The sequence below is a fragment of the Petromyzon marinus genome, chromosome 45 (genome assembly GCF_048934315.1).
Source record: "Petromyzon marinus isolate PM22_M1 ecotype Great Lakes invasive population chromosome 45, UKy_Petmar_22M1.pri1.0, whole genome shotgun sequence".
Lineage (NCBI taxonomy): Eukaryota > Metazoa > Chordata > Hyperoartia > Petromyzontiformes > Petromyzontidae > Petromyzon > Petromyzon marinus.
Genome location: NC_133711.1, coordinates 8,652,264 through 8,711,856, shown reverse-complemented (window position 1 = coordinate 8,711,856; position 59,593 = coordinate 8,652,264). Strand labels below are relative to the sequence as shown.

General features: G+C 48.3%; 1 protein-coding gene across 4 annotated transcripts; it reads right to left on the bottom strand.

Annotated features, from left to right (window-relative positions):
- Positions 1 to 241: 241 nt before the first annotated feature.
- RALGAPB (Ral GTPase activating protein non-catalytic subunit beta) lies at positions 242 to 59,183 on the bottom strand. Of its 4 annotated transcripts, none has more exons than XM_032971226.2 (32): positions 58,989 to 59,183; positions 55,527 to 55,789; positions 54,552 to 54,757; positions 53,919 to 54,085; positions 51,710 to 51,896; positions 50,566 to 50,697; positions 49,869 to 50,047; positions 45,738 to 45,904; positions 44,891 to 45,203; positions 41,171 to 41,197; positions 35,298 to 35,637; positions 34,348 to 34,518; positions 33,297 to 33,411; positions 30,796 to 30,943; positions 29,394 to 29,455; positions 28,473 to 28,596; positions 26,878 to 26,895; positions 23,122 to 23,243; positions 21,911 to 22,093; positions 18,007 to 18,158; positions 14,679 to 14,923; positions 13,864 to 13,970; positions 12,377 to 12,529; positions 12,008 to 12,217; positions 10,856 to 11,014; positions 10,084 to 10,270; positions 9,356 to 9,478; positions 8,000 to 8,136; positions 6,429 to 6,537; positions 5,961 to 6,039; positions 4,462 to 4,610; positions 242 to 3,281 (listed from the first exon to the last, which is right to left on the bottom strand). In XM_032971226.2, exons 2-32 carry the CDS (start codon positions 55,689 to 55,691, stop codon positions 3,103 to 3,105), a joined length of 4,815 nt encoding a protein of 1,604 aa, XP_032827117.2. In that variant the 5' UTR covers positions 55,692 to 55,789; positions 58,989 to 59,183; the 3' UTR covers positions 242 to 3,102. The 4 variants fall into 4 exon arrangements, with proteins under 4 accessions (XP_032827117.2, XP_032827118.2, XP_032827119.2 ...); XM_032971227.2 differs by having other exon boundaries at positions 13,864 to 13,967; XM_032971228.2 differs by lacking the exon at positions 26,878 to 26,895.
- Between the last annotated feature and the right edge of the window lie 410 nt (positions 59,184 to 59,593).

The following is a 59,593-nucleotide window of genomic DNA, read 5'->3' as shown; positions in this document are numbered from 1 at the left end:
CGCCATGTGAGCGAGCAGAAGACATGCGGAGCTCAATTCATTATTAATCAGTGTGGACGATAAAGTGTGGAAACCCTGGAGGAATGTTCACGTAATACTCCACCAAATCGACGTAAACAATGCAACTTGGTCAAAAAATCTTCAACGGAACAACTTCTTTTTAAAGTCTCAAGAGGCGTTTTCGCGGGTAAAAAAAAATAAACCACAACGTCGAATAATACAAATTGATTCAAAACCCAAACGCAATTGAGCGCAACATCATTGCGTCGACTTTATTGAGCACACGGTCACCAATCCAGTGCAAACAAATATATATAATGTATATCTGACATCTTTATCCAAACGTGGGGAGGGGGGTGACGAACAAAAACGCAAGGGTCACTTACTGTCATACAGGGTCGTGGACATACAGTATATATATGGAAACACGGCCTTTTGACGATTTTCCTATATTTTAAACGAAACGTGGAAATTAAGCTACACAAAACCTGCACGCGCTGAGATGACTTACAAGTATAACCCAAGGAAAATAATGTAAGACAAAAACAATGAAAGTAATAAAAAAAGGTTAAATAAAGGTTAGCTAGCATCTCGGAAAGTATCCATAAGCATTGGTCACAAGAATGTATATTCGGTGGAGTGAGAGAATGGTCCAGGGAACTGGTAAGACTGATAAGACATGACAACATCTGGTGTCTGGGGACATGCACTGCACTTTAGGAAAGTGCAAACCACACACTCAAACTCGAAAGTAACCGTACATTCAAGTTAGCCACGTGGGCAAACTGCGCCTGTAAAGTGATGATGAGTCTATGAAGCCAAATGGACAGGTTGTCGGTGGGCAGTGGCACGAGGGATCAGGGTAGATTAGTTTTAACACAGCCGTAGGCATCACAACGACCGCCGTTCACCACAAAGCAGTGGTGGACGTCACCACGGCGCATGTGCCATGCTAGGTAGGTGCACTGAGGCCACGTGAAGTGTCCAAGGCCCGCTGGGCAGGTCACGGAATAGACCCAGGTGCCGTGGGTTGACTGACCGAGATGACTGGCAGATGTATTATGCATGCATGTTGAACTTCTTTCGCACTCTACGCAGTCAACCGTGATCATCAGATGCACCGACTGTGCTAACCCACTGTGCCAACTGTTTAGCTGCCCGTTGTGAGCGTCGCTCTCCTCTGCCCTCCGTTGTTGCTGGAGGGTGACTGCCCTGACAGACGTAGGCACGTGCGTCCCCACACACAAACGCACCATGTGTATGCGTAGGTGCTGCAGCATCCATTCTCCTACTTGGGGGGGGGGGGGCAGGCGACCATGAGGTGGCTTGTTGTACGGTACGAGTGGGTTGCTGTGATGGAGTGTCACCTACTTCTGCTTCTGAGCATAAAGGGTCAAACCCAGACAGCTGCCAACCCGTTTTTAAAGCCATAAGTAAAGCCCCTTGAGAAACAAACAGTCCAAGAAATTGGCATGTGTTTGGGTGGCAGGCATTGATTTGTATCGATAATTTGGTTGTATTGTGACGGTATACTGCAGTTTGATAGACCTCGGGTGACTGATAAATGTCAGGGGTTTGCGCCAGCTTTACTACCCCAACGCTTTCAAAAGAGAATTCATTCAGCAGCACTCAAGCAACATTCTTGCCCACCCCCCCCCCCCCCCCCTTAGCCAGGATAAAATGTAACAAACAGTCCGATAACATTTAAAGAGGTGGTTGAAATGATAAGGAATCCATTAATAGTTGGAAGGTAACAGTGCATCAATAATTAGTATCACCAGTGTCCCTGTGTGAAAACGATCATTAATTTAGCTTAGTTTTAACAACTATCGCAAAACGAGAATACAGTTTTTTGCTAAGCAAAGTTAGTGCTTCTGTGAATTCTTGTTTGAGCCTGCTCATAAATAACGCTGGAGGGTTGAGATGAATCACAATAATGCGCCCAAAAGACTGATCTCGGAGGCACATTATTTTGACAATGGCCAGCACAATAATAAGGGGCCATCTCTCAGCTTGCGACTTCAAAAGAGAAAAACAAAGCCGTTGGTGTGAATGTAACAAAATAAACCAATAATATGGAAACTTAAAAAGGGGCCTCGTTGCATGACCCTCTTCACGGGAGTGTTCATGCAAGAGACTAACTGGTGGACCACAGATGTCCCCCCCCCCCCCCCCGGTGCCTCTACGTACACGCACGATGATACGGCGCTGCCGGTACTCGAACCGACGCGGCGCCATTGGCGCCACGTGGTCACGGTCCCAGCGTTAATGCCCCTCTCAAGCGGTCTAGCCCCAGGCACGGCTGTGAGACCGGGTCACGGTGGACACCTCGCGTCCGTCGCCATCGCCAAGGACGGAACGCGAAGCCGTGTAGGTCGGGTTCGAAGCGCGCAATCTCGGCGAGGTTTTGTGGAATTGCGACTCCCCCCCCCACCACGGAGCCATCGTGACAATACCACACCGCGTGTCTGGGGCTTTAATCCGCCGACATGATCCCGTAACAGACGCGACAGCCGCTGGGTGTGTGGACGGTGTGGCGCGGTGGGAAATAATTTTCCCCGAGCCTCACGGTTGATCAGACAACGGAGTGCCTTTGTCTCGTGCATGACAAAGCGTTGTGGGGCGAGTGCATCTCCCGAGGCGGTAGTCAGGGCAGGGGAGAGTGTGCGGGTGCTAGGGCCCGTGTGGTGAAGTGTTGTGCTTCATCAACAGTGCCCTCTCCCGTCTACACCTGCCCATTCCCTGCTCCCCAGCACCGACAGCAGCGGTGGACCACTTTCGGACAGAACCACATTCTTGAACTCCGCGCTCTTATTCCAAACATTCATTTCGCGTGCTGCGTGCGTGGAAAGGAGGCGCATCTGGCTCCTCGCTGTGAGCTGCGTCATCGGTCACGACGCGTACGCCAAAGCCAATCTCACCCCACCCAGATGGATGACACCGAGGGTTCTCCGTCTCGCCCAGCCACGCCAGAGTCACAGTCCTTGAAAGACGCGCGATGGAGCGCGGAGGAAATTCAGTGGCAGCCGCCAATCACTTCCACCTCGCCCACCTCTGCTCGCGCTCCCTGCCGCTGCTTGTGCTCGGGGGGGGGGGGGGGGGCTATATCCCGACTTCCTGGAAGAGCGAGGTGTAGAACTCGGGCTCGATGAGCCGGCTGCGGTACTTGGCGACGAGCTCGGCGATCTTGAGCTTGCGCCGCACGTGCGGGTGGCTGTACGCGTCGCTCTCTAAGCGCTTGCGGCGGCACGCATTCACGGCCGTCTGCCGCACCAACGAGCCTGCCCCGGCCAAGAACACGGCGAGAGAATGCGAAGAAGGATTATTACGTAAGCGAGTGCACGTACGTTGAACTTCTTTCGCGCCGTACACAGCCAACCGTGCTAATTGCCAAATTGCTGTGTCCCACAAACAGAAGCTGTACACACGTAAAAGACCCAAGACTTTCCTTCTCTGCTGTGGCTATGATTTACTGCCTCTTTTTTTGTCACTATAAAATAAATAGGTCAAGTTTCTGTACACCCTTTACCCTAACAATGATAATTTTAATTGCTATTGCTTACAGCTGCTAAAAAAGCATTTCAAGATGCCGTACAAGGCAACCATATAGAACATAAAAATAAGAATAAAATAAAAGTTGGAGACGGTGAGCAGCACTGATGCTTCGCACACAAGCCGTGTCAACCATTACAACTCCACAGACATTGAAGTGTACTGCAATGTACGACGGAACGTCTGTAATTTATTAAACGAGAGAAATAACTGGAGATATGAGGATTAGATGGAGTTGTGAGTGTAAATCAGCGTTAAAACAATTCGCGAGAATACTCTTTGGTTCTTTCGGTAAAGTCACGTAAGTAAAAAAAAAATATAAAGTTAATCAAATCACGACATTTCCACCCACCTGATGACTTTGACTATCCCACCTGATGACTTTGTCATCAGGTGGGATAGTCACAGCAAGAAGTAATTTTCTGTAGTCCACTACACTACAGCTGTGACTATATCCCACCTGATGACGGAGGCTTGTGTTGCTTCTGAAACGTCGTGATTTGATTAACTTTATTTTATTTTTTACCCACATGACTTTACCGAAAGAACCAAAGAGTATGGATCATTGCAGTCACGAAAACTTCAAATCTAGAAAACTCGCGGGAATGTCTATGCGCAGTCTTCTTCTTTCGTATGGCTGACGTAGGATGCAGAGCAGCAACTGCAATTTCACATTCAGGTGGTCAAGCCAGATAACCGCGTCAGGAGTAGCAGAGCGTATCGCTCTGACGTCTCCTTCGTGTTTGTGGATCGGGGCATTGCGTCATGATACGTTGTGTGGGATATTGTGGATGACCACAGTCGCACACGACGGGAGACATGCGCAGTACACGACACGGACAATTACAAAATTGATTTGGCAATAACCAACGGAACGTGTGAATGTGGAATACTGGCGCGAGCACACACCAAGGGCCCGGCGGCTGACCACCATGCCGTCCACCAGCGGGATGGCCATCGTGGACTTGCTGGAGGAGGTTTGCAGGCGCACACGGAACAGCCCGGTGCGCAGCGGGTGGATGAAGATCACCGGCACTTCCTTGTCCGGAGACGCAGACCTGGAGTACATACGCACGGCCGCGCGGTTCAACCCCACAACCCGGGGCAACTTCTTACAGCGTCTTTTCAATCTGCTGCTGGTGGATTGCTTGAAATATAACTTGTCACTCGTGTCAAGTCGTGCCTGGGAATCGAACCCATGTTGCCTGGCTCATAGTGCACAGCGCTAACTACTGCAGCGCCGCTTCACCCAAGGCAATATTTCCGCAAAAAATTACAATGAACAATTACAAAATGCAAATGAATCTGCAGATCGAACTGACGTCACGCGAGAAGTTTTACGAGTATTTTTCATGTCATACGTCCCTCAATCGCCCCCTTTGCTAATTGTCGTGATTCATTTCAAGAACCGGTTATTTTTTCCCCCAATGTGGTGCGTGTAGAATCTTTACGGGCTGCAGGTCCCTATGGGAATACATTTCACACAACGCATATGAATGCAAAATAACATTTATAATTATTCACGCTCCATTCGACGCATGTGTCACGAGTGTAAGCATTAAATGTAATCGGGAACGTAATCATCGTTGTATGCCTACAAGGAGGGCTTAATTTGTCACTCGATATTTCATGGAACGTTGCGAACCTGGCTTGGGTAGGGATTATCGTTGTAAAGCAATATAACTAGAGTAATATTATATAACCATATATTATTGTGCTCCTATATTCCTATAATCCTTCAAATAGGAATATTAAGATTATTTTGACAATATAAGGCAAGATGGATGTGGCTGACAAAATAATTATGGGGGAAAAAAAAGGCGTTTTTGGACTGTTCCAGCTACCAAGCGCTGCTGAAACCAACTCCAGTCTGTTCTCTTCTAAACGCGGTAGTTGCGTTCCTGAAGAACACCGTGTTACGGAAAAATCGCGTTATAATAAATAATATATGATACAGGGTAAAGCACAGTCCGCGATAACACGTGAGATGCGTATGCAGGCTGCACAAACACCGAGGTGCGTGGGTAGCACCTAGAAACATCCAGCAGCATCCCACCTCGTGCGACGCTACGCCGAGGCAGCCGTACAACCGCCTATTCCTACTCGTGCGACGTAGTTCCGTTCACTTAATCACGCAATATACAATTCGCATACGCGTTATTAAAAAAAAACGCGTCCCCTAAAACATTAATCGCGTTATATCCAATCCGCTCTGTGAAAACACGTCTTTGAGCAAAACGGACTGTACTTTGATTCTGAGCCCGATTCTCTTGCTGATTCTGACTACTCGGACTGGAAGTTGACCAGCTACTCGTGACAGGTAGCCACTGGCTGCATAGTTCATCGGAGTGCTCCAGCATAAATATTCTGATTCTGCATGGACCCACCAACTGCCCACGTACACGGACCTGACGGAGGTGCTGCTGTTGACAGGTGCCTCCATCCCCGTTATTGTCTCTTGAAGCAGTTCCGATAGCGGCAAATTCTCTGCAACAGTGTCAAGGGGCGGAAGCCATTTGTTCAAAGGCAAACATCGCTGGGTTGAAATGCGTCCGTCGAACATTTGTGTGTGTGTGTGCGAGAAGATTGGATTAATTATTATTATTTGCGGCAAAACAACTGAAAACATCGTTTCCTGTTCAATGAAATAATGGCCATTCAAGTGCACCGATTTACATTGTGGCAGCATAAGTGGAGGAAACATTAATACAATTAGCGATTTTTTTTTGTTTTTACAAATACAATTCAAGCAGCATACGAATTGGATAAAGTCACGCGGCTATGCCGCTTTAATGGATTCTCGCTTACAGCGAGAACAACAGCACGACGCAGCGCAATTGGTCTAATTTGAGGCTACTCTCTCCTCCATCGCTCACCGATGTCGTCGTAGCTTTCCACCCACACCACCATGACCTTGGTCTCAGGCCCCAGCGGGGGAAGGGGCCGCCCCAACGCGGACTTCTTTATCCGTCCGTTCAAACTCCCCTGCAAACCAGACAGGCAGCGCCGACCGCCCATTGGGTTGCGTGTCAGCGCGTGTGGTGCGGGCACGGGTACCCGCCGCCGCCACCACCACCTCGCCCCGCTCGCGACGTCACTTCTCTACTAAAACGTCTTCATCTGAAGAGCTGTGCAAGCGTAGAACTACCTTTTCGCACTCATTACACACACAAACTGCCTTCCACAAATGAACCACAATTACATTGCCGATCTCGTCAAGGGTCACAAACCATCACGCAAACTGCGGTCATCCTCGCAGCGGCTTTTCCCTAGCCATCGAACAAAGACGGTCCACCGGATCGCGCGCTATCAGATGCGCTTCCACGGCCGTCTGGAATGCTCTTCCTTCCAATATTAGGAAGCCACTGGAACTATGCACTTTTAAATCTATATTGAAAACTACCATAATTTCTTGAGAACTGATTTTTGTGTTATAATTTGTTGTCCTTCCCTCACACCTCCGATTAGCGAAGTATGGTGCGAAAGAAGTTCCACATACATACATTCTTATTGATGAAGTAAGAGACCCGCATTTAAATGTCAAGTTAAGTGAGTAACTGCGAACAATTTTTCAGCGTTTCTAGTATTAATTTATTTTACAGTACTGAAATCATCACGTGTCTATAAGCAACTTACATGGCAGGAGCTCGATCTCAAACAGATCTCAGTCTATGCTCCTCGCTTTCAACCAATCCGCACTGACCAGCATCTTGACGTACGGGGGTTGGTGAAGGCGGAGGGGGTGGGCATAGATGTGTAAAAATATAATGGGCTTTGCCACATTGCCCTCCACTGCCCACCAAATTGTTGTCCCTTCCCCCCTACCTCCGATTAGCACGGTTGGCTACGTATGGTGCAAAACAAGTTCAACGTACATTGCACCCACAGCCTTACATGGCAACCTGCTTGTTCGTGGTGATCATCCATCACAGGCATTAACCCCCATTGAAATTCAAATTCCATTGCTACGCAACGCACGCACACATCCGCAAAAGTCCGTGCCGTGGCAGGGCGTGAGATACGGACTATGGAATGCTGGGGTGAATGGCACCTTCGGGCAAGGCAGAATTTATGATCGTTTCATTTTGCTGTTCCGTTTCAAATGTTAACTACCTCACCTTGTATACAGGAGGTCCTACGTTCGATTCCAACCCTGATGCATGCTGTATATTTGGAGTTTGCATGATCTCTTTCCCCATGGTCGCGTGGATTTTTCTCCCGGTCCCCCGTTTTTTCCCTCCACATTTAGAATCAACATGCGTTCAGAGTATTTGGCTGCACTAAATTTCCACATCATAAGCCACGTTATTGAGCTATCATTTGTGATCACCAGGTTGCTTCTGAAAGAAGAGCTACATAGCTGAGTGGACCTTGCCTGGTAAATTAAAAAAAGACAGTTTTAGTTGAGAAAGGGCGGTGTGTGAATGGCGGGTGCTGGAGACGCCACCTGCTGGTTGGCGTTGGGGCCATCGTTCTGGCTTGGGAAGAGCTCCAGGCTCAGGGAGTGCTGCTTCAGCACCTTCGCCAGAAACTCCTGGTTGGCCTCGTTGTCCAGGGCCAACAGCTGTGGGTCGGCTGCGGGATCTGCACATGATGCAAACACAAACAACCAAAAAGGTCTTCCCCCGTGTAGCGATTCGCGAGCACCGATAAAGGCCGGCACAACGCCAACGTACGGGGAAGGGGGTTGTGTGTGGCCAGCACCACCCTTGTCTCCCCACTGTTGGTGTGTACACACTACAACGGGTTACTCATGTCAGTGCTCCTTACAGCCACCTGCCATATAAGCCACGAGGAGACTCAAAGGCTCCTTTTCCCCGTTTTGAGAGGTCGCCCTATGAAGGTAAGACAGGGTTAGTGGGTCTTTTGATGTGTGTGTCGTGCTTTGAAATGGATGCATTGTTCACAATCTTCCTTTCCTATAACCCAGGGATGGAGAAGCTAGGGCCAGTAACTTCAAATAATAAGGGTCACATGCAGCCTACCACCTTCAAACAACCCACAAATGATATTTATTCATCACTGCAAGCATCTGGGATACTCGTCGGGTACCAGAGGGGAATATTTTCAAACTGACAACACAGTCTAGATTTGAAGTTTTCGTGACTGCAGGGATCCATACTCTTTGATTATTTCGGTAAAGCCACGTAGGTATATATAAAAAATTTAATCACGACGTTTCGATCGCAACACAAGCAATCATCATGAGGTGGGAAAACCACAGCAATAAATTATTTTAATTTAAATTTTTATACCTACGTGACTTTACCGAAAGAACCAAAAGAGCATGACAACACAGTGTTTCTAATATTAACGTGCTCAGTCACTTCTGTCACTGCAAGCGACTTTTGCAGGGACAGACGCGACTGAGGTGTGTTTGTGTGAACGTGTGGCCCACCAAAGGGTAATGAACCCTTTCCCGTGCCGAGACGTCTAAAAGTTGCAGTGTGTGGTCTCGTTCACCGCTGAGTCTCGAAACGCGCAAGTGGTTCAACGTATATTTTACTTAGAGAGGCGTTGCGCCGTTGTCTGTAAAGGCATTGTACTCACCGCAAATAACCATAGTGACACGACCGCGCTCTATGATAGCTGGTGCCAAAAACTGTTCCACACGTGGGAGCCCCGGTACGTCTTCAGTGACGTACAACGTACGTACACGTGCGTCATCGAAATGGGGAAAGGGTAATTAAGTCCTAGTTGGCCCTTGGCAATGAAAATATTCTCCAACGCTGCTCCAGCCAAACACGCCCACACCCCCCTCCCCCCTGCCACGGTACATCCGGCCGCGTTCCCCTTAGCTCACCCGCGGAGGCGGGCAGTGAGGGCACCACGAAGGCCACCTCGGTGAGCGCGTCGGCGTAGTAGAGGACCCTGCGGTCTCCGTTGAAGACGCCCCCGCCGCTGCCCTCCGTCATGACCGGCTCGTCTGAAAGAACGAGTCAGAGGGCAAAACGGCCGCGTACGGCCATCCACGCGGTGTGTAGTGGGGGGATTTTCAAGCCGGAAAAACCGTGCGTCCTCAAAATAACGCGGTTCGATCTCATTTGTGCCGCATGTAATGAACGGGGGCGGTTTATAACATTCACACTTGAAGATCAAAAACTGAAGGGCGTGCAAAGCGATGCTGGCTTGTTGTTAGCTGCGTCTCCACGCTGAGCGGAAAACTGCACGCGCCAGTGCAGTGCCAGGTTAGTGCCGTACTTGAGAGCAACTGCTCAAGCATTGGATTGTGGGTTCCAGAAGTGGCTTGTGATATTCCGCAGTGTCATGTATTTATACATTTTTTTTATTTTCTTTTAGATAACTCTTATAAATCACATATAAACATTAAAAGCCAGTCAGCATAAATAACATCGCACGCTGCAAAAAGGGATGCATTTTGCATCCATGTATATAACGCGGTTTATTTTGTTAAGAAAAACGGATAAACACCGGGGGTACCCCCCATCCATGAATTATCCCGGGATATCGAGGACACTCCCGGCACGTCCCGACACCTCCTATCTCGGCTACCGCCACCGCTCCGCGTACCCACGGGCGACGTTCCGTCTCCGTCCCCGTCCTCCCCGCCGTAACTGCCGCCGGCGATGTGCCAGCTGGAGGTGACGTGGCCGGTCCAGCCCGGGTGCCGCCCAACCTGCACCGGCCAGCCCAGCGAGCCCAGCAGCTCCAGGAAGTGCGGCTGCACGGAGGTGGCGCTGTCCACGTTGCGTAGGATCTGGAGGCGGGTGGAACGCACCGTCCATGTAACCGTGAGGTAGGTAGCCGCCCATCCCCCCCGTGCAAAAATGTGCGACTTCCTCGTTGAGAGTTTTAAATATATCGAGTGGACTTTCCAACAGATGGCGAATACGTACAGCAGTGTTTTTCACAAACACGTTGGTCTCTACGCGTGGGATTTTGTTTCGAGGAAGATACGACGCAAAAAAGAGGGGAAAAAAAACCTTCGCTCTCTTGCAAATGGTCAATGTCACAGTTATGGAACTACCTCATGCAGATTGCACAAATGTGATAAAATTAACGAAAGAGACAGATCTTGGGGAGAGAGAAAAATCTACTGTCATTATTACATTATTACAGTCAGTCATGTCACTATATTGACATTCAAACGGAAGCCATGTCAAGAGAGTGCCACAATGACACATGTGACTGCAATTGTTAGTTCTGATCACCACAGCTTCACAGTCGCGAGTCGCGCACGGCCGAGACAAAAAAACTACGTGACAATTACACTTTCCTCTGCGGGATTAATTTTCCTTTGATGTGGGGCCAAAAAGGGTTCGGTGTGTGAACGTGAGGGCACCTCGCGTGGCATGCGCTGGCCCGCGCGCACGTAGAAGATGAAGACCGTGTCGAACGGACGCGAGGGCAGAGCGTCCAGCAAGGCCAGGTCCTCGAGGAATCCGGGCATCGTCTGGTCTAGCGCCACCAGGTGGGGTGGCATCCTGCTTGCGCCCATCTCCTGTCGCGCGCACGCACGCACGCACATGGAAAATGTATATGCGCACGCACACGCACAGGCGCAGATATTTTTTTTCTCTCTTCCGAAATGTTACCCTCATTGTGCCATCGCTGTGAGGTCATCAGACAAGGAATCCGTTCGGATCTCTCGCAGAGCAGAGCACCCTCGGCAATTGAAGCGGCTCGCAGAAGCGGACGTCACGAAAACCGCTTCTGTGACCTCTTAAAGTGACCTCTGGGCAACAGGGTAAGGGGCAGCACCTGCTCTGCTGCAAAGTAATATTCGTTGCACGGCAATCACATCCAATATTTAGAATTGTCAGAGCTGGAATTTAGCCAAGTGAACCTCATGGCGGTACCCCGGGGTACCATAGTACCCCGGCTCTCGCACAATGTCCGTGATGCAGTCATTTTTAGTCTCCGTTGATGGTCGGCGATGCAGCAGTCGACTCATCTCGACGAGCTGTACACGATGATGCACCGCTACGGTGCGTACGAGCGTTCAGGGTTTCAGCGCAATCTTCCACGCTGCATTTCGACATCGCAGAATAGCACGCGATGGTACCCCAGTCACGGAGTTAAGTACACGCCTGGAAAAATTAGTGTCCCTGAAGTAAAATATTTAATTGCCTCGGCCATTTTGTATTATTTGGTACCCCGGGGTACCGCCATAAGGATCAACTGCAGAACCAAACTTAATACGATTTTGTTGTGCTGTAATTGGCAACCTACACTTGACAACCCAAGTGTAGTGTCAGCACCTATACACACATACAAATACAGAACGCACACATGTACATAATGCACGGACCGTTGGGTCAGCAGAGGAAATACCGAACAGTAACTGATGTGGTTGCTGCCAGGCTGAACAAAAAAATAATACTCAAGAATTACTGCGCACATGATAACCAGGTACGCTGCTATGGAGAAACGCTGTACTTGGGGTTAACGCATTGCACAACTGTTTCCCTGGAGCGAACTGCGGCTCTGTCACCTTGAGCGCTTCCGGCGAAAGGAAGCCAAGGTGGGAGAGGAAGAGGCGTGCCGTCTGGAAGTCCTGTGATGGCTGTGGCAGTCGGCACTCTGTGGACGGGTCGGGGAACTCGACAGACGCTTGCGCCCGCTCCCGCGCGTGCGTCACGTCCGCCTCGTACGCCATCTGCTGCTCCATCAGCTTGCGCAGCTTCTCCTGCTGCAGCGCCATCTGCTCCGGCACACAGGGTGTATCTCCGCGTTCAGAGGTAAAAGCGTGTGATATATACGTCTATTAGCTTGTGTTTGGACTACGGGGATAGAGAAGCGGAGGTGGGAGAGGGTCGAATGGAGCTTTGCGTCACGGCGGTGGCTGCGTTCCCGTGCCGACCTGCTCGTTGATGATGTCGGGCAGGTCGGGGATGCTGCAGTCAGCCTTCACGAAGGGGATCTTGTCCACCTCCTCGGGGAACACGCGGTGCTTCACGTTGTATCGAGTGCCCACGTTTGCCAGCGGCGCCGGTCGGTTCTCCGTCGCGAAGGGCTGTACTCGCACCACAACGGAACGCGTTCCTGTGCTCCCGATACCTCTTTCCCACTGCACAACCGTGCCACGCCACGGCTGTACCGAGTCAGCATCGGCGCGGCACAGCGAGCGACCGGGTTGCATTTCCGCTGAAGAAGCCGAGCCGTTGTTTGTTGCCAACATCACAAACAATGAACACATCCACACTAGCACCGCGCTAGACCTGCTTGGCCGACAGAGCCAGTGGAAAAGGGGTGTATTGCACAGCAGACGTTGCCAGCAAGTGGCTGTGCGTGCCTGTGGGTGCTTGTTCTTGTAGCCCGAGGCGCTTAAGCTCACACATGCATCTAGAAACATGTGTTTAGGCGTGACAACATGTTAACTACCTCGCCTCGTATGCAGGAGGTCGTGGCTTCGATCCCGACCCTGACAAATGCCTATATAATCTTAGTTCTTTCGGTAAAGTCACGTTGAAGGGAAACAACAAAAGAATAAAATATATATAAAACAATAAAAATTCTCACGACGTTTCGACCACCTGAAGACGACCGTTTGTGTTATGGTCGAAACGTCGTGAGAATTTTTATTGTTTTATATATATTTTATTATTTTGTTGTTTCCCTTCAACGTGACTTTACCGAAAGAACTAAGAATATGAATTACTGCAGTCACGAAAGCTTTAAATCAAAAAATGCCTATATACTTGCAGTTTGCGTGTACTCTGTCTCTCCGTGTGGTCGTAAGGATTTTTCTCTGGGTCCTCTGCTTTTTCCCTCCACATCACACATTTAGAGTATTTGGCTGCTATAAATGTCCACATGATAAGCCACTTCATTGAGCGATCATTCGTAGTCAGATGGCTTCTGAAAAAGAAGCTAATAGCTCAGTGGGCTTTGCCTGGTGAGATAAAAAATATTTCTTAACAAGTGATTTGTTTACCTTTCCTATACTTTGCACTCTTATCGTGTATTTGCATTGTTTGTTGTTGTAACGTTCTGACCCTGTGCCCCTACTGGGAATCTGTGAATAAGAGCTTTATAGTTCATCGGATTCCTCCAGTAGAAATAAAGATTCTGATTCTGTAAAGCAATGCACTGATCACAGCACTTAGTGTCGGTATCAGCCGTTTCAGAAACAAAAACATCTTTCTTAGGAAACCGTGAGTTATTCGACTTTCATGAATGCATTTTGATTCGAGTCATTCTAACAATTATTATAATTACTTGTTTTGAGTGGGAATCTTACATGACCCGGGCCGTTTCAGAGTTGCTTTGCAAGCGACAAGCAACTTACATCCCATCTCATAGCTCATCGGATTCCTCCGGTGTGAATAAAAAGACTCCGAGTCGTACCTTGAGCACGACGGGGCAGTCCCGGGGCTGCTGTCGCAGCTGCAGGGTCCACGCATGCCGCCCGCCCAGCCCGCGGATCAGCACCGTCACCGTTGGGCAGGGATCTGCTGAGGTCCGAGGCACCCACGTACGTACACGCGCACACACGCTAAAGACAAAGATACCCCATATAGCCTTCAACAGACTGTTGGAACAAGTGCCGTTTGGGAGCGCCGAATAGTTTATGGCGTGGTGCACGACGGGGTGGTATGACAAGCACCGCGCCCAACAGCCTTTGTCTGTCCAGCTCGGATGATTACACACTACAGCAAGTACGTATTTAAGGCTGAGTCGACTTAGAGGAGGCCCAGGACTGGTTCTGACATCACTTGCAACTGATTTTAGCCTTGGCTGGGAATCAAACTCTGGTCTCGGGTTTCACAGTGCAGTATACAAACCACTATGCATCACCCCCCACATGGGTACGCGAAGACAAAGATCCCCTATATAGCCTTAAGAGATTTGTGGGGCAAGTGCTGTTTGAGAGCACCTATGAAGGTCGGCACGGCACACGAGGGGGTGGATGGCCAGCACTACGCCCGGCCACCTTTGCCTCCCTAGTGGCGATGTTTACTACACGCCGCACCAGGTACTCATTTGAAACTGAATCGACCTAGGGGAGGCCCAGGACCGGTTCGGGTAATCGTCACGACACGCACATTGGCAGACGAATACACAGACAGACGCGCGCAAACAACAACATCCTGCCGAATCCGTTCGCAGACGACGCGAGCGTCACACGTGCACGCCGTTTCACTGTCGCGAGGGGGCCTCACTCTGGTGGTTTCCGAGCGGCTGCTCCAGGATGGCGAGCACCACGCTGTTGTCGAGCACGAAGTAGCGGAAGTGAGCGTGCGGGGGCACGGCCTCCACGGCCGCGTTGCCGGGGCTGCCGCCGCCGCCGCCGCCGCCGCCGCCATCGCCCCCACGTGCCTGCCGCAAAAGCGTCTCCTCCTTGAGCAGGCTGCACAGCGACGCGGCGCCACTCGGAGCCGGGAAGGCGCCCAGGTGCTGCATCACGCTGCAAAGCGAAGACGTACGTACGTACGTATGTGGAACTTCTTTCGCACCGTACGTAAACAAACCGGGCTAATCGGAGGTGCAGGGGTCCAGACAAACTAACTAATCACAAAAAACTGTTCTAAATGAATTCGATTTCAAGCTATGCGAGCCTGTGGGTCTCTTATGTATGTATATTGAACTTTTTTTGCACCATACATAGGCAACTGTGCTAATCGAAGGTGTGGGGGAAGAACAACAAATTAAGCAAAAAAAGCAGCTCTAAAGAAATTAATTATTGATGATGATTACGATGTGGTGATACAGTGAGGGAAAAAAGCATTTGATCCCCTGCTGATTTTGTACGTTTGCCCACTGACAAAGAAATTACCAGTCTATAATTTTAATGGTAGGTTTATTTGAACAGTGAGAGACAGAATAACAACAAAATCCAGAAAAACGCATGTCAAAAATGTTATAAATTGATTTGCATTTTAATGAGGGAAATAAGTATTTGACCCCTCTGCAAAACATGGCTTAGTACTTGGTGGCAAAACCCTTGTTGGCAATCACAGAGGTCAGACGTTTCTTGTAGTTGGCCACCAGGTTTGCACACATCTCAGGCGGGATTTTGTCCGACTCCTCTTTGCAGATCTTCTCCAAGTCATTAAGGTTTCGAGGCTGACGTTTGGCAACTCGAACCTTCAGCTCCCTCCACAGATTTTCTATGGGATTAAGGTCTGGAGACTGGCTTGGCCACTCCAGGACCTTAATGTGTTTCTTCTTGAGCCACTCTTTTGTTGCCTTGGCCGTGTGTTTTGGGTCATTGTCATGCTGGAATTCCCATCCACGACCCATTTTCAATGTCCTGGCTGAGGGAAGGAGGTTCTCACCCAAGATTTGACGGTACATGGCCCTGTCCATCGTCCCTTTGATGCGGTGAAGTTGTCCTGTCCCCTTAGCAGAAAAACACCCCCCAAAGCATAATGTTTCCACCTCCATGTTTGACGGTGGGGATGGTATTCCTGGGGTCATAGGCAGCATTCCTCCTCCAAACACGGCGAGTTGAGTTGATGCCAAAGAGCTCCATTTTGGTCTCATCTGACCACAACACTTTCACCCAGTTGTCCTCTGAATCATTCAGATGTTCATTGGTAAACTTTAGACGGGCATGTATATGTGCTTTCTTGAGCAGGGGGACCTTACGGGCGCTGCAGGATTTCAGTCCTTCATTGTTTTCTTGGTGACTATGATCCCAGCTGCCTTGAGATCATTGACAAGCTCCTCTCGTGTAGTTCTGGGCTGATTCCTCACCGTTCTCATGATCATTGCAACTCCACGAGGTGAGATCTTGCATGGAGCCCCAGGCCGAGGGAGATTTACAGTTCTTTTGTGTTTCTTCCATTTGCGAATAATCGCACCAACTGTTGTCACCTTCTCACCAAGCTGCTTGGCAATGGTCTTGTAGCCCATTCCAGCCTTGTGTAGGTCTACAATCTTGTCTCTGACATCCTTGGAGAGCTCTTTGGTCTTGGCCATGGTGGAGAGTTTGGAATCTGATTGATTGCTTCTGTTATACAGGTAACAAGCTGAGATTAGGATCACTCCCTTTAAGAGTGTGCTCCTAATCTCAGCTCGTTACCTGTATAAAAGACACCTGGGAGCCAGAAATCTTTCGGATTGAGAGGGGGTCAAATACGTATTTCCCTCACTAATATGCAAATCAATTTATAACATTTTTGACATGCGTTTTTCTGGATTTTCTTGTTGTTATTTTGTCTCTCACTGTTCAAATAAACCTACCATTAAAATTAAAGACTGATCATTGCTTTGTCAGTGGGCAAACGTACAAAATCAGCAGGGGATCAAATACTTTATTCCCTCACTGTAATGAGTGGTGATGATGACGATGATCGTCATGATCAGGGTGGCAGTGATGACGACAATCGTGATGATGATAATCAGGATGGTGGTGACGGTGATTGTAGTGGTGACGGTGATTGTGGTGATGATGATGATCATGATGTATGTTGAACTTCTTTCGCACCTTACAATCTGAGTTGCGAGGGATTAGAGCACCTGACGGTAGTTTCGTTACAAGCAATACCCCGGTTTACATAGGGGATGCATTCCTAAAATGTGCGACGACGAATATCAAAATGATGTCAAAGCGATTTACAGGGTAGGGTGGTGGAGGTGGACGCTGAGAGGCGACGGATAACGAGAAAGGACGGACGACGATGCTGTCAGCGACACGAGTGTGCGGGTTGAAGCGACGCTTATCTGGTGTTAAGAATAAAGTGATGACGTACTTTGCAAAACAACGTAAAAGGGGGAGATGTAAATCTGGGTATCGCCGTTTTCAAAAGGTGCGATCTCCAACTATGAAGCCGGTAAAATTTCTCTTTTTTGACAATCCTATCTCTGCCGTCTCTCCTGTAAAAACAAAAATGCCGACTGCACAAAACATCGGCTGCTTTATCTTCTTCTGGAGTGTTCTGCTTTATCTTCTTCTGTAGTGTTCTGCTTTGTGCTCAAGTAGCACTGCGCCAGTACAGTTCAATAACTTTTTTATTTATTTAATGACGTACTGGTAATGCAAGCCCTCTGCGCGACCGCTTGACAGAACGCCGGGCGTAATTGCAATTCAATATTGTCAGTACAGTATTCCCTTGTCATTCACGAACTCGCCATCCACGATTTTGGCTATCCGCGAATCGCATCTCGAACTCGACATGACTCCATCGAGAGAGAAGAAGTGATGAGATAAAGTGATGAGAGATAAAGTGATGAGATAAAAATGTTATTACTATAATTTTCATGTATTTAATAGCTTATTTACGTATATATTTAACGTAATTCATTAAATAGATGGCTTTTCGCAGGCCAGCATCATTATCCGCGAAATTTGCTGTCCACAAGCATCTCCGGAACGTATCCCCCGCGAATAACGAGGGGATATAGGATATAGCAATGCCTGGTGCAATACCAATTAAATCAATTTAACCCTCAATTCTGCAAACAGGTAAACACGCAGCTTGGATCACAGCCACCACGTCGCCCGGCCACCCAGAGCCCGAGCAGAGAGGGCGGCCCCTGCAGTACCAGGTGAGCGTGGCCTCTGCTGCTTCCTTGACGCGAAGCGAAGCCGGGTTCTGCTCCTTCTTCGCCTTGCAGGTCACCTCCCCTTCGGACGAGCGAGACTTGCTGCCCGAAATGCCCAATTCCACAATCTCCAGCACCTCCCACAAACATTCCTGCAACAGCAACAACAACAGTTGGCATCTCACCAATAAATTACGACGATGTTTCCCCGGCGCTTGTGCCACGAGAGGTGCATTCTGAGGCTCGCTGGCAGGAGGTCCCGGGACAGACCCATGTGGTTGACTGCAGATGCCCCAAAAGTGCTCCTGATTGTCTCAACTTGAGCTGCCTTGCGCTCTGCTCGTTCTAAGCGTCGCTCCTCTGTCCGCCACCATTGCTGAAGAGCAGCTGCCTCCCAACAGCCAAGTAGTGTACTTCACAAGCCTCCTGCACAGACCCATCTTTTCGCTGCAGATACCAGTTATGGGTAAGTAGTGCACTTCGCAATAAGTGCTCCTGTACCATATCAACCCATCTGCTCTCTCGTCTGCGACGTACCCATTTAGCCCACTCTATCCGGTCAAATAGAAGCTTTTTGGCCATGCGGTGGAGGTCACACATAAACACAGACGCACATTATCGATATGCGCTGTGCAGCCTATCTCAGCCCTTGCCAACTTCTGAAAATAATTATTGCAAGCGAAACGCGCCTACCAGGCAGACGTGATGTAATGTGAGACAACAGAAGTTTGAGGTTGCGCCAGCCTCGTGTGTCGTTTACATGTAGGAACACGTTAGCCAATAAAACCAAGAAGTGGCTGCAGGTAGTCGCCCTGCCCCCAGCCCCCCTGCCATCACTGAAATCAATCATACCCTCATTAGCGCACGCCCACAACTCGTTATTAAGCCTGTGTCAGAGCAAATAACTAATCGCCAAGGCGCAACGCGTATAAATGAAAGTTCAGCGTAAAATTGCAGCGGTGATGAATTTACAAGACAAAAAAGTTGACAAAAACTCGTAAAAATGGTAATGAATTTTTACTGTAATTCGTACAAACACAGAGCTTCAAAATGCGTAATTTTTATGACGCGGGCGCACGCTAGTTTACGGAAAATAGCGCAATAAGAAACGCCTAACGATCAGATGCTGCACCGTCAACACGTGCTCAAGGATGGTCTACGCGATTGTCTTCAGAGGAGCTGCTCGACACGCTGGGCCAAGGACTCGAGAACCCAAACGCGGTGTTCCAAACACTTGGCACTTCGTACGGTGTCAGCACTGAGCCGTGCCACTGAGGACTCCTTGAGACAAGATGTTCCGCACTTGTAGCAGCAGCAGCAGCGTTACGCGTTCATCAATACTGATTAATCACCCACTCGCAGCCACCCCCTGTTTAACATCAATTAGGCTGTCGGAGAAAGCGAGGAGACTCAGTAGCGCACACACACGGAAAAAAACACATGTGCGAGAGTAAAACTGGAGTGTTTGTAAAAGAAGAGCCTGCCCACCTTGGTAATCCCCAGTACTCGTGTTTATACACCGCACCAGGTACTCATTTAGTACTGAGTCGACCTAGAGGAGCTCGAGTACCGACATTGCTCATGAGCGAAAAATCGAATCCGGTTGCTTGGTTCGTAGCGTCGTGACTTAACCACTACGCTGCCACACATACACACACTCGTACCAACACACACACACACACACACTCGTACCAACACACACACACTCGTACCAACACACACACACTCGTACCAACACACACACACTCGTACCAACACACACACTCGTACCAACACACACACACACACACACTCGTACCAACACACACACACACACACTCGTACAAACACACACACACTCGTACCAACACACACACACTCGTACCAACACACACACACACACTCGTACCAACACACACACACTCGTACCAACACACACACACTCGTACCAACACACACACACACACTCGTACCAACACACACACACTCGTACCAACACACACACACTCGTACCAACACACACACACTCGTACCAACACACACACACTCGTACCAACACACACACACTCGTACCAACACACACACACACACTCGTACCAACACACACACACTCGTACCAACACACACACACACTCGTACCAACACACACACACACACTCGTACCAACACACACACACTCGTACCAACACACACACACACACTCGTACCAACACACACACACACACTCGTACCAACACACACACACACACTCGTACCAACACACACACACTCGTACCAACACACACACACTCGTACCAACACACACACACTCGTACCAACACACACACACTCGTACCAACACACACACACACACACTCGTACCAACACACACACACACACACTCGTACCAACACACACACACTCGTACCAACACACACACACTCGTACCAACACACACACACTCGTACCAACACACACACACTCGTACCAACACATACACACTCGTACCAACACACACACACACTCGTACCAACACACACACACACACACTCGTACCAACACACACACACACACTCGTACCAACACACACACACACACTCGTACCAACACACACACACACACTCGTACCAACACACACACACACACTCGTACCAACACACACACACACACTCGTACCAACACACACACTCACTCGTACCAACACACACACTCACTCGTACCAACACACACACACACACTCGTACCAACACACACACACTCGTACCAACACACACACACACACTCGTACCAACACACACACACTCGTACCAACACACACACACACACACTCGTACCAACACACACACACTCGTACCAACACACACACACTCGTACCAACACACACACACACACTCGTACCAACACACACACACTCGTACCAACACACACACACTCGTACCAACACACACACACACTCGTACCAACACACACACACACACACACTCGTACCAACACACACACACTCATACCAACACACACACACTCGTACCAACACACACACACTCGTACCAACACACACACACACTCGTACCAACACACACACTCACTCGTACCAACACACACACTCACTCGTACCAACACACACACACACTCGTACCAACACACACACACTCGTACCAACACACACACACACACACTCGTACCAACACACACACACACACTCGTACCAACACACACACACACACACACTCGTACCAACACACACACACACTCGTACCAACACACACACTCGTACCAACACACACACACACACACTCGTACCAACACACACACACACACTCGTACCAACACACACACACTCGTACCAACACACACACACTCGTACCAACACACACACACACTCGTACCAACACACACACACACTCGTACAACACACACACTCGTACCAACACACACACACTCGTACCAACACACACACTCACTCGTACCAACACACACACTCACTCGTACCAACACACACACTCACTCGTACCAACACACACACTCACTCGTACCAACACACACACTCACTCGTACCAACACACACACACACTCGTACCAACACACACACACACTCGTACCAACACACACACTCACTCGTACCAACACACACACTCGTACCAACACACACACACACACACTCGTACCAACACACACACTCGTACCAACACACACACACACACTCGTACCAACACACACACACTCGTACCACACACACACTCGTACCAACACACACACACTCGTACCAACACACACACTCGTACCAACACACACACACTCGTACCAACACACACACTCGTACCAACACACACACACTCGTACCAACACACACACACTCGTACCAACACACACACACTCGTACCAACACACACACACACTCGTACCAACACACACACACTCGTACCAACACACACACACACGCACTTACCTTTTCGTCGAGCAGCTCCGGGTGCTCGGTGAGCCACACGCACAGGCACTGGAAGGCGGCCACGATCATGGAGTGCAGGTCCCGCGAGTGGAACGGCGCCGGGCGGCTGCACTGGAACACGATGAACTCGCACACCGCACTCACCGCGCGCCGCCTCTCCGCCATCTCGGGGGTCACGCGCACCTGCCCACGCGTGTACACCCGGGCCAGAGGTGGTGACGACATGTATGCAGGGGGTCGTGGCTTCGATCCCGACCCTGACAATGCCTGTATACTTGGAGCTTGCATGTTCTCTCTCTCCCTGTGGTCGCGAGGATTTTTCTCCGGGTCCTCCGGTTTTTCCCTCCACATCACACATTTAGAGTATTTGGCTGCTATAAATGTCCACAATAAAAGCCACTTCGTTGAGCTATAATTTTGGACCAGATCGCTTCTGAAATAGAGCTATATAGTTCAGTTGGCCTTACCTGGTAAAATCGAAATAGTTTCTCTGGTGTGGACCAATCAGTTTGAAAGACAATACATACATTATCGGAGTATGTTTTTTGTTTGCATTTTGACCACAAGTATTGTGGTTAATGCAGACATGATTCCTTGTAAAAGGTTTCAGTTTGGTGTTTTAACAACTGAACACAGCTGTTTTGTTGCCAGATAAAATGGGAAAAACTTATTCTCAGATGAATCCTTCTTTAACAAAGGTTATCGCGGACAATCTTGATTCACAACGGCGTCTTGTGGTGGAGGGTTCTTAAATTTAGTGAGATCGTTTTTCACCTGAACGTAAAAATCTATTATGAATCATTAACCCTACCGCATCGCAATCGCTATGAACCAGCTCATTCTCCTTCACCCACAGGGCTTGCGAGTAAGTCACACAACAAATCCGGAAAAGTATGGGTTTGAGATTGTCTTTTAGGTCTGTGTGTGTCTGTGTGTGTAATAGGACATTGGGAAGAGGGAAGGGTCGTCTTTTCTGCTCTGCTACCCCGGGGTGCAAAGATACATAAATCCAGCCCTGGCGTACACACACACACAAACACTACATGCATACAACAGGGAAGGATCTCCGCACTGCCTCCAAATAAAAACGATGGACACACACACACGCGTGCCCGCCTAGGACGAGGGACGTCATTTGAAAAACACGTTCGGTATATATATATATAAAAAAAAAACGATTTCCTTGCAACGATTTGGGCCAGGGGCCGGACCTTGGCGAGGCCGGAGAGCAGTTCCAGTGCGGCGAGAGACACCTTGAGGTCGGCCTTCCACTGCGTGCGCACGCGCTGCGTCACCAGGTGGATGGCGCGCACCAGCAGGCCCAGAGCGCTGTCTGCACGCACGCGCCGACGGTGGTGGGGGGTGGTTAGGGTAGAGGTTACAAATGAGCACATGCGTATTCATGTGGCTACAAGCATGGGGAGCATTCACTCGTTGCGGGTCGTTACCTGCGTGCGTACTCCACTGAACAATTTGGAGGAAAAAAAAAAATGTCCACAAATATATGCCCGATTGCACTATCCGTGTCATGTTGCAAGGCGACGTATACCCACTCGTATCTCTCGCAGGATAGTGCAACCCCGCACAAGTGGACAGCAAAGAGCTACCTCTGAAATCCATCATGCAATGTTCATCACATGACAGTCAAACAGATATATATATGTATTTTTGAAAAATTCTCAGATCTGTAATTTAGCCGAATTAAGTGTAGATTGAATTTTTACAGTCCCATATGACCAGATTGAGAACCACAACTTTATACACTTGAGATCACGTTTTAATCATAGGTGAGTGCCTGGATTCGAACCCAGGATCTCAGCGGTGCCAGTTCATCGCCCTGACCTCTAGGGCCATCCTGCTAGTTCTTAAGAGAGCATCTTCAATGTCTCGAACACAATCTGGAACCATACACAATTGTTATGGATGTAACGATTCATCGATTACAATTCTTACTTATACTGCATGTTGTTCCACTACGAACTCTATAGACTCTTACCATGACAGGTGCTGTAGTTTTATACCATTATAGGTTCTACATAACAACCTCAAGGGAATAAACACATTATTTGTGAATAGAATTGCGACACCAAAATTATAACGATTCATCAAACCATGATAGGGACAAATTGTTACATCCATAATAATTAATGGTATGCAATTGCCAATATATACAGTGAGGGAAAAAAGTATTTGATCCCCTGCTGATTTTGTACGTTTGCCCACTTACAAAGAAATGATCAGTCTATAATTTTAATGGTAGGTTTATTTGAACAGTGAGAGACAGAATAACAAAAAATGCAGAAAAACGCATGTCAAAAATGTTATAAATTGATTTGCATATTAGTGAGGGAAATACGTATTTGACCCCCTCTCAATCAGAAAGATTTCTGGCTCCCAGGTGTCTTTTATACAGGTCACGAGCTGAGATTAGGAGCACACTCTTAAAGGGAGTGCTCATAATCTCAGCTTGTTACCTGTATAAAAGACACCTGTCCACAGAAGCAATCAATCAGATTCCAAACTCTCCACCATGGCCAAGACCAAAGAGCTCTCCAAGGATGTCAGGGACAAGATTGTAGACCTACACAAGACTGGAATGGGCTACAAGACCATTGCCAAGCAGCTTGGTGAGAAGGTGACAACAGTTGGTGCGATTATTCACAAAAGAACTGTCAATCTCCCTCGGCGTGGGGCTCCATGCAAGATCTCACCTCGTGGAGTTGCAATGATCATGAGAACGGTGAGGAATCAGCACAGAACTACACGGGAGGATCTTGTCAATGATCTCAAGCCAGCTGGGACCATAGTCACCAAGAAAACAATTGGTAACACACTACGCCGTGAAGGACTGAAATCCTGCAGCGCCCGCAAGGTCCCCCTGCTCAAGAAAGCACATATACATGCCCGTCTGAAGTTTGCCAATGAACATCTGAATGAATCAGAGGACAACTGGGTGAAAGTGTTGTGGTCAGATGAGTTTGGAGGAGGAGGAATGCTGCCTATGACCCCAAGAACACCATCCCCACCGTCAAACATGGAGGTGGAAACATTATGCTTTGGGGGTGTTTTTCTGCTAAGGGGACAGGACTTCACCGCATCAAAGGGACGATGGACGGGGCCATGTACCGTCAAATCTTGGGTGAGAACCTCCTTCCCTCAGCCAGGGCATTGAAAATGGGTCGTGGATGGGTATTCCAGTGTGACAATGACCCAAAACACACGGCCAAGGCAGCAAAGGAGTGGCTCAAGAAGAAGCACATTAAGGTCCTGGAGTGGCCAAGCCAGCCTCCAGACATTAAACCCATAGAAAATCTGTGGAGGGAGCTGAAGGTTCGAGTTGCCAAACGTCAGCCTCGAAACCTTAATGACTTGGAGAAGATCTGCAAAGAGGAGTGGGACAAAATCCCTCCTAAGATGTGTGCAAACCTGGTGGCCAACTACAAGAACCGTCTGACCTCTGTGATTGCCAACAATCACAGAGGTCAGATATACTTATTTCCCTCATTAAAATGCACATCAATTTATAACATTTTTGACATGCGTTTTTCTGGATGTTGTTGTTGTTATTCCGTCTCTCACTGTTCAAATAAACCAACCATTAAAATTATAGACTGGTCATTTCTTTGTCAGTGGGCAAACGTACAAAATCAGCAGGGGATCAAATGATTTTTTCCCTCACTGTATACTGGTATATTGACACTTATATAGAAGCAAACTTAAAGGCTAACTTTAAATAGGAAAAACATCTCTAAAATGTCAAAGGCAATTCATCAAGTCGCAAAAGTAAATTATATATATTAAAAAAGAGGCAATCAATGCCAACGCAAACTTTAAATGCACAATTTTTTTTTTTAATCAAGACTACAAACATGGGACTTGAAAACCTTTTCTCATTCACTCATGCAAGCGCTCCTCATTTTACAACCTTTACAAGCTAAAACAACTAATCACCAGCGGTTGTTAAGCTGACACTGGTTAAAAAGACCAACAACAAAATGTTTACCCATCACCAGCACCACTGACAACAGTGCAAACCTGTTTAACGTTTTGATAGGTGAGCTAATGATTTTAGAGCTAAACCACTGATCATTACCTGAGTGCAAAAGTCGGTGAAAAACTGAAAAAAAAATCAAAAAGCCTCCGGGGTGGGGGGGGGGGTGCACACAAGCCACATGCAAGTAAAAGCGGTGCGAGCGAAAGAGCGTGCGACGACAGGGGTCGCACAGCAACGACGACCGTCTAGGACCGTGCGGCGATTTTGCAGAAACGGCCGGCAGGCAGGCAGTGGTGGGACACTGGTGGGAAAAAAAGTCGCCCGATAACACGCGGCTGTTGTGACGCCGCTGACAACTTGTAACGGTAGACCGTGCCTGTACCCTCTGTGCCGCTACCACATGGCAAGGCGATGTGGAGAAATGGCATAAAAGTGGCAAGCGATTTTTTAAGCGACCATATGAATGGAGTTTGCTTGCATGCAACCACGGAGAGGGGGGGGGGGTGAAGCGTTCAACTCCTCCCCCAACGTGGCGCAAATTCATTTTGCGTTTCCGTGTAGCATCATGGGGTAAAAGCCAATGTAAACTGAACTTCGATCTGTGTTTCCACACGTGAATATATCGTTTTTTCCATCAGCATATTGCCTTTCCAGGGCGATATTATCCAATAAAATGTGTTTAAACAAACTCTGGACAGAGTCAGGCTTGTTAAACAAATGCTGCTGGATTGGCAGATGTTCCTGATGAAGGTGCTCCATATGAAATGTGGGACCCCGTTCAATCGCAATACCGTACATAAATTCATTATGCGCTGCCATGAAGCACCATGGGTAAATGGTGCAAGTCGACACTTAGGGAAATAACAGTCGCCGAGCCGCCTTGTTAACGACGCCAACCGCAATGTCGCGCAAAAGTTCAGCGCGCCAGTGCGACCCCTGTGAGATGTGTGAGCCGCTCATCTCTGAACTTTACCTTGGGGTGGGAGGGAGCCTGGGGAGAGAATGGTGGGCGACCCGGGGGGGGGGGGGGGACAGGGAGGGAGGGGAGAGGAATACAAGCAGTGAATCACAGCACCGCAATCCCAGGCAGCTGGAGGTGGGGGAGGCCAGGCATTAAGGAGCAAGGCTTGGGGAGGAAAGGGAAGGGACCTCAAAAGCTGCTGGGAATAGCACAAAGAATTAGGGTGCATGTTCTTCATTTTATCATCTCATTTATATACAAGAAAAAATCCAGGGGAATCTGACGGCTTCTTATGCACATACCTGATGCAGACTCAGCCTAACCACGTGTGGCTGTGTCGTGATTTCTCAAGGGGGCATTGTTGGTGGTTATTCCTGGTGCCCAGTGTTGGCTGGGTCAAGAAGCCGCCTCTCCGTATTCAGTTAATTTCACCAAATAATTATTGTAAGGAGGGCAGTATATGCATCACTTAAAATGGGCACACTGTGTGCCAAATTACACAGCATTAACAGCACAGACAATTAGTACTCCGTTTGTCAAGTCGTAATTACAATGCATCATATTTGTGAGCAAATTGGCCTGGCTGATTTTGTAATGATGGCAATGCTTTGCAAACGTTTAGGAACGTAACAAAATGTTCAAATTGAGAGATTTTCCCGTGAATTATATTAGCTGCAGCGACGCATATGCCCTTACTCCTGATTAAAATTGTAAAGTGTTATTATTCTTCAAAGTGATTTTTTTTTTAACTAAATGCAGCTCAGAGGATTCCAAATGCATGCATTTCATTCCAACCCAGCATGCGACGACAATGCAGTAAACTGGGTGCTTATTCTGGTTGCACATAGGGGCTGTGATATGATCTGCAGCCAGACACAGCCATCGTACGTGCGTTCGTACGCACGTACGTACGCACGTACGCACGCATGCACGCCCACACATACAAGCACATTATGCACACACCAGCACGTATACACGATCCAAGAAGAAGCAAACAACTGAGGCTTGCTATACTCAACCGCAAAATGCTGGCCCAATTATCTGATTGAGAAAGAAAGTGAATGTCATGATGAATGGCATCTACAATGGACTTTTAAAAGGAAAGAGATACAGCTATTTACAAGTTTTGAGAGTTAAGCAAGTTAGCTTCGATTTTTGCTGCAATGAGACTAATTTGTTTCTGGGAATGTTACTACTGAATTCGACTTAACTACAATGATTAATGGAGAAAACATTACAGCATTTTCTTTTAGTGGCAAAACAAAAACAAAACAAAGCAGATTTCAGCTTTTCAATGACTCTAGCTCCATAACACCCTGCTTTTAACACTCTTCATTAACCTGCATCTGAACATTCACCAATGTATAAACGCGACACTGGGCCATCCCAAAACCTCTCTATCACGGGGACGGATTGGGAGTGAGAGCACCCTCCTTTGCTAAGAAGATAGGCAGCTCTGCACCCTGCACCAAGCATAACCGCGCACTGTGCCTCCGTGGTCGGTGGAGCGACGTCACGGGCACCGCTCGGCCCTGCCGTGCTTCGCCCGGGGCTGGGCCTTAGCCAGACCCAGGCCGGGGCCAGCGGAGGCTGGTGCCACCGCCTACCGTAGTCCCGCATCATAGCCTGGGTGGGCCGGTCGCCCTCCGGGGTGGCGGCCTCCGTGCTGCTGCTGCTCGACGCGCTCACGCCGCTGCTGTTGCGGCTGTGTGTCCTCTGCGCGTCGTCGACCTGCGCGACACAGCGCGCGATTCAGTGGCGTCGCGTTCTAATAAAACTACAATAACTTTAGGCTATTTTTTTATTTTACCAGGTAAGGCCCACTCAGCTATATATAGCTCTTTTTCAGATGTGACCTGGCCACATATGATAGCTCAACAAAAGTGGTTTATCACGTGGAAATTCATTGCAGCCAAATACTCTAAAAGCATGTTATTTCTAAATGTGGAGGGAGTAACTGTAGGTTCCGGAGAAAGATCCACGTGACCACAGGGAGAGAGACACGCAAACTCCAAATATACAGGCGTCAGAGACAGGACCGAACCCACGACCTCCTGCATACCAGGCAAAGGAGTTAACATCTCGCCACCGCGTTGTGTTCCGAGTGCGCGGGTGGTGCAACTGCACCAGGGAAGCACGGGCCGGAGAGGCTGGAGGGGCCGGGCTACGAAGAGTTGGGGTAGGCAGGAGGGTCAATAGCTATCGCGGTACGCTTGGGGACCTGGCAGTGCCAGATGTAGGCGGAGGCTACAGATTGTTGGGAATTCAGGGGATGGCGGTCATGTCAAGTTTTGCAGGTGGGTGGCTGTGAATGCGAATCCCCCCCAGCCTATGTGTGCGTGTGAAATGCGCCATCGACATGTGGAGGAGTAAAATGGGAGGACACAGCGACAGAGCATAGGGAGGTGGCCCCGTTTCACTCCCTGCACCAGGGCCCGGGCCAAACCATGCTACACGACTGACGCATTTGTAACACCGTGGTTTCCAGAGAGCTGCGATGTTCCTGCCGCTGCCGAGCAGTGTCTCACCTCCGTCTGTGGGCCCACAGCTTCCAGCAGCGCGGAATCCTGAACCATACTGAGCATGGCGCCTGATACACGGACAGGGGACCGGGAAGGGTGGAGAAGCATACAAGTGGGAACCACAAAAATCATGGGGTAAACAGATGAGCACAGATGAGCACGGCTACAGAATGACACATCGACATGCCCTTTTTGTAAATCCACTGCTGGCGAGGGCCTCCCAAAACCGTAGGGGTTTATTTTGACGATACGTCACCAAATTGGTTGGTGGGGATTGGGGAAGGCGAATAGGATAGACGTGACAGCATAGAAGTGTAGTACAACAATTGAGTTTCCTACATTGCGAACAGCTGCTGACGTCATAGCCCCGCACCCATCCAAGCACTATCCAAGTTCATTTTTTCACTGCTTAGCTTCTGAGATTTGACGAGATTGGACGCATTCTGGGATATATGGTCAAAGCCACCATATTCAGATCCTCCTCCTTGCTAATGATGCATCACACACAGGATCATGTATATGCATTCAAACTACTAGTTACTGAAGGACGTGCAATTAGATACAGATGAACAATTAATGATGTTTTGTGTAATTTAGATACCAATTTGGCAATTACTTTGAGGTATCATTCAGATATATGTCTTGATGGTGCCCAAATAATTTGGTGATATTGCATTGGCAATGGTGTGGAAGCATTCTTACCCACTCTGTCTCTCTGGTCTCTCTATTTATGTGCTACAAAGGGCCATTGCCCAAAACGTCACCTGTAATATATTTGTCCTTTTAAAGCCACGGTGTTATTGATTAACGTGTTAGTTTTTTGTCATGTTACGCAGGTCCACCATCCAAAAGGAGGATGTTTCATGCATGTCACTACATTTACTTCATCTCGTTAAATAAAGGACTCTACAAGATACCAATAAAAAAATATATAATAAAATTCTATATTCAAGTGATATGTAATATATACTGCTCATCTCTATTTAATATTTACGCTTAACATTCCTCCCCCGCGACCCTCCTCCAGCAACGTGGCATCCACCAGTGTCGGCTCGCACATGGCACCACGGTGGCGAGATGTTAACTCCCTCGCCTGGTATACAGGAGATCGTGGGTTCGAACCCAACTCTAATGCCTTTGTATTTTGCATGTTCCCTCTTTATATTTTGCATGGTGGTGTGGATTTTTCTCCGGGTCCCTCCGGTTTTTCCCTCCACATTTAGAGTATTTGGCTGCTATAAATTTCCACACGATAAGGCACTTCGTTGAGCTATCATTTGTGATAGCCAGGTCGATTCCAAAATAGAGCTCTATAAGCTCAGTGGGCGTTACCTGGTAAATTAAAGAGTTTAGTTTAGCCTGCCACCCACGCATCGCCAGTGGCGCAGCGCCACCTTGGCCAACTGACCCAGTATCATCTGCGTGTTGCAGGAGTCAGTCTCCGTCTGTAGCGCTCCGATCAGCAGGTTCACGAGCCGCAGTTTGAGCACCAGGAAGGTTCCGGGACGCTCCCCGACGCCGCCACGCTCATCCAGAAAGCGGTTGTCCAGCACCGTCTGGACATACGGGGGGGGTGGATCATCGGCTTGTAAGAGGGCACACATCTGGTTGCGTAAAAATACGGGCTTATTCCAAATGATAGGTCAAGGTCAAAAGGTCATCGCTGCCAGGGATGCCATCTCCTCACCCTAGATCATTCGCTTTTGTCCGTCTGCTTGATCTCACAGTTGTGTCACCTTGACTTTCCAAGAACTGCAGTTATTGCAAAGTCAGTTCTTGCAAAGTCAACAGCCGACCTCCAAGGCATGTTTTGAAACAAAAGCAATAGCTTCAAGCACACTAAAACCCTCTGCTTTGTTTAGATATTTGGATGACACATTGGCGGTCTGGCCACACGACAAAGATACACTTAAATTTCTCAATCATCTCAACTCGCAAAACCCATCCATCCAGTTCACCATGGAAGTGGAAGCTGCCAGAACTCTACCATTTCTGCCTATTCTGCTCGGGCGCGGTTGAAATGGTAAAATGACACACAGCGTTTACCAAAAGAAAACACACACTGACGCCTATCTGAATGCAGAGTCACACCAGCATCCCGCACAGAAATCCGGTCTCATCAAGATGCTCATACATCAGGCTAAGAAAGTGTCAGATGGTGACAGTCTGAGAAGTGAAATTCAACATGTTAAAGAAGCGCTGCAATTGAACGGTTACAATGATGCACAAATCAATAGGGCATTGAATGCCAAAATCAAATCGAATAACACGAGTGTTGAAACTGATCAAGTAATTTAAACTATTAAAATACAATACTTTGTGGAAGAAAATGATAAACTAGCCAGATGTTTGGGAAAACAAAACATCCGAGTTAGATTTGGCATGCTACATGAAATACAGAAATTAATATCTGGTACAAAAGATGTATTACCGAAGCTATCAACAGAAGGTGTGTTTCAGATTAATTGCACTTGTGGCAAATGCTATGTTGTGCAAACAGGACGGATGATCAGCACGAGACTAAAAGAGCACGAAATGAATATTAAATACTCCCAAACACAACTGTCGGCAGTGGCAGAACACGCGTGCCAACAAGGACACTCAATTGATTTTGATAATGTTGAAGTTCTATCCAAAACTAGTTACTACTGACCAAGGCTAATTAGAGAATCTATGACAAATATTTTTTAACCCTTCGGATAGCGACAGACTTAGTGCTGCTTGGAAACGAATCATCAAACAATACATTTTTTTTAAATGCGTGCCAATATTGGTCACCATACTTCAATAGGGATTACTGTTGGGGCTATATTAGTACACACAATCGACAGGAGGTACATACAGAGGTACTTGCATAATGCACATGCAAAATGTATGTTGATTCTTGATTTGAAGCTTTCATGACTTTCATAACTACATAACTTTACCGAAAGAACCAAAGAGTATGTGTGTTGATTACCATATAAAGAAGCCAAACGCCAATTGATACCCATAGTAATTTGTGCATTCATTAATCCCCCCCCCCCCCCACTTCGCGCAAGAAGGGCACACAAGTGACGTCTTCACGTCTCCCACTATTTCAGGAACGAAACAAGAGGATTTCTCCACAAGTCTGGCTGCTGCATGATGATGCCGGTTGTAATTACTGGCGAAACGTCGTACTCAGGATTGTAAAATGTTGTGGCTTTGATCTCAAACACACCGGTGTGCTGTACCAGTAACGAGTTGCCACGTTCTGTTTACGTGACAAACCTTACTAATTGGCTGCGTCAGGTGGTGGCGGGTTTAACGACACATTTATATCTTTACGCGATCTAACACAAAAAACCTGTGTTATGGATGCCATGTCTCCTTTGCACGAGGATCCCGCTTGAAATGCCTGCCCTATTCCACGCCGAATAAATTTTGCATTTGCAAGTCCCTACCCTCCTATATGTAAATGTGAACATGTAACACCTACAATAAGCACAGTTGGCTACGTACGGTGCGAAAGAAGTTAAACATACATACATGTTGAGGTACAGCCCTATTGTCAATCTACTGCTGGATGATGGCCTACTGGCACCGTGCGGGCCATGGAGGCCGTTTGACCATACTTAACCAAGCTTGCCAGTGTTAGGTTGGTGAAAGCGGGGAACATAGACACTGAAGAATAATAGAGTGCAAAGGATGCCGCTGCACTGCCCTCTGCAGGAAATGTAGCTCCGCAGCAGCCTACAAAACCTGTGTAATTATGCGTGGTGGTCACCCATTCAAGCTCCCGTGATCGGGCGCATCCCAGGTGGCTTGGGTCACAGGCCCCACCATCGTAAGGGTGTTTTTATTCGCACCCTCCCCTCATCATCTGCCGTGGATCTTGTTCCCTGCCAATGCCACGACAATGGCCCCCTGCTGGTGTGCGCGGGCCACCTCGGTTCGCAGGGTCCCAAAGTGCAGCGGCAGCGGCAGCATGGAGAGAAGCAGCTGGATGGCGGCGTGCCGCAGGTCGGTGGTGTTCACAAACGGCTTGAACTTCTGCAGATCCCTGGGAGAATCACGTGGACACTCAGCCCCGGCAGTAAACGGATGCAAAAGCTGCATCGGCTTGGCTCCGTAAATTTAAAATCTTGCGAGAGGAAACACCCTGACAACGCTGTACGACTCTGAAAGGTTTACAAGCAAGTGGGCTGTTAACATGATTTATTGCAAGCGATGGGTAATTCGTTGTACAGGTTCGCGGTTCGAGCCCAGAGGCTGCCCTGGTTAATAATGCGAGTGTATGAACATCCAGTGTGCTTAACAGTGGATCTCGTAATGTTATTTAACAAAGTGCTGGTGTCATGGTCTGAATTTGCCCAATGCAAAAAAAATCTAATTACTTAATTGGATAAAACCACATGAGAATAATAACCTCCCCCCCCCCCCCTCCCTCGACTGGAAGATTATTCCCATCTGTGAAGGATAGTACCTTTGCGATAACCTTGAACTATAAGAATGGCGCGAATACCAAACGCACCAATTTATTATTAAATCTGCACCTCCAATGTGGCGATAACTACGCGTACACAATTACAACAACAATATACAGTGCTCTCGCCAATCCACTCGTCGATGAGCGGAGGTGGCGTTTACGTCACCGAAGACGAGTTCGATGGGTCGCTGCAGTGGTGAGATGTTAACTCCCTCGCCTGATATGCAGGAGGTCGTGGGTTCGATTCCGACCATGACGCCTGTATATTTGGAGTTTGTATATTCTCCCTGTGGTTGCGTCAATTTTTCTCCGTGTCCTCTGGCTTTTCCCTCCACATTTAGTGTATTTGGCTGCTATAAATTTCCACATGATCAGCCAATTGGTTGAGCCATCGTTTGTGGCCAGGTTGCTTCTGAAAAAGAGTTCTAATAGCTCAGTCGGCATATCCTCATATGTATGTCCCACGCCATGAGATGTGGGAGAAGAGGGTGGTCAGGGTGGTGACCATACCTGTCAGGCAGGATGATCTCAAGGGCAGAGATGAAGTAGGGCACGAGCACGTGGATGCCCTGCAGGTCGGAGCAGAGCAGCGTGGGAGAGTTGAGCAGGATGCTGGCGAGGACTGGGCGGCACACGGCGCGCTCCTGGATCTGCAGGCCTTGTATCAGCACCATGTAGAACCTGCGGCGGGCACGGCACCAACGCAAACCAAACGACGTGTTGCAATGGTTCAATAGAATAAGAATGCTGGCCTGGACATACTTGCTAGCAGGGATGACGGCCAGTGGTAAAGTCTGGCGTCGGAGTGGTAATGGATTGATTGTGGCTGATGACATGATCAGTAGAGCTAAATGCTGAAAAAAACACACTTGCAAGGGTCAGAAACCCATCGGATTATGTCTTGTACCAAATAAATATGGAAGAATTATCAAGAACTAAATGTTATTCCCGATCCTGATTCTGGGAGCAAGCTGTCATCATTTTATAAACTCACTCGGATCTGGAAGAACGCTGGCGAATGGTGGAACGACACGAATGTTCGGGATAAACACCTGATTAGAGACCCAAACATTGCACCTCCTGGCTTTGACATTCCTCAAACACACTCGTGGTGTAACCGTGAACCGCATCAAAACATCAAAAAGGCTGAAGTGCAAAGATGATCCACCAGTGCGATTGTGGCTATGCAACCCCAACTATAGACCATATAGTATACCACTGTAGTCTGCACTCCTGCACTGGAGTAGCAAAACTACACGAAGCCCTCTCGTGTCTAGCAGACGACGGCACTGGGATCTAGCTCCTGAACGAATTGCCATACACGTGCCAATTAACAATGGAGGCAGTGAGGGGCGGGCACTGTGAGTGTGAGCGTTCGCACTGCGATCGGGTTCAGCCTCCGCGTTCCACCTCGGCCCACGGAGTGATTGGTGGTGGCAGCGGCGGCACAGTGCCCTCACCTGGCCAGGTAGACGGGCAAGATCTCCTCGCCCGTCTTCTTACTGCAGAAGATTCTGCAGAGCGTCCCGCACGCCTCCGCGCGCCCCGTGTCGTAGCCCTCGGGAAGATCGGCCGAGTCGAGGGACAGCAATGGAGCGGACCCGGGGCCACCTCCGCCGCCCGCGCCGCCCGGGCCGCCGGGGCCGCCGGGGCCGCCGGGGCCGCCCGGGCCGCCGAGGCCGGATAGGTCGCCCGCCGTCGGCTGAAAGGCCTTGCTGCGGCGGACGTCCTGAGCGGAGGACGCAGCGGACGAGGGAACCCCGGCGCCGGGGCCAGAGGCGCCGCCTTGCGTTGATAGACCTGCGTGCCGAGGAGGGTCAGGGGCGGTGGGGTTGAGGGTTAGAGTTAGGGCGAGCAGTGTTGGGGTTTGAGGGGTTAGGGTGAGTCGACTTGAGGGTTAGAGTTAGGGCTAGCAGTGTTGGGGTTTGAGGGGTTAGGGTGAGTGGGGTTGAGGGTTAGAGTTAGGGCTAGCAGTGTTGGGGTTTGAGGGGTTAGGGTGAGTCGGCTTGAGGGTTAGAGTTAGAGGGCTAGCAGTGTTGGGGTTTGAGGGGTTAGGGTGAGTGGGGTTGAGGGTTAGAGTTAGGGTTAGTAGTGTTGGGGTTTGAGGGGTTAGGGTGAGTGGGGTTGAGGGTTAGAGGTAAGGCGAGCAGTGGTGGGGTTTGAGGGGTTAGGATGAGTGGGGTTGAGAGTTAGAGTTAAGGCGAGCAGTGGTGGGGTTTGAGGGGTTAGGATGAGTGGGGTTGAGGGTTAGAGTTAGGGTTAGCAGTGTTGGGGTTTGAGGGGTTAGGATGAGTGGGGTTGAGGGTTAGAGTTAGAGGGTTAGCAGTGATGGGGTTTGAGGGGTTAGGGTGAGTGGGGTTGAGGGTTAGAGTTAAGGCGAGCAGTGGTGGGGTTTGAGGGGTTAGGATGAGTGGGGTTGAGGGTTAAGAGTTAGAGGGTTAGCAGTGGTGGGGTTTGAGGGGTTATGGTGAGTGGGGTTGAGGGTTAGAGTTAAGGCGAGCAGTGGTGGGGTTTGAGGGGTTAGGATGAGTGGGGTTGAGGGTTAGAGTTAGAGGGTTAGCAGTGGTGGGGTTTGAGGGGTTAGGGTGAGTGGGGTTGAGGGTTCGAGATGGTGGGGCAGGGGATTAGGGGTGGAAGGATAGGGGGGTGGGATTGGGGATTAGGCGTGGTGGGGTTGGGAAGGGTTAGGTTTATGGGCAGCGGTACTGATAAGATACAGGAGGGGTTGTGGTTGGGGAAAGGGGAGGTGTTAATTTTGTGGGGATCTAAGTAAGTGTTGATAGAGAAGAGTGTTGATATTACGGTTGGGCTTAGTGTTCAGATTAGAACAATGGTTAACGTTTAAAATTGACGTGTGGTGCACATTTCTGAGTTTTCTAACAAGCAATGAGGTTTGTATTCTTGGTTCTTTCGGTAAAGTCAAATGTTCTTGCTGTGGTTTTCACACATGATGATGATTGCTTGTGTTGCAGTCGAAACGTCGTGAGCATTCTATTGTTTTATATTTTTATTATTTTATTGTTTCCCTTCTACGTGACTTTACCGAAAGAACTAAGAATATGAATCCCTGCAGTCACGAAAGCTTTAAATCAAAATGAGGTTTGTATTAGGGCGGAGGTACATTTTAGGGTTATGCGTGACATTATCATCAGTTTAGTATTTTTTTCGTAGTAGTTTTCGGTTTCAAGTCATATCAGGGTCGGTCATCAAAAGGCATTGCAAGGGGGAAAGTCAGAAGGGCCCAAGGTGTGGCCAGGGGGAACAGGTCACATGGCACACAAAGCCACTGTAAAGCAGGCAAGGCCACGCTTACAATGGTTATAATAAAAGCTTGCAAGCGCATGGAATGCACGGCGCTGATTAGTCGGCGACAGCGGCAGCGGCAGCAGCAGCAGCCATGAAGTTCTTTCCGAGAAAGTAAATAAACGATCCCCGTAAACAACGCAGATACGCGGGGCACAGGCGGGGGTGACGGAAGAAGAACAGCGACGGAGCGGCGGGACAAACGCACGACGCGCTCGGGCACCGCACGGGAAACCAGGGGCTCTGGGAAGACAGCAACGACCACAAAGCGCACACCCCCCCCCGCACCGCCTGCCCAGAGCCTCACGGGCTGCCAAGAGACACGCAACCTCTAGACCACACCTCGGTACGCGGTTCACCACTGCTACCGCATTTGACTTTGGCAATGTTGTAATAATAATAATAATGCTGCTGCCCTTTGTTTATCCAGGAAAGCCTCGCTTAGGCTGCAGACTTATTTTACATGCGAGTCCTACATTGAGACTATTGGCACAATCTCGATATTATGAACTGCACACCTCGAGAAACCTTACACGGACTGACGTTTGGATGTGTGACTTGTGCAAGCTTTCGCGGTGGTACTGTACAAGCTCTCCAAGACGTTTTTTGGGCTCCACCGTGTGCTGTTCAACACGATGTTCGACGTTTTGCTCGGCGTCCTAGGAGCTTCTTCAGGAACTGAACACATCGAAGAGCTATACGGACACATGCTTGGGCCATACGAAACTAAAGTTGCTGTTTTTATCGTTTCTGTAAAAAAAACGTAACTCTTTTTTTCTCAGCGAAAACACTGCAAGCGTGTGTTTCATTGCCAGAGGAATGATTTTGACTTAATCCAGTGCTTAAGTGGGACACAACGGTGGCAATGACTCAAAAGGGTACTGTGATGAAAAGAAACGAACTGGAATAATAACCAGAGGGGCCGTCTAATCCTGCCAAGAGTCAGGGCACAAACAGCAGCAGCAGCAAAGGCAGCCGCACAGAGGCACACACCACAATGGACACCAACCAAGAGTTTTGATGGCAAAAGAACAATACGATAAATCAAGCATGACTTGCAGAGCTCATGAGTTAGTTGTGGGATGTTATTTAAATATGATTTTTGACTAGCCAACAGTTTAGTTAAGGATAATTCTTTAAAAAAAAACTGTTGAACACACACGCAATATAATTATGCCAAAAAAACGCACAACCAATATAATAGCAGTGCATCAGATAGGCGTACACATGTGAGAGAAACACAGGCATGAACACAATCCAGAGACTGCGCAGGAGATGTATAGAGGCTGATAACATCAACCACTGCTGGAGTTTCATAGCCGGTCAAACTGGCGGCGCTTGAACCTAAACCTTTCTACCACACTCCTCACTCACAACGACGGGAAAGCACTCATCACACCATGAGGTTTGCAATCCGAGTAAGCAAACATCGTCTAGTCCAACGACATGGTCAATGCGATGTTGAGGGGACACCACGAAGGTGGAGGGGGGCAGCTGGGGAAAGTGGGGGGGGGGGGGCTGTAACATCATGCAGTAGAGCCCAAGTGTTAAGTTCACACACCGCTAGAACACGGGCACCTCACACTGGCAACCGCTCCGCATGGTGGCACCACGGACCAGTTGTGGGCATGGAGGTGAGTCGGCGGAGTCAAATCAGGTATGCGTGGTTTTAGTGCAGTAAAGTATGAATTATTTTTAAAGGACGATATAAACCCAAAACAACAAAGACCTAGGCTCGGTCATTGGGCTGCCCGACATAATTTTTAAACATCACTGAAAATAAGAGACTTTAAAATCATGTTGGGGCGCTCCTGTGCATTTTAATAAAACAGTAATGTAGCGATGTCACTCAGGCACTATTACAGGGCATCTGATCATGATTTTAGTCTCTTTTATCATGAAGGAAGCTTCGAACTCATATCAGATAGCCTGGAACAGACAGCCAAGGCAAGTATCTTCAAGACAAATCACTGTTTGTTGGATTGTATCTTCCGGAAAGAGCTTAATGAGAGCCTGGTCTGGCACGTGGAAACGCACGTCCACGCCCAAACGCAGCCTGACCTCATTCCCATTCACCGCAGCCCTTACCTCACATATCCAGCTGCCAAACACTTTGCGAGCTCGGGAAGCAAGACTACGTTGGCTCGTGTGGCTTTTCCGATTCCCAATGAACCATCACGAAAGTAACGCGAAAACAAATGAGTCTTTATTCTTTAACCGGACACTGCACCGCAACATTGTAGAAGAGCAGGAAGTTAATTGGTTACTAAAAGAGAACGTTATGCCAGCGACTCTTAACACATGAAGGAGCAGCATGGGTCATATACCGCAACAGGTCCCATGTGCGATTGAGAACCACGTGTAGAGTGTGTCCCATTGGGCAGAGAGCACCAACCAACGAGTGTCCGAGAACCCGGAGTGGAAGATAAAAACACAGAGGGGATGGGCACATTTTTCGGAAGTCAATGCCGTAAAAAAAAAATCAGGGATTTGAGCAAAATTGTAAAAAGTAAAGCAATGAAGCCACGGGAAAAGCAAAGTAATCTAGCGGCTCGCCTGACAAACACGCACGCAAACAAACTCGTGCACATAAAGGAATACAATGAACCTCACAAGAAAGCATCTTCTAAGGGAAAACAAATCACCCATATTAGTTCCATCAATCCTCCATGGAAAAAAAACTGATTTTGCTGGGTTACACAGTGCTGTAGATCAGATTAAAGGGAATTCAATTGACCAAGTTCAGCTCACCCAAATTGCATGACCCAAATTCCCAACAAAGTCAAAATCAGATCTGGGCAAAAATGATTGGCATTTTCTTTCTTCAGAAAAATATTATCTGAATCTCAGCAATGTCGTTGTGCTATTCAAATGAGCATTCAGCTGTTTATTTGGGTTTTTAGAAGTGCATGGGGGTACACGTTTCCATTGCTGCCAAACGTTCCAACGTGCGCAATTAAAGACACAAGCGCGCACACACGCACAGTGCACACACGCACAAGCAAGCCGCCCCAACACAGCGCCAGGCTGGGATGAGATGTAACAGTGCGATTGCAACGATGGAACCCAGAAAGCAAGGATGTTAAATCCTCGGGGAATGGGACGATGAATACAGAACCCTCTCCGAGTCCAAAGCGGTTCATCGTCATGCCCGTACCATGTGTCCAACCAAACTGACCAAGCGAAACTGCTTGCGAATGCTGGAGGATTTTGACACAACCATAAGATGTCCGAGCTACATCTGAAATTGAGCCACGCCTGTAATTACGTCATGGGCGCACATCCAGCCAAAATGTTCCCCGAGTGAAATAAAGTACGTGAAAGTGCTTTTTGATAGACATTTGACATGTCGTAAATTACCATTTCGGCTATAATTTAAACCATCCCCATGAACGTATTAATTTACAAGCAGTCGACAAACACTAAGTGCTTTTCACAGCCACTTAAGCATCTATGCCAATAAGATGCAATTTATTATGTATTATACATCTGTACATGAAAGTAAGTTTCCATTTCAAGCAGAAAACAGAATAATTTGCTGAGGCTTTTTACTAATTTCCTACGCGTATTATCCATGAACGTCATATCCACAGAATCGTGAAAGGAATGGTCGCATTACCTTTCCTGCAGCTGCCCGATAATAACCCACTGCAGAATTGTTACATTTCACGGTGTGACGTGATGAGGGTGCTTAAGACCCCATGTGCAAAAGTAGGTCAAATGAGTGTCAAGCGTCACGGTCGCAACACCTAGAATGCTCGGCCATGATTGTAAACGGGTTGTTTAATTCAACTCAATTGAATTAAGTGTGTGACGAGATTTTAAACAATTGCGACGTGCTAGCGGTTCAGTTTTGAGCGTTGGGCAACGGGTCGCGCCGATGTTCACTCGTGGCAAACGGTGGCCCGGGAGTTTGCTCAGCCAGTCACTGCTTTGATTTCAGAGAGGGTCTGGAGAGGGTACTTAAAGTGGCAAGCAACTGCGAGGCAAGCTACGCCAAGAGGCGGCGGGACAGAAAAGGTCTACTTACAATAAAGAAGGATTTGGGTAAAAGATGCTGCAAGGCAATAGAAGACAAAGAAATAAAATGAAACGCAAATCATGAGTGTAAATCAAAGGGACCAAAAACAAACCGACTTCAAAAAATTCAGTGGCGCAAACACAAACACGGAACGAGACACTCGGATGGCACTCCACAGCCACGGCAAGTCTGCGATGAAAAATTACACAGTAGGTCAAAGGTTGTCGAAAATATCATGCATATTATCATTTGCCATACTATTCAAGGGGAATCGTACAAAAAAAAACAAGTTCATAATTTAAGTAAGCGAAATCTGATTTCAAATTTTAATGATGTGGTCCGTCCAATCAGATATTCACATATCACTTATTGCTCAAAACATTCCTGCTATTTTTCCAAGGTCAGGCTTCAAACAGCTATAAACAAATAATTATAATAATAATAATGGAAGTCCCCAAAAAAAATATTACGATAAAACCAATTACCAAAGACGTCTCGCATTATGAAGTGCCTGAACTTTTTGACAAGGCTAGATTGCTTTTAATTATTCTGGGTTATGCCTGGTAGGCAAGTTAAACATTGCACACATTCCTGGTTTATGACCGTTGTTCCAGCCACATACATCACAGCCACGCTTGTCATACGGGGCTGAAAATCCTATCGGTCATTCCCTTTGTCGTGAAACGATTGCAAACCGCTTTGTGCCAAGCATGTAAATTTTCCCACACGGCGCAATGCAATTTTTTTTATTTTATTCAGGAGGTGCAGAATGCTCCATTTACAATTCACCAGCACGCTGTGAATTGTAAAGCTCTGTGCATCTGTCCGTAACAAGTATTATATTAAATACACATTTTCTCTTGTAATGAGCCTCCTTAAAATCTGCTGTTGCGGAACACTTATTACACACACCTATAATGAGGCTGCTGCTTCAGATAATTGCGATCCTTATGGGAACGCAAGTGTTCACAACACACCAGTCGCAACCAGGAATAATTACTTCCATGGGAGCGGTGTTTTTTTTAACTCAAGGACAGAAATAAACAGTGCATCAATGTTTTTGATTCGTGTGTAAGGATCAAGAATCATGTGTCAGAGTTAATGTTTTGCGAATTATATTATGTTGTGTATCAAGCGTTCTAGTCACCCTTACAGCCGCGATCGTCTGCTTATATTCATCACATTTTAAAAAAAATACAAATTTGATTTTATAATCGAATCTCTAGTAGCCCGAATCGCACCAATATATCGAAAACGTAAGGGTAGCGAAAAACTTACACCAGTGCTGATTATCGTTCATAAAATCGGCCACTCGATTCATCACAAACTTTGTTGTGTGGATCAGCAGCGTGGCCCTAGACTCATCCGAGGTGCACGATGACCAGACAGGGGTATGTCGAACGCGCCGTGTGACCGGTACGCTCACAATAGCCCTTCCGCCTGGCCGGGTACACTTACAGTGAGAGGACATGAAGCAGCGGACAGTGCTGATATCATCATCAGACACCATTTTTTGGAAGCAGTCAATATACTGACAGGAGCTTTAAGCAAACATTTTGTCCAAATTTACACTGCCCGGGCTGACCACTGTGTAAATATAAGTTAAGTGGATGTGGCAGGGGGGAGCGACTGACAGTTGTTTTACAGGGGGCTGCCATGCCTCACCATCTAATACAGGGTCCTTCAACTGGTGGCTCGCGGGACAGATCTGGCAGACGAACTGTCTTGGAATGGCCTGCCGAGAGCTATGGCCCGCAGAGCGCTATAAGCTCGCCGAGACTTACAGAGATGCACACTGGGCGATGTAAATTAGGCGAAAGACAGAGATGAGAGAGCTGTAGGAAAAAATATAAAGCTTAGCGAGATGAGAGATAGACGAGATGATAGACCTGGAGACAAGAGGTAAAGACGTTATGACGTCGTAATAACACGCGATGTAATTTCTGTACAAACGCGAAATCATGCCATTGTGTCGTCATGTGACGTTTGACATCATGCGTCTCGCCAACGCTCGCTAGTTTTAACATGTAGCCCGCTGGAACACACCGTTGAACAACCGCAATCTGCTTAGAACAAGAGCGGACGCCGTTGGTAAACTGCGCATTTGTGTTTGGGCAGCAGTATAACGAAACCACAAAGAGCCAATCGGAGGGTCCCTTGAAGGAGACCTCCTAGCTGGTTCTTGTAGAACCCTGTGCCTCCGACCCCAATTCAAGCAGAAACTAAAATTTTAGCCGACGCGTTGATTATATTGCAGAAGGTGACTTCTCAGAAAAAAACCTGTACAAGCTGTTTGCCTAAAACCTTTGGGGAAATCTACTGACAGGAGTCACAAATTACGGTCAACACATTTCCCAATGTAAATGTTTTGTTTTTAAAAAGATGCGTTACTTGTTTCAATCAAAGGTTGCTTGGTTTGACTAAGTGACTGAAACACACTTAGCGTTATCATACACGTCCATTCCACCACGCAGTGTTCCGCTGCCAGCGCGTTACTGTGGCGATGTTGTCTGTGCCACTCCCATCGCAACTCGGCATTGCAACACGTTTTGGTGTCCGACCGGGGAGAGAACGTAAGGCGATGGGTTGGAACGCGTTGCGGAATGGTGCATGCAACTTGCAGAGCCAGGCAAACTGGGGCACATTTTACAGGTGGGCACACGTACAAACGGGCCGTGCGTTTGTCCAAGCGGGTACACAACTCTGCACTTGCTGGGGTTGACGCAGAATATGAATAGGCATGCACATGTTTGTGCGTGAGCGTGCGTAAATCATCAGCTTGTTTTATACGTGCACGTTTAAGTTGATATAGTTTTTTTATCGAATATCGGTTTAATATTACGTAAAAATGTTCCTTCCATAATACATGTTTTGGGTTAGATCGCGTAAATATAAATGTGTCGTTAAACCCGCCAACACCCGACACGGCCAATTAGTAAGGTTTGCCACGTAAAAAAACATGCCAATTCGTACAGCAAACAGGGTGTCTGGGAGAGTGTCAGGTGGTGGCAGGGTTTAAAAACGCATTTATATTTACGCGAGATAACCCAAAAACCTCTATTATGAATATTAGTCGCGAAAGCCTACGTGTTGAACCAAAATGTCACTTGCTTGTTACTTAATTTGTGTGCATTTTTCCACTGATATAGGTAGCGTATAATTATCACAGGTTACTGTTCTGGGTCAGTTCAATTCTGACGCTGCACAAACATACACAAAGAAACTCGGGCGTGCTGAATTGTTCTGTCCCTTTGGCCACATGCTCGGCGATTTAGACATGCAATGATGCCTTCGCGCATCAATTAAAGGCGATTCTTACGCCCATTATACATTCCAAAATAATTTATACCGAGTCAATAGTGTTCTATTTGTCTATGTTGTGTGCAACAGTTTCATGTGACGCCTGCAGCCAGTGGAGGCGCTTCAACCATCACACTATTAATGGAATTGACCACTCAATCTAATCATAACCCAGAATCATGACAATTAATGATGGAATGGTGACTCCGAGTCATGGCAACTCACAAAATCATTACATCGTTACATGCCTCTTACTAGGCTATTAAAATAACAAAACTTGCATTCAGAGCCTATCAGCATCTCGCTAAGCCTCACGACTCGTACCTCAGCAGGAGGGGCGTGCTGGCCGTGCTGTGCCGTGCCGTGGTGGGCGAGGCGTTTGATTCGAGTGCTCAGACGCGCGGGCCCGGGGGCTCGGGAGGACCTTACCCGTCATGCTGCCGTCACGGCTGACGGCGCCATCCAGCCGGCAGCTCACGAGCGCCGCGTCGAACAGCCACTGGCCGAACAGGTTGAGCACGGAGTTGACGCGCGGGCGGGTCGGCGCCGGCGGGGGCCTCGGCTCGCAGCTGAGCTGCACCAGCGAAGGCGCCGCCTGCTGCAGCATCGCCCCCTGGTCGCGCGGCGCGGGCACCAGCGACGGCGTCGAGGACGGGGCCGAGGACGTGGCCGATGAAGAGGACGACGCAAGCGCGGAGCGGCTGGCGTGGGTGCCGCCCGGCACGCCCTGGGAGTGCGACCCCTTTGTGCGGAGAGAGCGGAGGGGGCAGCGAGGGGGCGTCGAGAACGTGAACATTGGGTTGCGATCAGAGATTATTTAAATAGATTGGTCTACCAATTTAGCCCTCCGATGTGTTTTTGGTTTATAACGATATTTTCACTCCACATGCTGGGAACTTGTGCTTTCAGAAGAGTTCTTAGGCAGTCCTTCACGAACCCACATTGACCAGAATAGCAAAGTATGGTAGTGAACCCCCTTAATCAATACGTGTGGGAAGACCCCCATGAAGCAATGCGTGGTAGAGAACCCCCTTAATCAATACGTGTGGGAAGACCCCCATGAAGCAATGCGTGGTAGAGAACCCCCTTAATCATTACATGTTGGAAGACCCCCATGAAGCAATGCACGACTAAGGACTGTAAATTATTGTCGTAAATGTATAGACACGTTCGGATTATTTTAAAAAGTTGACTGCGAGGTCACCTGATACGTATAACTGTCCACGTGCGAGTTAACCGAGCGGTGGGGGTCCGCCAGGCGTGTGTGCAGGCTCACAGCGGACGCTTTGCTCGTGGTCTTGCTGATGGTGACGGCGCGCGCCCTCTTGGTGTGCGGGGATGTGGTGGGCGCCCCGCCACCGGCGCCGCTCATCACCGGCATGCTCAGGCGGCTCGGGTTCACCGGCGTGGCAGGGGCGCTGTCCGAGCGCGCTCGCGAGATCCCTGGCGAAAGAGCGGGCGCCAGGCTTCAGCTTCAGACGTGGCGACATTACCGCGTCCCGGGTGTTTAACCGTTATCCCGTTTCTACTGGCACACCTGTATCGAGCCGACGTGGGGAACGTCACGGTTACGGGTCCTTTTCTCCTGGCTTATTTGCAGAGCAAAGCCAGAGCCTTGTAAGACATCCGAATCTGGCTTGTAGCCAAGCAGGGCCACGGTGTGGGGTTAAAAACCATTATAGGAATAGGTTTTACCCTTTTTAACTGGCACAAAAACTGACACCTTTATTCAAGGCATCGTGTTTGCAATAACCACAACACAAGCAGTCAAAATGCAAACAAAAAAGACAACTCTGATAATAATATGCACTGTCCTTGAATTTGATTGGTCCACACCCGAGACGGCTTTTCTTAGAGCCTAGTCTCCACTGGTGTTGGACCAGAAGACACCAAAAGGCGTACAACTCAAAAACAGCGCACTATCAGAGTATTGAGGGCTCGGGGTGAGCATTTACATTATGAGACCTCCTTTGCCAGTAACAAGATATAGGAATAGGTTTTACCCTTTTAACTGGCACAAAAACTGACGCCTTTATTCAAGGCATCATGTTTGCAATAACCACAACACAAGCAGTCAAAATGCAAACAAAAAAGACAACTCTCAATATAAAAACCATTGTCGGTACACTTGATTGTGGGACCCTGTGTGACTGCAGTGGCACACCTTGGGTTCTGCGGTGGAAACACAACCCGGTGCCTCCTGAGCCTTGCCGGGCTTGCTCAGCACGGCTTCGGCGTGCACCGGCCGTGCAGTGTAAATGCGGGTGGACATAACGCATGCCGCGTATAATGGGTCTCTTTTGGGATTGGGGCCCTAAAAATATGAAAGCGATCCTGACTAGTTATTCATTGCATCTCCACGCTGCACAGAAACGTCAGGGGCAACACAGTCCTAATTTAGTACTGTACAGCAACCACCATAGCATTCATGACAAAATTGTCTTGTTTTTGTAGTGTCGGTGGTGGATTTTTTTTGTTCACGTAAAAAATGCTTTTTATACATGCGAATAAAGTATAAAGCAACAGTGACAATGTTAAAACTCGCACTCATCAGCGTTACAGACGTTTCAGGCAATGGCCCAACTTCATTTCGACGATTACAGTAGCATCCCTCTAAACGACGGTAATTGGTTCCACAGAACCGGTCGTTAAGTGATTTGGTCGTTAAGCGAGTATAGAAAATACACGTTAAAGACTTATTTCGTTCCGATAGCATCGAAAGTTACCCTTTTTCACCAAAAAAACCGTGCTTTATAATATTTAGACAATGGCTATTAATACATAAAGATACTAACAACGTTGTAAACACGTAATATTAAAAGAAACGTGGTTAATCAATGTATTCATGAATATTCAACAAAATCACCTCGCATTTGTATTTCTTGGATCCAAATTTATAAAAGTCTCTCGTTTCCGCAAACACTTCCCTACCTTTGTACACTGGTCGAAGCATCCTTCACTTTCATGTCTTTTAATTTGTCCTTTTGTTGAATAATGGTGGAAACAGTCGAATGGGGAAGGCCATATTCACTACTCAACAAAGCTATTTTTACACTTTTTTCATGTTTATCAATTATTTGATAGTTAAAACATTAAGTGTCTTCCTCACTTTCTTGTCTTGATTTATTAAAGTTTTCAAGTCAAAATACACGAAGAACTCAAAAGAGATGTTTCCACTTCCAAGCGCAGCAGACACTGAATGGCAACAATGCCCCAACGCTCATGTATGTCACTGATTGGCCGAGGCCTGGTCAGACCACATAAGTGCTCGTGGATTGGCGGAAACTGGCGGTCACATGTTCATCGTAAGCCCATCGTTAACAGGGGAATGGTCGGTAAGCGAACCACATTGGCCTCTATGGAGGCCCGTCATAAAGCGATTGGTCGTTAACAGGAGTGATCGTAAAGAAGGATTATAGCAAACACGACTATACACTACACTGCTATATACTACACTACTATACAAAGACAAAGATCCCCCATATAGCCTTAACAGGCTGTTGGGGGGCAAGTGCTGTTAGCGAGCACCTATGAAGGCCGGAACGGTACACAAGGGGGTAGGTGGCCAGCACCACACCCGACCGCCTTTGTCTCCCCAGTGGCGATGTTTACAAACCGCACCAGGTACTCATTTGAGGCTGAGTTGACCTAGGGGAGGCCCAGGACCGGTCCAAATAATAATCACTGGTGTTGGCCGTGAGCAGGAATAGAACTCGGGTCGCTGGGTTTATAGTGTAGCACGCTAACCACTACACTACTGCTTCTCACATGACTATACACTACACTATACAGTACACATTAGGCTCTATGTAGGCCCGTCGTTAAGCAATTAGTCGTTAACAGGGGTGGTCATTAAGAGGGGTTCTATTGGATATACGTTTTTTTTCTTTGAAGGCAGTGCTGTTGACGAGTGTGTCGAGTGTTCTTGTCAAGGTTGTGCTTATCCACCACTTGCCAATGCAGCATCGCCAAATAATTTGCATAAATAACATGACAAGTTGTAAAGGGGATACATGGTCTTCGCGGGAATAAGAGGTGGAGGTAGGGTTTTTTTTTCTCAAGAAATTATTGCATTCGTGAATTAGCCCGGTGTTGAGGAGACATGATACATCGTGTTGTGTGTGTACACCCGCCACACTCGACGCATTGTCAACCTGAACCATTTACAGCCTTCGCCGTTGGTCCCAGTGAATCTCACTGCCTTCTGTTCGGATGTAACGACGGACCAGGCGGACAATGAGAGCTTTGTTACAGGAGGCAGAGTTCAATTGAAACTTTGTCAGCCAAGGCCATATGGAAAAGTCTTTGTGAGTAACACGCTGAACTGCAAAAACCCCATGTGTATACTGCACAACTTGAATTTTTTTACTTTTGCCCACTTCCTGTTGAAAGACGCTGTGTTTCTGCACAGGAAATTACACGATTTTTTTTAAACGATACACGGCCCGCAAAGGGGCGGGTTCTCCATTACGCAGAGTTTTCTTGTTCACCAGCTCCAGTCGATGTCGAGTGCAAAAAGTGAGCTCCGTTCCACCCAACAATGCCCATCTCAGATGCTTTCACGAGGCAATGATAGGGTGACAGAAATAACCATTGCTTTTCAAGCAGAGTAATGTTGCACAAGTCACTCGCTCTCTCTCTCTCTCTATCTTTTACTCCGAGAGCAAAGCACACCGAGCTGGGTGAGATGACAGTGTCTATGCATGCGTTTAATCCCTGCTCACAATACCGACGCTCCTGCGGTGAGCGCAGAAACGTCCACTCTCCGACCGTATTTCTAAGGGAGCTGCCGAGGTGCGATGGGCAGGACGCTGGACTTGCAAACCAGAGGTCGCCGGTTCGAGGCCATCTTTCCGACGCGGCGTTTGAAATAACGTAGCAAGTTCATTAAAATCCCCAGGCCTCCGCAGTTGGTTGCTCGGCAGTACGTGTGTTGTGGGGTAAAGTGTGGGTACTACACTTGTTACAATTTAACTATTTTTATTTTACCAGGTAAGGTTCACCGAGCTGTATAGCTCTTTTATGGAAGCGACCTGGCCACAAATGATTGCTCAACGAAGTGGCTCATCATGTGGAAATGTGTAGCATCCAAAAGTATGGTTCTAAATGTGGAGAGAAAAACCGGAGAACCTGGAGAAAAATCCACGTGACCACTGGAAGAACAAGCAAACTCCAAGTATCCAGCAGGCGTCTCTTTTTCAGAAGCAACCTGGCCACAAATGATATCCCAATCAAGTGGTTTATCATGTGGAAATGTATAGCAGCCAAATACTCTAAACGTATGTGATTTCTAAATATGGAGGGAAAAACCGGAGGACTCGGAGAAAAATACACGCGACTACAGGGAGAACATGCAAACTCCAAATATACAGGTGTCAGGGTCGGGATCGAACCCACGACCTCTTACCGAGAAAGGCATCAACGAGGGTTGAGACGCCACGCATGGCACGGAAGAAGATGACCGGGAGCTGGCGCAGGCACTGGAACTGCGGCACGTCGTGCAGTACCCCGCCCACCTCCAGCAGGGTCTGCTGGAACCTCGGTGTCGACGCCACCACGCCAGGGTTGCTCAGCTCCACCGGGTTACTGTGGTGAACAAAGACAATGATCCCCCCCTGCCGTCATAGCTTCAACCGGCTCGTGGGGCAAGCGCTGTTGATAACAACCTTTGAAGGCTGGCATGGCAAACGAGGGGGGTGCTCGGACCAGCACCACCACTTCTTGGCCCAGCGTGATCAAAAAGCCTTCTCCATTATTGTTGTTTTTTAAATGATCAGTTTACTAGGCTTTCAAGAGGGAAATTCCCCGGTCGCAACTTTACAATAAAATTGCAATTATTTGGACGATTTTTTTCAAGAATTATCGTTACAGACAGATGGATAAACATATAAACAGATCTAATGCATGAATGCTTTTTAGTCTCACGGTCGCGAGATGTAAACTACCTCGTCTGGCATACAAAAGGTCGTGGGTTCGATCCCGACCCTGATGCCTGTATATTTGGAGTTCGCAAGTTCTCCCCGTGCTCGCGTGGATGAGTTCAAAAAACCTTAAAACAAAAAATTCAACACGATGTGTTGATTGCGTGCGTCGCTCAGCACTACCTGAGCATGTGCAGGAAACGGAACCAGGTCTGGGCCACACAGTCGTTCTCCATGTCCGGTGGGATGAGCCCGGCATCCTCCTCCGGCACTTTGAACAGCGGGAACACCGGGCCGTACATGAAGCGCAGGAGCCTGCGGCGCCAGCGCACGTAACCTCGATTAGCACGGTTGGGTACGTACAATGCGAAAGAAATTCAACATACGTAAGTACACGCACGCGTGTGGCCAACACCAACAATCAGCAGGGACGTCGTTAATGATCGACAAACAGCCAGCACATTGCACATTTCACCAACACCATGGTTGATGTAATGCACTCGCATTGCAGCGATCAGTCGACCCTAACGTTCGATATTAGAAGTGTTCCAGACAGTATGAGAATCATTTGAAAGATGAGAAACATATATATTTAAATTATTCTCATTAATTGTATACTTAAATATATGTAATGGTTGTTATAGCGATTAGTCAGAGAAATATCTAAGTCTGGGCTCTCTCATCTTTATTGTGCCTTCAATGAACATGAGAAGCCAACAGGACGACTGAATTGTTTTCAGCTCGCAAAGCAATAATCTTTCCGGCTGGAGATTCAATGCACATTGGCCGATCACGACATCACTTACACGCACAGAAACACTGACTGAGCTGACATGCACAACCCAGCTTGAACCCGCAAAAGCCATCTTTGCCACGGTGTCGTGATGTTATCTTTTTCGCCTGGTATGCAAGAGATTGGGGGTTTAATCCCGACCCTGACGCCTGTATATTTGGAGTTTGAATGCTCTCCCCGTGGTCGCGTGGAAATTGTCTCCGGGTCCTCCGGTTTTTCCCTCCACATTTAGAAACATGCGTTTAAGTATTTGGCTGCTATAAATGTCCACTTGATAAGCCACTTTGCTAAGCTATAATTTGTGACCAGGTCGCTTCTGAAAAATAAGCTAATAGATCAGTGGGCTTTACCTGGTAAAGCTAATCACCAAAAATTTGGTGATTAGCTTACCTTTCCTATACTTTGCACTCCTATTGTATTTTTCTATGGTTTGTCATTGTAATTTTCTGGACATCTGTAACAAAGACCTTGATAGCTCTTCGGATTCCTCTAGCACAAGTCAACATTCTGATTCTGATTGTTTGTCGCATGCACCTTGAGGTGAGGGCCGACACGACTCGGCTCCACTGGTCCACCACCGCCGTGTGATGGCGCCAGCAGGCCACCATCTCGCGTGCCGTGCGCCAAAACGGGGGCGTCGGGAAACAGCGCGCGCACGCCAGCATCCACGCCTCGAACAACACGGCGATCAGCTTATCAGCCAGCTGCTCCGCCAGTCCCCCTGCGGTGCAGAGATATCGCCGCCGAGGCTCGCAACGGCCAGGCCGCGCTCCCCAGGGCAGACACAACAGGTCTGACCTGCCAACTACATTTGTCGAGACAGGTTTCCCTCGCTTTACGCCGTAGTAGATGCGTTCCAACAGAAGGGCGCACAAAGCAAAACCGCACGGGACAGCTGCCTGCCCAAGTCGCGCACGCGGTACAAACACGCAATTTTGTCCCATATCGGACCGCATAGCCGCATGAGTGAATTCAAACGGCATATAGCGAATTTCGGGTAGAAATATGTTAGCCGCATATACAGCGCGAAATCGCACAAACTGAATCCGCATAAAGTAAGGGAAACCTGTACTAAAAAGGTGTTAATTTTTCATAAATTTCATCCCGAATGTTTTACCTGCGATATGTCAAGAGATCAAGCATCCATCCAGATTTCACGCAAAGCAGAATGAACCACAGAAGGCAATATCATAGCTACTTCTCAAGTCCCTCAAAGTCATCTCTGGTCAACACGGTAGGGGAGCAGCACTTTCCCACCAGTTATGTCACTTTGAGTAAGGTTTGTTACGTAAAAATCCAATCAATATTTGTAATTAATCGAGCTGGAATTTAGCCAAAGTGCAGAACTAAATTTAGTGTGGTGGGTCTTTTTGTGCAGTCATTGATGACTGGGCCGAGACCATCAACTTCACTAGACTTAGAGAACCCAGCATTATCACTAACAAATACTTGGACTCAAATCGAGGCTCTCTGCGGTGCCAGCTCAGCAAACTGAACTCAGAGCCATTCGGCAACCTCCGATTAGCACGAAATGGATACATACAGTGCGAAAGAATTTCAACATACACACATACCTCTACACATGTCAAAGCTAGCATTAAAGCCATTAATTTCCATTCGCATGTGTACAGATTTTCTGGGTCACAGTCCAACCATCAATTAAAAAAAGAAAACACCCAAACACCAATTGTGTTTGCATGTATCTTAACAAATAAACTGTTCTGAGTGTAATTAACTTCGATTTACACAGGTCAGATCATATATCTTTCACGAAACTAAATAGCCTATATTATAGATAAGCAATAAAATACGCATTCTAGTGTTGTCCTCTGCAAGGTAGTGTCTCCGTTGCCTTTTGGGAGGAGGTTCCATGTGATGAATTACGGATGCTGGGAGCGGAACCGCTGTGCACGTGTGCACGCACTTGCCCTGCTACGTGCCAAAAAACGATGCATCCACAAACACACAGAGCGCGTCTTGTCGATGCTTACCCAAGGTGTACGTCCCATGCGGTCCCACACAAGTGTGAATCTCCATCGACGAGCAATCTTTAAAATCGTGGTCACGTAGATCATTATTGATCGCGAGTGACATCACTCGAATGGCAATGCAGTGATGGCACTTCAGCACGCTATGGAGGTATACCTTTTACAAGTTTAAAGTTATTTTTTTCTCCTTGATGAAGATTGAAACGCATGTCAGACAGCTCAAAGCAAACACATCGAGGTATAGTATGCGTGTGTGGAACAAGAGCGAGTTGTTGTTTGGGTAGCCCCTTCCTTTAAGCTCTCTCCATCCTTCACAGTGGCTGTGTGGCTCAGAGGTCAGAGCAGTGATCTGGCATCGCCAAAATCTTGGATTCAAATCCAGGCACCTATCTCTGATTAAAGGGGGTTCTCAAGCATAGTAAGTTGATGCTCTCAGTCTGATCACTAATGACTACAAAAAAACAAAAACACTTGGTTCTGCACTTAAATTTCGGTAAATTCCGGCTTAGAGACTTACAAATATAAGTTTGACTGTCATGCGAAAAATACTGCCGTCAGTGGCAGAGCCGATAGCAAGGTGCTGACCACTGCTGTGTGTTCGGGAGTTCACTCCAAACGATCTCAGAGGTAGCTCTGCGACTTATTTTTCCATAGGTCATTCTCTAACACAAAGGGTTGCCATGGTCTCCGAGGGATCCGAATGGATTCTTTGTCTCGTCTCAACGACGCCGATGGCAACGCGAGCACTCGGGTACCAATGTGCGTCGGAGCGGCGAGCAGTGTGTCGTTGATGTGCAGCAGGAAGAGCAGCAGCTCCTCCCACGTCTCACGCTCCATGGTCGTGGCATCGCGCGCCAGCCTCTGCACGGCGTGCAGCACCCCACGGCACAGCTCCGCCTGCTTCTGCGTGCTGCCGTCGCTCCTGCGGAGCGTAAACGTCATCGTCAGCACCATGGTATGCCACTGAACGCCACGCTCGTATTTTCATCACAGTAAATTCACTGAGGGAAGTCTTGCTGTGAGGGACGTAAGTTTACAAGCTCGCACGTGGCGTATAAATCATTTTATTTGTGGTGTTTAATTACATGCCTTTCCCCCCCTTGTACCCTCCCCTTCCCCCTCCTTCCTTTTATGTTAGTTATCTTCTCCCTTCCCCCCCCCCCCAATATGAACTTTCACTTGTCTGCTTAAGGTTCCCCACCTGGGTGGGGCAGTGAGCCCAATTAGCCCATCTTCACCAAGCCCTGCCGCGTCGATCTCGGGCTATTGCTTGCGGGATTCATGCATCCCCCGCTTCTTGTTCTATATGATTGGTACTACGTAGCGGGCACGCGTTGAGTCAAAAAATAAAATCAGTAAGAAAAGTCATCCTCGTCAGTCCAGGGCACCTGGGCACAAAGAGGTTGTAGAGGTGCTTGAAGATGTTGCGCGAGTAGGCGTTGGGTTCACGGCGCACGGGTGTCGGGAGGTTGGGCAGCCGCGGCTCGGCCAGCGCCCGCAGCCACTCGGTGTAGACGTCGACGCACAAGCGCACCGCGTCCCCATCCAGCGCCAGCGACAACCCGAAGCACAGCACCTCCATCGTCCATTTCACCTGTCGCGGGCACACACGGTGGCGACCCTTTACGCGTGCCTTACCGACCAGTAAGACATGTGACCCTTCACTTCCACCAGCGATTCGATTAATTGTAAACATTGTGGGTCACAAATTGATTTGACTATTTTTTTTTATTGCGCTCATAAATTAAGATCCCGCATGAACTCGCCCTTGCCTACCTCTAGTCTCTCGTGTCACTAAACGCCTGTCCACACGCTCTCCGCTCCGGCAACTGAAGCTATCGAAGCGCCCAGTCAAACGTGAACCATTGGGAGGTTGCTCAATCTCCTCTGCTGTAGTCCGGACCTCCTTTCCACCCAGCTTTCTCCTTGCCCTGTTCAAGTCCAGGTCTAAGGCTTTGTTTCCTCTGCATATGACTGACTGCATCACACTATAAAATAAATATGCCCGCTGTTTCTGAACATAATTTTAAGGTGTGGTTGCATTCAAATACTGTAAAAATCTAATTTGAATTGTAATGTTTTATTTTCTCAGGTTTACAGTAATAAAAAGTAGCAAACAAACATAAATAATAATTTTATGTTCCAAATTTGAAACACATATATGAGCATGAGAATACATTTTCATTGTTGAGTATCTATATACTATTACACGTCTACAGACAGGGTTGTAGGCATGTAATGATGCCAGTTTGTGACCAGGAATCAAACTCAGTTCGCTGGGTCACGCGCTTGGGTGAGGATGAGCCGACGACAGAACTGGGATGGGCGCCGTGCGGAGGTGGCACAGGGAAAACGGGGCGTGCCTCCTTGTCCGTGTGCAGGATGGAGTCGGCGGTCGGTTGGCTGAGGGGCCGCACCACCGCCACCACGACATCGCGGCCTACGCTCTCAGGAAAGCTGTGCAGCACACTCAGGTGGCCCTGGTCACGCTCAATCAGGTGCTGCAGCGAACGCCACTCCGAGTACATGGCGCCCGCGTCGGCGTGGCACGGGGGCGCACGGAACGGCACGGCCCCTGGTCCTGGCACGAGCCGCTACGCGGTGCCAGCTTTTTGGCCCTCGATATCTGGGCAGAAAAAAAAACAACGGCAAAAGGATACTGCTGGAAAGACAACAGTGACATAGATGTCAATACTGTACAAGTAATAATATATAGGCACAGTCCTTTGTCAATCCACTGCTGGATGATACTTGCCCTCACCATGCAGGTCGTGATGGTATTATGACCATACTTCATACAGGTTGTTGAAAGTGGAGAGCATAGATGCAAGAGCAAATAAGTACAGTACAATCACGGGTTTTTCTGCAATGTCCTATGCTGCCCATCGTTTTTGGCTCTATAGTAAATAAGAACAGCGTTATCAGCAGCATGCGCAAAACAAAAAGTAAATCTTGGCTGATATTTTCAAAGGCATCTACCATTTAAAACATGCGCGCGCCTTAAAATGTATTCTAAACCCAGTTTAATCTTTTCAAACACAAGAGGGAATCAATTTATCTAAAAGTAAACAATGTATTTAAAATCCTGTAGTCAAATCTACACATCCGTGGCGTGACAACAACGACTGTTTTACGTAAACAAGTCTTCGTGATCGTATATCATCTTCAGGTTAACACTTCCATACACAACAAAAAAAATACCTCAAAGTGCTGCATATTTTAGCAGTCGTAACAACAACACATGCCACTGTGTGTACGAACTGTATACACGCAGACGCACGCGACAAAGAACTTACAACTGGGATAACATCAGCAAAACGCGTACACCGAGCAATAAATGCTTGGCAACATTACACTCTACCGGTTCGTTTGCAATGCAGTAGCTGCTGCTGCTGCTGCATTCTCTCCGATTATAATTATCAATCGCAGTGCACAGCCATTGATGACTGTCACTGTAAGAGTGAGCGCTCAACACAAATCAAATCTGATATCAGAGGCACAGAATAGAGGGTAAGAGGGGGGGGGAGGGCAAGTCAAATGCAAAACAAAGACAAATATCTCCAGGTATAGCCTTAAAACATTGTTTGGGGCAAGTGTTGTTAGCGAGCACCGATGAAGGCTGGAACTGTACACGAGGTGGTGGGGTGGCCAGCACCACGTCTGACCGCCTTTGTCTCCCTAGTGGCGATGCTTACACACCACACCAGGTACTCAGTTGAGACCGAGTCGATCTAGGGGAGGCCCATGACCGGTTCAAATAATCGTCACTGGTGTTGGCCGTGAGCGGGAATCGAACTTGGGTCGCCAGGTTCGTAACGCAGCGTAGCGCTAACCGCTACACTACCGCTCCCCCACAGTACAGAACTTTACCTCCCAGTACTTAATGGGCTCCCTGAGTTGCCAGACATTGCTCCATATTGTAAACAAATCGAATTCCCATGTGAAAACAACATTCAGTAACACACTACACAACGACAACTACATGAACCACTGCCGGTCACCACCGGCACCAACACCACCATTACTTGGACGACAACATCAGTTCATCAGTTCATTTATTTTGGTATAGCCCTGTGAGCCATTCGGCTCTTGAATCGGGTGCAACCACAACAAACAAAACACAAACAAGAAAAACATCTTAAAGTGACTATGTGACTGGTGCAAACAGAAAATCCATGAAAAAAAACATCAAAAATATTCCTGAAATAGCACCGTACACCAACGCTGCGTGCAAAAAATCCCAGTGGGATGCAAGTCAAACAACACAACAACCACAAGACAACTTAGATTAAGGCCATCAGTCTAACTCCGTACTACAACAAAACAAACATGTCCAAACCAAAAAATGTTTTCGAAATCACCAAAAAACAAAAAAATAACAACACTCGCGATTCGCCACTAAGTGGCGGCGACGTCACCACGGCGCCTGTGCCAGGCTAGGTGCACTTTGAGACCACGTCAAGTGTCGAAGGCTCGTTGACGGGAGGTCACGGGGCAGACCCAGGTGCCCATTGGTTGAGTGATATGACTGGCAACCACCAAAACAACCACAATGAATCACCATCAATAGCACAACACACAGCTGCCATAGTCTTCCAGAGACCCTGGCTTTGATCCTACGAGCTCATGTCAAGAACTTCACAAGCTATCTCAGCTATTCTACATGAGGACATCCAGAATATGTACTTATACTAGAGGTATCCGACGAGCTACAAAGCTATTTTTTCACAGATGTCCAGTAAGGGGCGTGTAAGAACGTTACAACATCCGCAGATACATAAATACGCCTCGGCTCCCGCAATTCAAATGAGAAGTTATTGGTGGGTGGGGGGTGGCGCTCCAGGTAAAGCGTTGTATCAACACCCCACACCATGCGAAAAGAAGGGACCAAGAGATACCACGTGGAGACACTCACTGACAGAGACAAACACGAAGAAGACGTAGAAGGACTTGGCGAGACAGAGGCAGACGCCGGGGCAGAGACTCCGGGCACGAAGTCACAGAGACGCAGACGATAATGAACACCGAGACACGGGAAATGCAGTGGCAACGAGACAGACAAGGAAAGAAACCGAGAAAGACATTGACGCCGAGACATGGAACAAACAAAAAAAAAGACACGCACACAGAGGTAGGCAGGCAGGCATCGAAAGACACAGGAGACAAAGTCAGCGAGAAAGACAAATCGACAAAGTGCTAGCGAGAAAGACAGAATTACACAGTAACAGAGCCAGACTCGGACATCGCAGACACGTGAAGAGAACACGGGGACGGGCAACGTGAAGGGACAGACGCAAAACGACACGGATAGCCACGCGGATAGCCACGCGGAACACAGAGGCCGCGCAGCGACACGTATAAAAGACTGCACGGAGCGAGAGAGACGTGGCAAGAGTGAAGCACTAACACAGGTACACACAGCGACGTGCAAACAGTGCGAGACACGGACGCGAGAGGGAGATACGGAGATGCGAGTTGCGACCTGGGCCCGTAACAACAACAACAACCACCACCACCATCACCATCGTTGCCCCTGCTGCTGCCCCTGCTGCTGCTGCTGCGGCCGCTTCCAGGACAATGTCGAGAAGCGTGCCTCATTTACAACGCAGCCCTTACACAAGCAAAACCTCGTCACGCAATACATTGCCGTCGATTCCAATCATTGCCGCTGATATATATACGTAGATATCATCGCGTGCGTTGTCAAAGACATGCGAGGCCAGCAGGTCGCGCCGTGGCTTTGCGGGTGTCCAAAAGCCCGCCCGAGGTAGGCCCCGTCACACCGTGACGACCGCGATCCGGCGCGTGGCAGCAAAGGCACTCACGGGCGACCAAGAGACGAGGTCGGACGGGTTGGGTGACGACGATAACGACGATAACGACGAGGGTGGACGAGGACGTGGCGGGCGTTCGGCTTCACCGGAGCCTCACACCAACACCACCACCACAGCCACCACCACAGCCACCGACTTCTCGGCGCGGTGGCGGAACCACTCTGGGCTTCACGAGGGGGACACCCGGCAGCGACGTCACGCGAGCCGGAAACAAAACAACGGCGGGGCGGGGGCAAGGAGCGGTTGGGGGGCGGGGCCTTCACGGCTAAGTGACACGCCCACAGATGTGGTCCGGTTTACGACGGACGGGTTGCGCTTTCGACTCGGTTTACGACGCGCGTATCCGACGACGCGAACTTCGCAAAGCGTTTAAACAGGGTTAAGTTTGGTTTCCGATGTGACTTGGTGTGGGTGGTGGTGGTGATGTTATTCTCAGGTGTGTATTGGTGGATTTTTTTTGTTTTACCTCTTAAGCCCCTGTTAAATGCGGCTGATAAAAATAATTTTAAAAAACACATAGGCAAGTGATGTTTTTTTTTTATCTTTCTACTGTCTATGGGTAAGCAGGGTCCGATTTACGACCGGGGTTCCCAGGA

Excerpts from the sequence above, each read along its gene's own strand:
- RALGAPB (XM_032971226.2), bottom strand. The coding sequence starts at position 55,691 with ATGTACTCGGAGTGGCGTTCGCTGCAGCACCTGATTGAGCGTGACCAG. Across the intron at positions 51,897-53,918 it reads CGCCGCTCCGACGCACATTG|GGGGACTGGCGGAGCAGCTG; the intron begins GTACCCGAGTGC and ends TCTGCACCGCAG. Across the intron at positions 6,538-7,999 it reads GCCCCAACGCCAACCAGCAG|GGGAGTTTGAACGGACGGAT; the intron begins GTGGCGTCTCCA and ends TCTGGTTTGCAG.